The sequence below is a fragment of the Silene latifolia genome, chromosome 9 (genome assembly GCF_048544455.1).
Source record: "Silene latifolia isolate original U9 population chromosome 9, ASM4854445v1, whole genome shotgun sequence".
Lineage (NCBI taxonomy): Eukaryota > Viridiplantae > Streptophyta > Magnoliopsida > Caryophyllales > Caryophyllaceae > Silene > Silene latifolia.
Window position 1 is genome coordinate 22,399,323 of NC_133534.1, and position 72,089 is coordinate 22,471,411.

Consider the following 72,089-nt stretch of genomic DNA (forward strand, 5'->3'; position numbering starts at 1 on the left):
CTTATATGAAAACGATATGGGGGAGGTAATTATGATCCTTGGTACTAGGATAAAGGGTGAGAGTATGATTATAATTCTTCGGTTAATACTCCTATGGGTCGAGTATGACGGTTTTATCCAATAGTGAAAATTGAGACATGACTCGTGTTTTCACATACAAGGACTTGAGTATTGCGGTTTGACAAAGTGGAGTAAGTATATTAGTATAGCTAGTACTCATTTTTGGCAAGCTATTAGGCAAGTGTGAAGATGTATAATGTAAATCATGAATTATGATTTGTCTTATGTCAATTTTCTTCAATTTTTAGAAGAAAGGTTGTATGCAAATGGTATTACCTTAGTAGATGGTTAATATCTGCAAATGGTAGTGTATTATTGCTCGAGGGATATTCCATTAATATATGGGTTTTCCAAGAAGCTAACTTTGCATTACAAAGTCGACATCGGAGTAAGAAATCGTAGTGTTAGTTATAGCCGGTAAAGAGGCTAAAAGAAATTAATCTACGCGTATCATTTATGAAAGAGACCAAGTTCACCCATATTTTGATAGGGATGTTACTTTGGCTAAGTTTACAGCCAAGTGAATTATGGTGACGGCCGCACCAAGACGTTGTTAAAACGTGGTATATAAACTATCAAAAAGGGATGATAACGGTTATTTTGTGAGATCTCAATTTTAGTTGATCACTTTGCGTAAAGGATCAACTAAGGACTTGGTTGTTAAGTCGGTGGACGGGATGAGTCTAAACCTCGAATAAGATCTTTGGCGATAGGATACCCAATTCCCCTCTATAATACAATGTTAGAGGTTGAATTCAATGTGGAAGGCCTATTGTTAAGAGATTGAAGCACACAATAATTTATATCCCGAGGTGTGTGCTTAGACTTGCATGTTGTAAGGTTGATCTTTTGAAAAAGTGTGTTTGCAAGGACACGATGAAAAGAATCAACCTATATGAACATGAAGTACAGCCGCTTCAAGGGAGTATGGGTTTGACTCCTGATATGTTCATGAATAGATATGGGACACTAGGCTTGTAAATAAGTGTCGGTTTATGTAATTTTTAGAAGTAAATTAGTTTATGTGTGAGTTATATTCATGTATTCAAAATGGGTAGAAAGGGTTCAATGCTTAGTCACACCCCGATACTCGAATATTTGGAATGTGTAATTTCACTAAGTGGAAATTCAATCTTCGTGACATTTTCATTTATGCATAAATTGGTATGTTTGTTAGCTATTTAATCTTGTATTACACTTAAATGGGGGAGGAATGTTGGTGATTTAAGAGTAATTACCGGTTCATTTTGGCGTAATTAAGGTGTTTCATAGATGGGTAATTTCTAAATAATATAATGCAAGTTCGGGAAGTACGGAGTGTACACTTGCATAATTATTTACGGAATTACGGTATAATTTTCGTTCGAATAACTATGAGGGGGTGCGGAAATTAAATTCACGCAGCAATAATTAATTATTTTGGAAAATCCAACAGTTGCAATTGTTCGGACATTCATTCCCCTATTTCTCTATTTTGCTTATATATATAGCCAAGGGATAAAGATGGAAAAGTTACAAAAAAAAAAAAAACAATCCATCTTTTACATCTAAGAAATTATAACAATCTACACAAAATACTTCTATATTACTTCTCTGATTCGTGTGCCAGATGACAGAGGACACCGTCTTATCTCAATAGAAAATTCGGTACAACCCTGGCACTAATATAGGGTCGAATTATTCTATTAGGAAAGCGAAGTCGATTCGGTGTGATTTATTATTGTCAATTCCTTATTCGTGCATAATATATAACAATTGCCCCCAGTATTTGTTGGATGATCCATCGTAGCTATGAACTGTGAGGCCGGAGGTGGAACAGAAAGGAACATTTGTTTGTTGGTTGTTAGAGTTTTGATGATCTTCACCATGATGAACTGTTAAGTCAGGGAGGCCCGGAGAACCTCCCCGAGAGTTGCAAAAACTACTGAAAGGATTTTTCATGCTCTTATTGGTGAATTTGCGATAGTTTACTCTAATGTATACAAGGCCAGCAATATATTAATGTAAGAACGTCGATTAAAAAGAAGAATATAAGGACAACTTTGATTTTATACTCACTTTAACGATGACAAACGTGTAGGGTTTTGAACACCCTATGAAAACGGATCTAATCGCAAATATTATACAAATTAACATAGGAAATAAGATTAATCACATACCTCTTAACGCAGCGGAATAATAACGATAATAAGAAGTATATTTGATGTAGAAATACGAAACCCCAGACGAATAATAAACACCCCCACTTGTGATGCTGCTAGTACTGAAGGGAAGAAAACTAACTTGGAGAAAACTCCTTTTCCCTCTCTTACTGTATCTCTCTTTATATCAGACAAAAGAATAAAACTCTAATTAGGTTTGTCACACAAACCCTCTTTATATAGATGAGATACATAGGTTAGTTTCCTAAACCCTATCATATAAGCACAGCTGGGCCTAATCATTATTAGAGCCTGGTTAGTATTAATTATAAGTCCGACTTATAATTATACTAATCCCGTACCTTTTGTGTGTGACTCAATAGGCCCATTTAAGACTACCAGATACGTTAACCACCTTACGTATCAAACCGACATTGGCCTCTAACAAGGCATATCGATTACATAGACTTAAGTGAGTTAATTCGTATAGGATAGTGGACATAACTCCTTCAAAACGTCTATAACTTTATCAATTAAACTAGTATAGTACCAAGTAACTCGTAAATACGTGTAATAAAAAAGTAAGAATAAGCAAAAAGGAAACTTCCCTGGAATAAGCCAAGTACTTTCCCGCATATTGCCCTCTTGTTTTGTTTCCACAGCTTTATAGAAATAACCAAGTACGCGCCTGACAATTGGCATATTTTCAGTCCCAGTTATACTGAGGAAACGTTTTCACAGTTCAGTTACAATATGCCAATTGTCAAGGTCGTGTTTCAACTTGTGTCCCATCGCTTCTTGCATAATGCAGATCACCAATTCGACTAAAGTCATGCAACATAGTTTGGACAAATACGTCAACATAATAGATATTGAACAATTAACAGCAGGAATAGGATCCCAAACGAAATACTTTCTTCTATTTTCCCTGTACAATTGTCAATTTATGGTTTATACCGGCCAACTTTGCCTGAAAAATAATTGTCTTCACAACTTCCAACCCTAAAACATTGCTAAAACTAATATTCATCTTGAAACGAGTAACTACAAGTACTGCAATGTATCCTATAATCTGACCCAAATCGCTCCTAAGAAAGGTCACAAGTCACAATTACCATGGTAATGTAATTTCTCGGGGGCCAGAGACAGGCAGAAGCTAATATTCCATATTATTTTACAGATTTAAGATTTGAAATTCAGATGCAAGAACAGGCTTCCATCCGAAAGTCCAGAAGATATCACCATTGAATCAGCTGAACAAACAAGTACATTCTGCCTCTAGAGAGGGAAGCTGCAATCAGGAGCAAATTAATCATCAGATTATCCTCAAAAGCTACGTGAAGGACTTTCCCGTTAACTGGCAGATTAGATGCTCGCTGCCGGGCACAAGTCCAACTAGAACGAGTAAATAAAAAACGGTGTACTTAAACCCGGATCCTCTGACTTTAAGATCTCAAGATCACTCAGTGACAAACCAACCAGTAAATAAAGCATCGACTTGATATGCTATGCAAGTTAACGCACATTATCCTATTTGCCAATTTGAGGCAAGGAAAAAGTTTTTATTTTTTCTTTTTAACATTTTGAGACAAAAGTCAAGACTCAAGATGCCCCTGCTCTAACAAAGCCAAAAGACCCATTTCATGTCATTCCAACTACAAAAATTACCATGATTTCATGAAGCATACGGCTAAGAATAAAAAACATATGGAGTAGTATCTAGATATAATATGTGAGTAACAAATATAATACCGGATCATTTATCGGGCTGGCTCCGGAATCCAACAGGAACAACGCTTGCTGAATGATCATTGGTCCCAGTAGCAATATCCATTCCCTGGTGTGTGCACCAGTAAGTAATCAGACTTATATTTCGATCAGTATACACAAAATCAACACGATATAAATAAAAGTCCATGTAGGCTGTTTCTTTTTCAGTATGAAAATATTTTCGTAAATATTCTTCCTGTAAAATGTTTTATTGAATGGAGCCAAATTCTCATTATTCTTAGCTCTGGATCATGGCATAAGAGAAAATGCTTCGTTAAACTGTTTGTATATCTTTTTACTGTAAAGCAGCAGTCACTTGGTGCAATTCTCAACACAAGTTTGTTACACTGTTAACGTGAGGTCCCCTTATCCCGCCATTTACATGAAACCTTCGAGCACTATGGAAATTTGTTACTGTATTCTTCTTATAGGCATTCTGTAATCCAAACACACAACTTTCTTAAAAAAAGATTTAAGATTACGCACCTGGTTGGTTGGGGACTGTCCAACAGTTCTCTGGGGTCTGGCATTAAGATCTATCATTGTGGTATCCATTTGGGTATCAGTGCCATTATTACCATCTAGAGTTGGAACCACAGATACTAAGTTGTTTTGGTCTCTCTCCCTCGTCAATGGGCCGGATGATTGATTTGCTTCCCTCCTACCTTCGGTTCGATCTGCTTGCTGAGGGTTGGCATCCTCAGCACGTATAGAATTATCACCTGGAAACTACAGACAAACACCCATAAGTGACTGAATCTAGGAAAGCTTTAAGAAAAGATAATTGTGACTCGAGAAGAACAATTAGCAGAATTTAAGTCTCAGACCTCCGCTCTCTGCCTTAACAAAAGATACCGTCTGTGTTTCCTTTTGCCACCAACATGTACAACCATATCACATTGGAGGCAAAGTGAACTTCCATCAATTTCACAATAAAAGTAGGCTGCATTGAAGTTTCAATAAATCAGCTTTAAGGAAACCAAAAATTTACATGAAATGATCTTAAATTTGAGATGAATTATACAAGGAAATATGAGAAAATAGACAACATACAAACAGCCCACCTGGTGCGTTTTCACAAATGTCACATTTTGGTACAGCATTAGGCGCATCAAGTCCAACGCGCACATGTCTACTAGCAAGCTTATTACACAAATGCACCTGCCACAACAAATTTATCAAAATTATGGACAACCAAGTAATGGAAATTGAATTTTTTGGTATACGATTCATGTTCCAGACTTCCACACACTGGTCTGATCATTTGAACTAAGAAGTCCTGAGAAATCTGAAGTCATCAGAGCTTAAGAATTAAATGTTCTCCGTAAAAATGGAGTAAAATCAGTTTACATAATTTTAAATCTCGGTATCGGTCGTAGTCGCGGTATCGGTATAATCGGTCCTTAATCGGTCGTCACGGATGGATCGCGGAGAATCTCGGTGATTTCTCGGGCGATATCTCGTATCGGTAGAGTGAAAATCCGATACAACTCGGCCGAGATTTTGAACCCTAGACTTACTTCCTAGTACTATTTGCCTGTTTGGAATCAAATACTCTTCTTATCATAACTGGAAAGCCCAGCCCTTGGAGCAATCTTAGTTGGCCGGTTTGGTTATGAGGCTTTTTATGTGATAGTTCTATCGATATTTAATATCCCATTTTCTTTACCAAGAATTGGTTCCAATTGCATATAATTTCCCAAAGTATTTCATTTTGTCGTATTCCCACTCTTACAAAATATTATAACTTGAATTGAACAGCAAAATGACGTCAAAGCTACACACAACAACTGCACTAAAACACCCACTGCAGGAATTGGGATGAACAGATGAACTGGAAAGGCAAAGATATGTCATGGAAACAGTTCACGGATAAGGAGAGAGGAAGAGAAAAACTGAATACTGGAGAAAAGGAATGCAAATAAGCCGTAATCCAAAAACTGCTCATAAATTGTACTCCCTCCTAGTCTGATTGTTGGTTCCTCTTTCCTTTTCCATGCTAGTCGGGTATTGGTTCCCCTTTCCTTTTTTGGTAAGTTTTGTGTGGTCCAAATTCAATTTTATGTGGGGTAGGGTGTTTTGTGTAGTCCAAATTCATTTCCTTAATTTTGGTGCTCAAAAGAAAGGAAACCAACAATCAGACTAGGAGGGAGTACTATTAATTGATGTAATGCTAAGCTATTCATGTTAAACATTACTTGATGCACTAAATTCATTACAGATTATACACCCAGTAAATCCCATTATAATTTGATAAAACGAATCTGTATCTTCGGCGTGGTTTGGATTGAGGGTGTAATGAAAGGAGGGGTATGCAAGATATAGGAGGAAGGAAGGATGAGGGTAAGACTTAATATTTTCACTAGCACTTTTCTCCTCTATCACCTCCAACTGTCCACCACCTCCTTCTAGTGCTATCGTCCTCTAACCGGGCTCCCTCAAAAATCCAAATAAGCTCTTTAAGCAATAACAAGCAAAAAGGTCGAAGTAGTTGGTCAAGTGGTCAACAACCAAATGGTAAACTTACACTAAAAAGCTATGTTACTCCGACACTTCACTTAGCTGCCGTGTCGGGGGTCCCAACACCTACTTGTCCGACACCAATTCGACACTTCACTTTAGACCAAAGAAATTAAAAATTCGCACAAAATAATTGTGTCCGAAACTCGACATGTGTCGGACACAACACCCATGTCGGAGAGTCGGGGTAACACGGCTAAAAAGCAGTCACAAGGGCATAAAGAACAAACACAAAGTCTCTCATAAGCGATGTTGATCAGCCAGCCCAAGAAATAGTGAAGTTCGACACTTGGCCACATGCCCATGTCAAATACTTGTGATGGTCGAGTCTGAGAAACATTTCTCATAAGCTATAGCTTTTGCTGGACTACATGGGCAGAGTCAATACTGCCATACCCCCACAGGTTGTCAATGAGAAGATCCACACACAAGACACAACCCTCGCTAAACATCCCCGAGAAAAGGAGCAATTCATTAGCATAATAGCAAAATCATTAGCTTGCACCCAACAAAATTCAAGCTTTAATGCCAAACCAATGTAATGTTACTCAAACCCAACAACCTAGCCGCCTAACATATCACATTCATAACAAAGTCATTGTTTCAGCTACAAAACTACACTAATCTAGCCAACCTGAATTCATTACAAAACCATTCTTTTTAAAAGGGAGCCAGTAGCTCGTAGTTTTGATGCTAACGAGTTTTGAACCCAAGTCATAAAATACCACCATCCACTAACTAAAACTTTATCAGCTAAGCTAGCCGAGATCTACAACATTGTTTTATTTCTCTTAACAGCCCTTAAAGCAATTCCAAATGCTGTCAAACTCTAACCTTTCAACAAACCAATCCACAAACTAGCATCAAGTAGGCTAACAGCAACCCCATCAACTACAACATTCCATGAAGTTGGTTTTTTTACATGACATATTGCATAAGTCAACAGGAGGGCTTACTCAACCCTATTATCTCATCATAACCTGGCATAAAATCCAAACTCCGTCTTTTCAAGTCATTTCCATACGTTTGTTCAAATTACGAGGATGTACTAACTAATCTCACTACCAAACACAATCAAGATCAAATCTTTCATAAACTAACAATAACAAAAAATAAAAATACAATCAAAATGATGAAGAAAGATGGTACCTTTTCATCACAAGCACGGCAAAGAGCAGCCTCATCTGCAGCACAAAAGAAAATGGCAGCAGCACTCTCACAAACATCACAAAGGGTCCTCATTTTTTTTATTCACTTTTCTCACTTCCTCAACTCAAAAACTACGTCGTTTTAAAGGGCAAATCCATGGGAAACTCAGATTTCATAAAAGCATGGATTTTTCTTTTATCTTATTATTAATTATTAATACTCCACTAAAATAATTATTTAAATAATAAATGGGATTAAAGATGAAATAAAGGGATTGAAAAAGATAGATTAGATTTTGGGTTAGGATGAACAAGTATGATTAAATAAATTGTGCTATGATAACAGCTAGTTGGGTTGGTGCATCATCCAAATTTTAGAAGTTGTTCATTTTTGTTGATTTTGTTTGCTTTTATTATTTTTAGTTATTTACTGTACATAATAATGGTTTTGTGTCTTTGTCAGTTTGTCTCCTTCTCTTGTGTTCCTTTGGAAGTTAGGAATTGAGTCATTGACAAATAGTGACCTCTTCTCTTCAATTTCCACGCCTCGTCATGGATTTATATGTGTCACGCTCTTTTATCGTTTGCTCATCTATTTAGGGTGTTTGGTTCACCCAATTTAAGTATGAGGTATGAGTTTGGAATAAACCAAACTCATACCATGTGTTTTTTTACAAAATTGAAGATTTCAGACCCATACTTTAAACCCATGAGGTACGGGTTTCTCATACCCAGCGAGGGGAGTGAGTATGAAATTGATACACATGTTATCAAATTACAAATATTAAAAAGTAATAAAAACAATTGTAAAAAAATCATTTTATATATTTATTTGATTAAATTTTCTCTACATGATTTAATAATATAAAAATTATTATTAAAAATATTGTATTTTGAAGAGTTTTTAGCTTTGATTGATTTCTAACCCCATACCCCCAAAATTGAACCAAACACAAGGTATGAGGTATCAAGTTCCAACCCGATACCACTCAGGTATGATTCCCGATTCCAAACCCATACTCACGCGTGAACCAGACACCTGCTCAAATTATTTTATAATCACAAAGTTAGGGGTTCGTTTTTTGCCCATCGGAAATAAAGCAAACTTTTATGACAACAATTTACCTATTTGTGAGAGCAACCACAGCGAGTGGATTACTCACTGTTAGGATGTTGATGACAGACCTTATCATGGACATCCCAATTTACACAAAAAAAATGTTTTGAGTAATTATTTGACAAATTAGAGTAATGACAAGAGATTACTTATATCGGATAATTTTTGTTGCGCGGTAAGAAAACAAAGAACATGCTCCCTCCTATTCACTGTGTTGTTTCACTTTGGTTTTTGATGAGTTTTTAAGAGAAATGAGATATGTGGAAGAAAATGAAAGTAAAAGAGAAAATGCGAGGTCACAAGTCTTAAGAACTACAAATGATAGACTAAGAACGAAAGTAGAACATCTCAGTGAATTTGTCGTTTTAGGAAATGTGGAACATCTTAGTGAATTGGAGGGAGTAGTTATTACCCAAACCATTGCTTAAGACATATATATTCGTTTTAAACAAGAAATAGATCACATAGATACAAGGATACTTCAACTTACAAATTGTCGAAATTTTTTCTCTACTATTAGTTTATTACAATATACCAATATTTAGATTTGTTTTATAAATAAAATGGATATATATATATATCTTAAGCAAGATCTACTCTAATTATTATTATTATCATCTCTATTATTTTGTGTTGTTTGGGTAAGATTTGGTAGTTGATCTTGCAATGTTCATGACTAGTTCCATTTAGCCCACAACCATTATTACCCTTTGTGGATAATTTTGTTAAGTGTATTTGGTGGATAATGCCTTTAGGACTTAATGGGGTTTGTTTGCTTATACATATGTCCTCCCTAATATGAATATTCTCTTTAAAGTTGAACATAAAAGCTAAACCTCAAGCATTCATAAAACGTTCTTTTTAAAAAAAAAAATCAAATAAAAAAAGATAGTAGAAGAATTCAGCTCAAAACTATTCTGTATTTATCAAAATATAATTCGCATAGGAGCAAATTCAAGAAACTTGAATAACCGTCACAAGTCACAACCGAATAAACTAAACCTCAAATAGTAGATCTATCTAATAAATCACAAATTCTCACTTTAGGCGAATAGCGGACACTATCCGTCTAAAGCTGTAGACGGATAGTGTCCTTCTCACAAAATGAGAGTGGATAGTGTAAGTGGGTGGAAAATGAATACTCTCACTTAACCTCTCACTTGGATTTTACAAAAGAGTCATTATTTGTCTACAGCTTTAGAGAAAAAGTGTCCGTCTACATTAAGCCGGATGGCTAATAAATTGTCTCTTAACACTTTGAAGATTCTCATGATTATAACACTACAAAAATAAAGAAGTCAAGAAATAACCACAAGGATAATGGATTTGCGTACGATCATTAGACATAAAATAGACATAAAATAAATGGATGGTTGAGGCTTAAGAATAACTTGACTAAAAGGGGAAGAGTAGGTCGAGAAGGGACTAAATGATCTGTATATCACGTGGACATCTAGAAATAGTGGCCACAAATTAACCTAAACAAATGCAAGTTATAGTCATGGCCCATAGCCGATGGTTTGAAAGCTACTTTGAGCAATTTTGAGCCACCAATTTCAAAGTTGGAATGACCCTACTGACCTATTCTTGCACCACAAACTCATCTCCCTTCCTAATTTGTCTACTTTGTGGAAACTAAACTCCTTGCTTTAAATTCAACAATGATGGCGCAATATTTTTGGGGCCTATGTAGACCCGGATAACAGTGCAGGTTGGCCCGCTCCATCCCACCGGTTCAACAATCCTCAGACTGTTGGCCTGCTCACATGACCCGCCCAAATTGCTTCCTCTACCTAGGCCGGTCATGGGCTCCCTCCTCCCCAGCCCGTCTCCCTTTTTGCCCAACCGGGCCGGTCCACGGCCATCACTCTCCCAGCCCGTGGTGTGGGATTGGACTCTCACCCCACCAATTCGGACTGCTTCCAACCCCGCCCGGCATGCATCGACCCGGCCCGTTGTCCGCATGTAGGCCTATGGAACGTTTTTAGGCTATAATGACTCCTCCTCAAACTCTTATCGAGTACTTTAACTACACCATAACTCTTTTATGTGACGATCTCATAACATTAGAACTAAACTTAATAAAAAAAACTTGCCCAAATTTAAATTTTAAATTTATTTAATATTTATCGGAAAATTCACGTGGTACCCTCGAACTATTTCATTTTTCACGTGGTACCCAACCTTTTAAGTTTATGCACATGGTACCCCTGAAGTAATATTTTTTGGAGTTCCATAACCAAATATGTAACATTCGTTAAATTATGCTGACGTGGAAAGTTTATTTGGTGTTTAACTTTGGGAGGAAAATGGTTTGTACACGGTACCCCTAAAATTTTGTGTTTTGCACATGGTAGCATATTTTGTACTAAACAAATTTAATGTTTGATTATATAGCAACATATTTCTTCTTCATAAGCATTTTAATTTACATTATTCTTGTCCAAAATGTAATAGCCTTAAGCATTTTCTTTTGCGATTGAATTATTTTTCGAAAAGGTTTGGCATTATATATTCATGGGATAGTTGTGAATTAAATCTATCATTAGTTCCCGATAATTTTGTGAATATATAATAGAGAATGTTGACGTAATTTGTTAAAAATGAGCTTTTATTTCTAAAGCTTAATTTTCTAAAGTTATTTTCAAAAGCTAAAATTACCAAATTATTGCTTCCATTTTTAAAGGTAAAAAGATGGTTTTTGAGTTTTTAAGAAACTACTTCTAAGCTTTACATAGTGGCTTGTTTGGCCAATTTGTGTTTTTAGTCAAAAAAACAATTTGAAAAAATAGGCTAAACACACACATAATGCCAAACCTTTTTTTTTTTAAAAGAACAATTCAATCACAAAAGAAAATGCCTAAAACTATTACATTTTGGACAAAAATAGTGTAAATTAAAGTGATTATGAAGAAGTGATATGTTGCATTATAAGTCAACATTATAATTGTTGTCTTGTTATTGTGTTGTTGTTTTTGTACAAAATAGGGTACCATGTGAAAACCATAAATTTTTAGGGGTACCATCTGCACACCACTTTCCCTCCCAAACTTAATTACCAACAAAGCTTTACACATCAGCATCATTTAACGGATGTTACAGATTTGGTTACGGAACTCCAAAAAATATTACCTCGGGGGTACCATGTGCATAAACTTAATAAGTTGGGTACCACGTGAAAAATGAAAAAATTCGAGGGTACCACGTGAATTTTCCGTAATATTTATAGTCATTTTGAAAACTCTTTATCTTGTACGGAGTAGTAGTTATTATTTTTTTTTTTTTTTTTTGCAAGAATTAGTACCTCTTTATTCACCTCACTTAAGGGAAAAAGAGAGATCAATCCTACAAAAGCTTTAAGGGGATGTTTGTAGGCTCTCTGGGAATGGATTGTAATGGATTTGCTCTATTCCAATGTTTGGTTGGAGTCTTTTGGAATGGAGTTAGATACCTAATGGATTCTAACTTCATTCCAATCCCCCCTTTGATATCAAATATCATTCCCCCTTCTACAATTTTAAGATGAACCAAACAAATTTATGAGGGAATGGATTTATAACCCCATACCATTATGGATTCATATTCCAATCCATTTCATTCCATGTTATTGAACCAAACGTCCCCTAAATAACATGTTTAATGAAAACTCAAACATGTTTAAAAATGTCAATTGTCAATATAAAATATTAGAGTATCAATAATATAACACTTTATTATATATGTTTAATAAATCGAATCATAGTGTGCATATCAAAGGGGCTGATTGGAAGGATTATAAACCAACTTATAATGTTAATTGGGCTTAATTAGAGACGTATTTGTAGAGTTAAGGGTAACATGATTATTGGGAGTTATTGTGTGTTGGACCATATAGCTTATATGTTTATGTTTTGATGATGTCAAGGTGTTTTACATTTTATATACTTGTTGCGTGTAATCGTTTGTTAAGTGTTTTAGCATTAACTTATTACGAGCAACAAAGAGGATTGTGACAATTACATGAGACGTTCAAGCCTTTGTTCAAGATCAATCAATTCAAAGATTCATTCAAGTATTATGTGAAGACGAAGTTTGTCTAAAGAATAATCAAGCTTGGATGATGATGTAGCCTATACTCGAAGATCTCCTTGAAGATTAGAATAGTATAGGTGATTATCTCATAATGGTAATCAAAGAATGAGTTTCTTAATTAGTAAAGTTATAGCTTTGCAGCTATAACATTACTAGTAAAAGAGCTCAATGTTATAGCTCTTCTACTATAACATTGAAATGCTGAGTTTTCATACACGACTTATAAATGTTTCGAAAATTGTTTTGTAATTGTTTAAAGTTTATTTTAAATGTTTTAGTGAAAGTATTTATTTTGTAAAGCCCGGTTTAGTGAGGAGTCCGGTTTTATGGTTAGCGTTAATTGATGGTTATTGGATCAACTTATGAGTTGGACTTTACTATCAATTAGGGTTTCCATATTGCCTCTCCTAAAACCTAAATTCTAATTATATATTAAGATTAGGGTTTGCATGATTCACGAGCTTATGAGCCGTATGCGTGTTGCCTAAGAGATATTAGGTAAAGATTTTATTCTATAATAATATCTTTACATATCTTATATCTTACTTAATATATTTGTTTATGGTAAAAGATATTCTTGTTTTAGTAAATCTTATCATAATCTTAGAATTTATAGTAAAGATAATATTTGGGAAGATTATATTCTATCTTTTAGAATATTCTTTATTATATTTCATGGCTTTTAGGAAAGAGATAATGAGAAGATATAATTTGTAATTATATCTTATTATTTTGGCTATTAGGGTTCTTGTAGAAACCGTGTAGCCTACCTCTTCCTTGCCTATAAATACTTTGCTATTTACAACATCTAAAAAAGAGACCTTAAGCATAAAAATTGTTTTCATATTTTAAAGAGCAAACCGTGTGTTTTTAACGAAAACCGATTTGCAATTTTGAAAGGTCGTGTGTTACAAAACTCGCATACTTGTTCTTCAGTTATCGTTATAAGATAATAGTGCTTAGTTGATTTCTTAACTTGTTCATTAACGTGAACCTTTGTTAGAATCATTAGTGCTTTCTTATTAGCGTAAGTTAGTCACTCGAGTATTTAACGGTACTCATTGAGTTACAGCTAGAGTTAGTTGTACGAGTTGGGTTAGTAAATTTGTAATCCGTAGAAAGGTACTAAATTTATTAATCGAGAATAGTGGACGTAGGTTTCGACTTGTGAAACTGAACCACTTCAAAAATCCGTGTGTCTCTTCTTGTTTCGTTCTTTCGTTTATTTTGCTTACAATCGTTAGTTGATTAGTTAAAGTTTAACCAATAAACTTTAAGTAATCAATTACATACGCACAATCGAAAAAGATTTCAAAAGTTTTAAATCCTCAATTCATCCCCCCACCCCCTCTTGAGTATTTTGGATCTATAGACTCTTCATTGTGGACCATGGTGGCTTAGCAATAGTGGTGTTTACAGTTTTACACAATATCTAAAGGTTACGTTTGGCTAAGTGAGATTGGTAATGAGGTGAGTTGGGCTAAGTGTGCCTGGAATAAGGCAGAAGTTCCTACACACTCCTCTATAGATTGGTCTTTATCAATGACGGTGTTTACACAATATCCAAAGGCTATGATTGGCTAAGTGAGGTTGGTAATAAGGTGAGCTGGGCTAAGTGTGCCTGAAATAAGGTAGGAGATACAAAACACTCTTTTATAGTTTGATTAGGAGCCTTGCAGAGACTCCAGACCCAAGGATGGGATATAATGAACTGTAATGATGACCTATGTGAGCTGTGTGCCTAAGTGAGGATGCATGTGTGTGGACGTCTTGAAAGTGTGGTGCAAGGAGGATATTCTCAATGTAGGAGTTCTCCATCTCCTCTCCCTCCTACCAGCGCCCTCCACAACCAGCCACGACCGATGCTAATTCCGACACGCCGCCGTCAACATTATGGTATAGTACTACTTTACAAAATAGAAGGAAAAAAAAGAGGCAACAACACATAAGTTTATCTTAACCATGCCACCAGCAAAATTCCCAACATCCTGCAACCACACCACCTCTCCCAACCACCTACCGGCTACCGCATATCGTTGAAATCGCCGACTAACCGCAAACTGTCGTATCACCTACGCGTCAACCACCAAGTCCCGTTGTCACCGTCAACCTCACCTAATCGTTCTCCCCCCACACAATCAAACCCGCCCATAAACACCGCACCCACGCTCTCACGCTACCTTTGAGTCGTCCTCCCCTTACCGTCATCACCCATGCCGCCTGTCCACCACCATCCATGCCGCCAGAAAACTACTACTTAATAACCCTAAATTACTCCAAATCCTAATTTAACAAAATAAATGCTAAAAAATACATAAAAAATAAACATTAATTTAATCAAAAAACTACTGGCCTACTGCGTTAATAAAAAAAAGTATTGCAAAAATAAATTACAAAATACTCCCTCCCATCCACTCTTTTCTTCCCTATTTCCTAAAACGGAATATTTAGGTTTTCTTCCCCTTTCCTTTTTGAGAAAGTTTTTATTAATATTATACTCCTATCTCTCTCCATTCATCAAACCCCACAATATCCTTTATTAATATTTAATTCTAATTATTCATACCTCTTTTCAATAACCAAACCTCACCCATCTCCTTTATTAATATTTATTAATCCTAATTATTCATACCTCTCTCCAATTAACAAACCCCACTCATATCTTTTTCAATATTATACTCCCTACCCTTAATTCTCGTGCCCACTTCAAAGAAGAAGAAGAAAAGAGTGGATGAGAGAGTATAAGAGCATGTACATTGAAGAGTATCTCCTCTTCCTCTTATTTCCTCTTTTTCCCTCTATTTTTTTGACACCTCATTTTCCACTATCACCCTCCTCCTTCTAACTTTTCTTCCATTTTTTCCCCACATCAAAGAGGATCCTCTCTTCTTCCTCTTTTATATTTTAATTATTTTTATAATAGTTGATAAATTTATAAACATAAATTATAATCCGCATGGTTTAAGTTTATGGGAGAATGGGCACAAGGGCCTATGATTAACTTCCTCTAAAAATAGAGGAAGTATTCCTCTTCCTCTTCCAAAGAGGATGTCCAAATTGGTTCCACATTGAAGAGGACATCCTCTTAGAAGAGAGATAGTGCTAAGAGGATGCACCATCCTCTTCAATGTGGATGCTCTAATAAAGGGGCGTTTGGTTCAAACATTAGGTATGAAATGAAATGGATTCTAACTCCAAGGGGGTATGGAGTTAGAACCCCATATATGTTTAAAGTTGTTTGGTTCAATCCGGGTATGTGAATAATAATGTGTTGGGTGGAATGAAGTTGGAAACTTGGGGAGAGAGATGAGTATGAGATTCCAAGGGGTTGGAATGGAGTTAGAATCCATCAGGTATCTAACTCCATTCCAAAATACTCCAACCAAACATTGGAATGGCCTGAATCCATTCTAATTCATTCCAAAAGCTCCAACCAAATATGGAGTTAGAACCCCATATATGTTTAAAGTTGTTTGGTTCAATCCGGGTATGTGAATAATAATGTGTTGGGTGGAATGAAGTTGGAAACTTGGGGAGAGAGATGAGTATGAGATTCCAAGGGGTTGGAATGAAGTTAGAATCCATCAGGTATCTAACTCCATTCCAAAATACTCCAACCAAACATTGGAATGGCCTGAATCCATTCTAATTCATTCCAAAAGCTCCAACCAAACACCCTCTAAGTGATTCCCGCAAAAAAAAAAAAAAAAAAAAAAAGTGATTTACTGAACATTTAGAAAACCCATTTAGTGAAAAGTTTAATTTTGTTAAGGGTATTTTGGTGATTTGAACAAACAAATTGGCTTTGGCAATGAAATTTATCGCCTTGGTAAATGATCATTGGAAAAAAACGTCACACTCGCATCACCATTTTACTCCATTTTTGCAAAGCTTGCTCCGAATTCCGACAGTAAAAAGAGAGAGAAAGGGAAAGGATGAGTGTCTCAACGGCCTCGTACTTGGCAAGAAGAGCAGCTCAACGTCAAAGGGTTCGCCTACTTTACCGTCGTTCTCTTCGCGACACTCTCAATTGGGCTGTTCATCGCCATTTGTTTTATCAAGATGTAACCCTAATTTTCCCCCCTTTTCATTTTAATTGAATGTGTTCACTTTTAGGGTTTTCGATTTTATTGATTCGATTTGTGTTTGTTTTTTGTTTTTTTTTTGTTTTCTAGGCTGATGAGCTCCGTAAGAAGTTTGATGCCCACAAAAATGTGGTATGTTCATCTCAATTTTAATTTTTTAGATCAATTCTGATTGCTTAATCGAACACATGGGGGACAAATTTGATGGGTTGGTAGCCATTTTAGGTTTTATGCTACAAATTGTGACCTTTTTCATTTTTTTGAAAATGAATGAGGTGAATCATGAATGGGTATGATTGATGGTTGCTAATGTGGTATGTTATTCAATTTCGTTATCGGCAATATTGATTTTTTGGGTCTATACTAATTCCTCAATTCCTCAATTGATACCCCCTTACACCGCAATTCGCGGGAGCCATTGATGCAATGTTTTTTTTTTTTTTTTTTTTTTTGATAGTGTTGTTGTTGTACTGATTTCTCAATTGATACCCCCTTACACCGCAATTCGCGGGAGCCATGGTTGTTGTTGTGTTGAATTCATAATACGCATAATTCGAATTCGCAATAGTGAATTGAATACGCAATGTATTACAACAAAAAAAAAAAAAATAATTCGTTGAATTCATAATTACTAATACGCTTCATTTACTTGATAATAACAAACAAACAAAAGGTTCATTGCATAAAGATCAGCAATTCAGCATTACAAAGTGACGGAACCACCAAAATAAGTCTAATGATCATATTTTTCTGATTTCTTAATTAAACACAAAGTGACGAAACCAGATAAAACACCAAAATAAGATTAAGTTGCTAGTCGCCTAATCTACTGATACATCTTCTCCTTTCCCTCTGATGATCTTTGAAGTTGACCACCACCATCAAACGTTTCCCTTAACTCTTCAAGCCTTATGGATAGATCTTCCAAGGCAGGATTATCTGATTCAATATCCCACTTTTTATGCATCCCAGACTTGTATTCCATTGTGTAACGGGAAATAAGCTGGAGATTTGAATGAATGAACACGAGTTTTCTGCCCTTGTATTATTCAGTTTGTTCCTTACCACACTATGAACGAATTATAGATACTCCAGTTTCTTTCCGCGGATGAGCTGCTTATTGGCTGATATAATACCTTAATTGTTATCAGTGCTAGTTCAGGGGTTTCTGAACCATAAGTCGACCACCATGAAAGGGCATCCATTGTTAAAGCATCCACATGAGCGGCTTTGGTAGTAAAAATCCTTTTCTTCATATGAAACGTGGCAAATTGCCCACGTAAATTAGCCCCCTTCTCTGAATTCTCAGCCAACTTCTGAAAAGCTCTCATTAAACCCGTCATGATTTCTTTATCTAAGTTGGGAGCTTTTCTACACATTCCACCCGGAGCACGGGAGCCAAGATAATTTGCATCATAAAAACGAGGATTAAGAGCAAATCCTAAGCAGTGTATCGGAAAGTTCATTTTTTATGTTCATTTTTTCCCATCTTTCAGTGATAAGGTGCTCCATTACTGGAAAAACACTGGAATACCTGCATAAACAACGTAAAATTATAAAATATAAACTAATGTTAAAGCTCCTCAAAGTTATAACATACAAATTAACTAATAAAAACTTGAATTCATACCTATTTGTAGCCATAACATCCTTTACTTCCCCTAACATGTTGTCCATCTTCTCATATATTTCACCCATCAGTGGACCTTCCCCATCAGCAAATTTTAGCACATGATAAAGGGGGTCTAAAATTTGAAGAATATTTTCAACATCGTCCAAAAAAGTATCGTCTTTCACATTTTCAGCAACCTCAGTACCTATCTTTCTAGAATTTTCATCACCTTTCTTTATCCAGTCCTATTTTTTTTGACAAACTAATGTAACCAAAGCTTCTCTACACTTGACAAGTCTTTCCAACAAGATAAAATGACTACCAAATCTTGTTTCAGCAACTTTTAGTAGTTCTAAATGTGATTCACTCCTAAACAATGCTAAACAATTTTGATGATTGGTCACATATCTTACTATCGCTTTGCCTTTCATATAAGTATCATGCAACCAATCAAATCTTTTACCGAAATCTTTGAACGACAAATTGATTGTATGAACTACAGATGGAGACCAAAATATATGCTTATATACCTTCTGAATCTCTTTTTCTGCTAACACACAATTAGCTGCATTATCTGTCACAACACAACTTGGTGATACAACTTGAACGACTAGAAGGACCTACTTCATCAATGGCTTTTATGAGATAATCTGCAATCACAGTACCTGTTTTTATGTATGGTTCCAACTTCTCCGGAGTGGTAAATCACAGAAACTGGAGTATCTATAAGTTCGTTCATAGTGTGGTAAGGAACAAATTGAATAATACCACGGCAGAAAAACTCGTGTTCATTCATTTAAATCTTCGGCTTATTTCCGTTACACAATGGAATACGAGTCTGGGATGCATAAAAAGTGGGATATTGAACCTGATAATCCTGCCTTGAAAGATTCATCCATAAGGCTTGAAGAGTTAAGGGAAACGTTTGATGGTGGTGATCAACTTCAAAGATCATCAGAGGGAAAGGAGAAGATGTATCAGTAGATTAGGCGACTAGCAACTTAATCTTATTTTGGTGTTTTGTCTGGTTTCGTCACTTTGTGTTTAATTAAGAAACCAGAAAAATATGATCATTAGACTTATTTTGGTGGTTCCGTCACTTTGTAATGCTGAATTGCTGATCTTTATGCAATGAACCTTTTGTTTGTTTGTTATTATCATCAAGTAAATGAAGCGTATTAGTAATTATAAATTCGTATATTAGTAATTATAAATTCACGAATTGTTTTTTTTTTTTTTGTAATACTTTGCGTATTCAATTCCCTATTTTGAGCGAATTGCGAATTCGAATTATGCGTATTATGAGTTCGGCAACCCTAGTTTTCCTAGAGGTAGCCACTAATCCCCAATTCCCCATTCTACGGACCTAAGACATAGGAGCTGGCTCATTACAAATGTGTAATACTTGTAATGCATTCTAATAAATTTGATTTGGGTAAAGTCATTGTTGTGTGTTCACCGGTAGTAAAGCAGACTGAAGGATGAGATTTTAACTTAAAAAAGCTTACTGGCACGATACAGCGATTATTTTCTTATGATCATGGTGGCAAAGATGCAATTGTGTGATCTTCAAAATGTGTTCTCATTGATCTGATATTGAGGAAAGTCAGACTTTTCAGTTCAATGCTGTAGATCAGTTTGCATTTAAAATGTGTTCTCGTGTATTCATGCTTAGTTTCTAAAAAAATATATTTTGAAGAAATGATGATGCTTGGATAGTTTCTTCAGGTGTGCATTTCTTACTGTTATTGCTTGATATATCTTCTGCAATTTTGTAAAGGACTGTTTCTGATGGTCTTATAGGAGGACCTTGACACTATCGACAGAATGATTGCTAACGGTGAAGCTGAGTACAACAAGTGGCGGCACCCTGATCCTTATGTTGGTAAGGGATGAAACTTTCCCTTGTTATTATATAGTAGGGGGTTACTTTGGGAATTTTACTCGTCAAATTATCTCTATTATGATTCATTGTACTCCGTATTTTTTAGTGTAAATTTACTTTGTGATCTACCTGATGACTTTTTATGTCTCTAAAGTTGTGGGCATCCTGATAGTCTTCCTTTTGTCCATAATAATATCAAGAGTAGATGGTTTGCATGTGTGCAGTTTATATTTTGTCCTGAACAAAAGACCGAGAGAATGAAATTGGAACTACTCTCACCTCTGCGAGTGCACTCTAACAAAACTGTTTATATTACTTATGTACCAGAGAGATATATTTAGATAAGTAAACAAAGAGACCTTTAACTGTTCTGCTGAATAATGTTTTGACTGGAACTTTAATTATGTATATATGTGTCCTTCAAATGCCGTGTACTTCATAGTTTCATCATATTTATCAATCCAGTATCGTAGAGTCCAGCTATCTTATGCATATTCTATTCTCTATGTAGTCCCATGGGCTCCTGGCGGTTCAAAGTTCTGTCGAAACCCAGAGCCACCTAAAGGGGTATGTTTTCTTTTTTATGATGTTTTCCTGCGTGACTTATACTTACTTTTTCTTGTAAAAACACTTATATTCTCAAATTTGGCAAACTTTGGAGCAATATTTACCCACTTTGAGAAGAGATGTACTTTATTTTAACCGTCTGTACAGCCCTAGAGTACCACGATTCCCTGTGATTCATTTCAACAGCATCAACATTCATATTATGCGTACGTAGTAGATCTGTAGTAGATGAGTATGAATATCCCATCTTCGTCATTAAAAGTCGTAAAATTCGAGTTCTCAGCCCCAGCACAATGCCGAAATTTAAAATTCAAACCAACTTCGGTTATTGGGACAGGGTTGGATTGGATTTTCCTATCCAATATATACCCTTAAATTAATGTTATGTCGTTTTTTGAGTGACAAAAAAACCTTGTACTGGTATGTGTTTCCAGTCTCCATTTCCTTGCAATCTTGCATAGAGCTTGATTGTCCTTCTGTGCATTATGTTGAAGAGTTATTCAGCTAGTGTTGGTGGTCTAATTCTTATTTATCAGATTATATTCCATATCTGGGATTGTATTATGAATCAACCATCATGGGTTACTTTATGATTTACACCCGTTTATGGTCTTGTCCAATTCCTTCACTTTAATCACCGCATTTTTCGTAGTGCTCTTATGAATGAATGTTAAAACGTACTCCCTCTGTCCTGGTCATTTGTTGTCCTTTTCCATTTTGGGGTGTCTCAGTCATTTGTTGTCCATTCTATTTTAAGAATGAACTTGATTTGATCCACTTGTCATTTATTAATTGACCCCCTCCTCTTTCCTTAGTCTTTGTGCCAAAACTAAAGGACAACAATTGACAGGGACGGAGGGAGTAGTGATTACTCTATTTTGATGTTGATTTGTCAATGCCTTATTTTGTGTGTTTATGGCAGATTGAGATCATCTATGACTATGGACTAGAAGAGGCTGAGTTCAAGTAGCTGCAATCTGCTACATACCTTAGCACCTTTAATAAAGGTTGGGTATATACCGTTTTACCCCTGTAACGCTGCTTTGTAGTTTTGGCCTTTTATCGCCGCTTGTTAAAGCTTTAGTACACCTCTGAGTCAGTCACACTTCTGTTCGAGTCATTACCTCATCGTTTATTTTACTGGTTGATGCCAACAAAGTCTGTTCATAATCTGAAATTGACGATGATGGAAAGTCATCACCGTTGTGTTTCAAATGGCGTACCCAACATTTCGATAGCTGGTGGCCATTAATTTACCTTGGTGCACTTTGCAAATATGTGAACTACTATCCGGGTAGTACTTTGAATTAACAAATTACTTCTATAATTCGACCAAGTTTCTTCCATTTCATCTGAACTACTCTGTATACCACACAAGCCTAGTCGAATTACCAACGGTGTCTTAGCCCGCCCATAGGGAGTGATTGAGGACATTTGGTTTGCGAAACAATAATGAAAATGAATTAAGCAAGGAACACAATTTTCTCATTTTATTCTCCAAAATATACATCAATGATCAAACACAATCTATACAAAGTAATCCGTAATTAATTTCTCGAAATTTGTTTTTCTTAATAATAAATTTGTCTAATATTTACGAGTATTAAAAAATAAATTTGTTTACCTAATGAGCTTAAAGTTCATGAAAATTCAATGTTGAGTCAAAAAAACTCCCCTGTCAGAAAAAACAAGGTCAAACAAAAAATGATCCCAACAATCAGAATTACAACAACAATGCATTCAATTCAAAGATAATCTGTAAAATGCAGATCACATGTTTTATTGTCGTGGTAAAATTTGGCAAATTCAATTATTTTCTAATTATTTTTTCTAACGTACGTACGCAATTCTGAAAATCATTAATTATAAAATGGCTTAATTTGGGATGAGACAATATACACAGAAATTGCTCAGAATATTTTCAGACTTTGTTGGCCTGCAATGCAATGCTAATATATGGATGTTACGTAACATCATAAATTCATAACATGCCTATTATTTACCTTTTTCCTCACTTTTCTGTCTTTTTATCTTTGATCCCATTTCCGTCTGAAGTAATAAGACGGGATTTTGAAATCATTTTATCGTCAAATGTGACCATGATGGTCCAGTTAGTGTTATAGTTTATGGTGATTTTTTTTTTTCCAAAAGTAGTCACATTTGACTGTAAAATGGTCTCAAAATCCCGTATCATTGTCAGTCTAAAGCAATACCAAATCATATTTCTTTGATTTTTGATGATTCCCTTATGATTATTTATCATTTTTTATTTTATTTTTTATCCCATTGCAACGGCAGGCATATTGGTCATACTGATCATAGTACAGGTTATGATGTCATTGTTACAGCCTCTTTTTTTTCATGTTCATTGACTGAAAATTACTGTTCGTTCCATAGCATGAATTACCAAACTTTGAATTGTGTTTTAACGTTAAACCAGGAATGATTAAGATTTTCTAAGAACAATTGGTCTCCCTTGTGACGGGTTACCATTTGTGGCGGATATTTTGTGAGATAAAATGGTAACAAAATGGGTTAGTGGAGAAAGGGGACCACATGAATAGTGTTGCAGAGAGAGAAAAAGTGGGTACTTTGTAAGGTAAAATGGTATCCGTCACTCAAGAGTGACGGATATGTGCCGTCACAAACAAGAATTTGTGTTCTAAGAAATTACGTTTTAATCATCTAATTAACCAACTATCATAACAAGAGTAAAACTGCTTATATCCGACCCCTCCTTTTCCGTAATTTGCGGGAATCATTGAGGCACTGGGATAATGTTATTGTTGTAACAAAAGATTGTGAATATACATTAAGTACACACTCATGGCTTCATTGTAGTTGTTCAAAGTGATTTTAACGCACATTTTGGTTTACTAAAGAATAGTTACTTTAAAAAATCGTTAATATTTTGTGTTTTCAACATTCGATTTACACTTTCATACCCGATTGTTGACTTCTTGTTATCCTAAACAAAACCATTTTGAGATTTGACAAATATCGTAATTACTATTATTATAAATATATTTAAATTGGAAATTAGGATTGAGAATTGCTCAATACACTAGAACGGAAGGAGTAACTAAACATGAATGAAACTTGCTAAACAAATATTTGGAACGGAGGGAATAAATTAGAACGGAAGGAGTAACTAAACATGAATGAAACTTGTAGAGTAATTCATATAAACCATCAAATTAAACAACTACGGAGTAATTATATATAAAAATACGAAAATTAAATTCTAACCATGAACTCCTTTTGAAACATAACATTCTTCATAACAATAAGTCAATAACAATATAACATAATCTTTTCTATGTCACCTATGATTAACTTTAGTGACTAAAAACCCTAATTGAACCAACCCCATATGTATATATACTTAATTAGTCTCCCTAAACTAAAATTAAGAAGCTAATTAACAACCCGACACGACACGACACGAAACACGTAAACATAAACCCTAACTTAATACGACGTGCCCTAATTAATTAACCTAATCATAATAATTAATTAAGTTAAAGCCAGAGAGCACCAGCTTCCTTAAGAAGAGGAACAAGAGACCCATTAATATGACAAGCAATAAGTTCTTCAATCCCACCCAACAACTTCCCTCCAACAAATATCGCCGGCAACAACCCCGCCGTGTCATCACCAGTAAGACGACGAAACACAGCATCAATGTCAACAGAAGAATCCACTTCCATGACAGTCGGCGCCACACCGAGACTTACAAGAAGATGTTTCACCACAGGACACATGCAACATTCACTACCCACACTAAAAACCACCACTGCACTTGCTTGTATTATTTCTCGCATTTTGTCGTATGTCATCATCGTCATCACTTCTTCATTCTCTTTGCCCTTCTCCATTCCTCCTAACACTTCATTATTCATTACTTCCATTTTTTTTTTTGTGTTTTTTGTGAATTGTTTTAAAGTGTAGGAGACAGTAGTGTTGCCCCTTTTATAGACATTTATTAGTAGTTTTTAATTTGTTTTTTTTTTTTAAAAAAAAAAAATTTGGAAAAGGTGTGTTGGGTAGTTTGGAATAAGGGCATGCCTTTTGAACGTAGGAGAGTGCTTCAGATGATAAGGTCATGTTTTACAGGTAGTAGTACTAATTGTCTGTGAAAGCAGGGAGTAGTACACTGAAAAAATGCAGATTATTAAAAAAAAAATGCATCATCAAGATATCATGAGCTTTGTCCTTTTGTACTAGGGATCATGACACAGTGACACTTGTTGTTTAACTAACCCCGGCTTGCTTTAATGTCGGATAGTGGTGATTAAATGCGGGTTTTGTAATTATGGATACACGAATTTGTTTTTGGTGGAGGTGGACGAATTGCACCCATGTTATAGCTAACCAGTCTGCTGTCCGATTTGCCTCTCTAAAAACGTGATGGATACATGAATTTGTCATTAGAGGGTTTAGGAAGAGTTAATGCTCGGCAGTGCCTTTGCCCATGCCTACTTTTTAAGTTGTCGACAGGATGAATCCGTCCAATGGATGGATGAGACCGTCTATAAATATATTTTTGTGGGTGTTATTTTATAGTTTTACATTACTATTATTCAATAATATTTGACGATAAAAGGAAAAAAAGTTAAATTCAGCCGAAAATAATTGACAAAGTTATTGAATAACAAGTTGTTTATAGAGGGACGATTAGCTTTCTAATATTTGATAACATGGATATTGACATATGAGGCATTCGATGAGTCGGAACACTTTCAATCGTTGTATACTGCCTACCCGGTAGACTTAGACCAAACGGTAGAGAGGGTTGTCAAATGAATTTGCGAGGTCCAATTTTATATTTGAGGCCCTTATACAATAGTAAAACTTAGTTGTTGTAGAAAATAATACTCAGATTTAGAAGATAAGAGTATGAACTCCATTTCCGAGAAGGTTTTGAACATGCTATTAAACGGCCCTAGATAATAACTTTGAAAACTTAGATTCGAATGTTCTTTTAGCCTAGAGATCCTAAAGACGTACAAGTACTGTAGTAGTTTGCTTTTAGAGCAACTCCAATGCTAAACCAAAACCGTATTAGCTTGTTATGGTCCCACTACCTTCTTTTCCTCACACATTTTTCTTCCAAGCCAATTGGAAAAACCAAGGAAGGCAAGCTAATCCCCATTTTCTACTCCAATGGGCAAGCCATTAGCTTAGAAAACCAAGCTATCGTATGCCTCATTTACCACAGACATGTTGTACTCCACTACAAAACATTTTGACTATAAATTAAATTAAAAACTATAAATGATACATTTGATATAAAAATTCCTTTAATAAAACTAGTTTTTCAATAAAAGTAAGTATTATGTAAATGACCATCATGTAAAAGTAAATAATATATGGAGTAGGACATTATTTTGATTGTGGGTAAGAGTACTTGAATTTTTTTCGAAACACACAAATACACAATTTCAAAATCTTTTATTCTCTGTCTATGATCATCATATGGTGTTACACTAAAAAAATGACACCGCCTTTTAAAATTAGTCATATTTTATAATAAAATGTTCACTTTTTCCCCCGATAAAATTAGTCATATTTTATAATAAAATGTTCACTTTTCCCCCGATAAAATCAATCAATACTATATATTAATTCCAGAAACCAAGGGACTTCAATGTAATTAAATAAATCTATACAAATTAATTATACTATATAGTTTTTAATCGCTAGCGGCTAGCGCTGTGTGATGGACCTGAACAAGGGACTTCTGTAACACCCCGATTTATAAAGGAGCCTCTAGCAAGACATTCCCTAATAAACCGGACTGTTACCATCTCGGTTTCCCGAGGTAGTGAATAACAAATTAAACTCCAAGGCAAATTACATAATTTCTTTAACTTAACTTTTTACAAAACCTCATTCACATCAAATTACAAAGAACTAACATAAATAAAAGTGAAAGTCTTCTAAATGATGATCTAGCTACTAAGTCTTCTGATCCAGTGTCTCACGCCCGTCAAGCTCCCATCCTATCTCATAAAACTGTCAAGTCCGCTCCCAAATATTTGGATCGTCACGGTGTTCACGAATACATGGGGTCAACCACGAGGTTGAGTAGGGAATACAATGAAACAACAAAATATGATATGCATGGTCCTCCGTCACCTCCACCTCCATCTCAACTCATATCTCATAACCCGAACGCCTGACCATACCGATCCCGGTAGACTATATATCGACCGTAGCCGATCCGCACTCGCTTGTTGAGGACACCAGGGCAAGTCTGCAGAACCCGCCCGGGCCTTATCACAACATCATCATCACCACACCACGTCACCACAACATCCTCCATCTCCAATGCATATGAATGCTCAAGAAATTAATGCAACACAATATGTATATCATTGAACTGGTAAATCATAGAATCATGGGTTCATCGAATGTTGTGATAATATACTCAATACGATCAATTGATCAAGCACATTCCAGGATATGAATCATAACATGAATCAACAACCACGAATCACGTCAACGTTCACGGTTTGGTCATATGAAACACAAACAAGTCAACACAATTCAACAACAACGATAATAAGTCAAGTGTATTTCCCTACCTTTTCGCAATCCAAGCACATAAGCAATCAATTATGATCCTTCACATATCCATCACCTACATAACATAATTATGTATAATTACCACCTACTCAATCAAATAATCATGCACATAACCTAGACTCATCATAGCTTAATAGGAATATCAATTTAAAGAACAACACGATTTTTCCTGATTTTCCAGCACATGACAGACTCGGAATAAAATCCATAACTAATTCCAGAAAAATCAAATTGATACAAGGCCAAATGGATTGGAACCCCATGAGTCTTAGCTACAAATTATATCTAACGTGTTTTTCTCAAATTCCAAACTTATCAAGAGTTTTCAGACTGATTTCCACAAACTGACAGAAATCGTCGCATAAAAAGTATTGATTCATAAAACGAGTTTAAAACATTATTTTGCAGTAATTCCAAATCCTATTATCATCTAGACTATACAAAGATGATGTATGAAGAAGCCTCATAACTGAATCGACATAAAAATTAGGGTTTCAACTCATTTTCCACAACCAAATCAGATTCGCGGACTTTTCAGCGACATGTTCATAAATAAATCACCTAGGACAAACCATAAATAATTTGACTACGAGATTTTATATGCATAAACTAGACATCAAATAAACAGGACTCTTTTTTCAAACTTTTTGAAGACGAACACTTTAAAATAGTATAAACAATGGAATGAAATCGACTTACAAACAGGGAAATCGAATTAGGTTGGAATCGATGAGAAATCTTCAATCAATTGAAAGGCTCGACAATTCTTCTTCCTCCCACTTTCTCTAGGTTTAGAAATGGTTTTATGAATGATAAAATGAAAAGAGGGGAGAGGGAGAGCGGCTCTTAGATTAGGTTTAGGGTAAATGGTGGTTACATGTTCCGGGTAGGGCAAATGGGTTAAACGGGTATGGTCGTTGGGTAAATGTAGATGGGTAATTTTTGACCCAAAAGACAAAATGAGATGTAGCCCGACTCAACATATACGATATAAACCCGACTTAATAACATTCACGATATTACGATGCAACCAATATAAAATGTATAATACTAATATATAATAATATCCGTTTAATCGATTATATAAAATACGGGTATTACAGTCTACCCTCCTTAAAAGAAACTTTGTCCCGAAGTTTACCCTCTCTACCAACCAACGCAAACGAATTATGAAACGCATATACAAAAGTATGTAAGGCACCCACCAAATTGAATATTAAACGCAGTATTACATTCCACCCTCCTTAAAATAAACTTCGTCCCCGAAGTTTAACCATAACAGAAACACATCATGTAACACTCCAACGTAACCCACACAACGCATAACCAATATAGCCAAACTGAGAAATCACACATGGAAGTATAAAGATTTTACAATCCTATCCTCCTTAAACATGGTTACGTCCCCGTAACCTTCATTATTATAACAAAAGTTCTCAAACTACTGCTAACAACTGAAAGAGGATAAAAGATTCACAACTCACGCTCAAGTTACTAATCCCTACTAAAGACAATCAATATACAAGCTCTCTCAAGATGCCTAGGTGCTCACATATGGTTCATGTCAAATAACATCGTTTCATCAAGGTTAGTAAGTAAGATCACTAACGTAACATACCACGATAATCCTATCCGGCGTATTCTCGTGGCAGCATATTTTCCAAGAAATATTGGTAACATTTATTCATGTGAATAATCAAATTATGAATGGAACAATGCTTTACAAGGTTACCAGTAAAAATCATTAGTAATTATTCATTTCACTAATCATTGTAATCTCATACCTTAGAAACATAGGGAATCAATCAACATAAGAAAAGAATTAGGGTTAAACTTAATAAATCGATTTATGAAAATTTGTAACCTAATAGGTCCAGTCTGACTTTCCTTTACATAACTGTACAGATTTAGGTCAAGACACAGAATCACCAATAAAATGAAGACAACCAGTTCCGCAGTACTTATCATCCTAGAAATATTTTTAATCCTCATAACAAAGGGTTTGGGATTTATTCACGAATGACGAACGCACATTGATTGGCAAATTTTACAAACTTATTGGTCGAGTCAATCAAGCGAGTAAACAGCGATATTGGAAAGTTAACATATAAGACTATCATACATAAATTTCGTTCTTGGTGTTAAATATATTTAAACTGCACCCAACACAATGACATAAAAGATTAACTGTAGTTAACTACACCAATTTCAACATACCATGTTAACACATAACTCACTTAAATCACCACATTACATTTCCCGCTTTGACATTCGTAACTAACCACAACCCACCAATTCACTACATGAACGAACAACATGACCAAATTAACCCACTAATTTGTGACTCCGTTCTAGCTTCATTCCTCCAAACTAGCAAATATCATGAAACCATACAACCAGACATTGGCTGGAAATCTCATTCCGAATTTATACTCACACGACAAAATTTAACTTCATTTTCAAAACTTTTACTTTCATACTGGACGGTGAATAACTTTATTAACATAAATCTTATAACAGAGCCGTCCATAGAATCCATTTACAGCTTACTACGAAACTCAAAATCAGATAAACTTAATTCAATTCCTTCAAACAATACAAGCTTAGGTGTCGACTCATATTTCATAATTTACAGGTTCATCTTATTCATTTCAGTCCTATCTTTACTAATGAACGACTATTACCTCAACATCAGGATTTTAGTTGCACTTCTTTACTAAGTTATATTCACAGCTAACACAACTACAACATTTAATCGGAGGCCTTTTAGATAGTACACATTCCCTGGTGACGTCTCATCAAAGCATACGATTCGTACCATAAAGTAAAGCAAGTAACTACAAATTAACTGTGTTCAATCAAATTTTTACCTCTTTATTATAGATCTATTTATCACAGGTTGCATGGTCACACAAAGTATAAGTACCAACTCAATTACATGTTAAATTTTAAAACGATTTATCACGTCATAAGAACTAGACAAGAGTCTAACCATATAGTCAATATAAGAAGATTATTAGTTTAGATCGGAGGCACACTATAAAATTCCCAGTTAAACTCCTTACGGAACCATCGACTGTGCGTCATGAGTAATTAACTTAATAATGTAGAAGTCAAACAACTGAAATTACAATTGAGTATTAATAGTTATATGATTCACAATAACAACAAAATTACTTCCATATCACACATATGTTTAACACTTTAGCAACCATACCATTCAATTGTATCCATCAACTCAGTATAATTCATTTTCAGCAAAAATAAAAGATATCGCATAAACAACTTAAACAAGTACATATACCATCATATAACTTGTAAAACATTATCTATGACAAAAGATTAGTAAGGTGAACAAGTTCTCTGGTTTGCACGGTTTGAACAAATAGGCAACTCGCGGCTCAATTAAACGAATCGTAACGACTATCATTTAAACATACGCATGACATGTGAATCATCAAAGGGTTATCTCATTATAATTCGACGGTTCGAGAATATATTTCAAATATCGTAACTATATCGTAACTATATCAACTATATTTCAAATATCGTGACAATTGCAACAATCACCTTAGCATTTCATGACAATACAACTATGAACATATCCAATAAGGAACAACAACACTATTTTATTATCATATCATAAGTTTAGGTTCAACTGAAATAAATTAATGCAATGAAAGTAATAAGTATAACTATAGGCACACAGACTCACATAAAAGACATGAGAACTCAGATGACATCCTACCTGTGTGAACATTTAGACATACTCATTACTACCATCCATGTGTAAACATTTAAACATAATTATTATAAATATTCACGCGAGTATATTAGAACAATCAAGTTAACTTTTAACGCCACCAACTTTACCAAGATATGACAATATAGTTTTATATTTATATATATCCGACCACTATACAAATATGATGAACACACCAGAGATATTACAACATGCCAAACATATATAAAATATGCAACAACTGGACTCGTATAAAATATTTCACCCTCGATTAAGGATCAGATTAAGCTATTCAATTTCACACATACTATCATGCCAACAATGTTATAAACTAAACTTTAATTTTTTTTATCACTTGTTAAGATACATAACCAATGAATATGTGTGCTACTATCATCATATAAGGACACTATAATTTCACATTAATAAGGCTCATGAAATAATCGAACAACTGCATGAAAACTCAACATAGAATTCACATTTTAAAAGTTATGATTCACGTTGTAACTTCCAAAAATCACGAATAAATAACCGTTCAACGAAAATTTGAGTTATATTACTTTTTATAACATACATAGAGTTAATAATTCGTGAGAAAAATAATGAGGTCCAAAGCTCAAGAATTCAATTTTTAAAGGATTTTACAACTCAGTTGGTCCAAACAAGTATGTGACAGCAATTGGTCCGAAACTTGGGTCAGTTTGCAAAACTTACCATTTAATATAGAGACATCAAGAATTTTCGTGGCTTATCAATTTGAAAACATATGCGAATCTTCTGATCGATGGAGTTGGAATTATGCAAAAATTATTAATACAATTTAAATGAGGATTTTTACAAAATCGTTGGTCAAAGCATCACTGCACAGGAACTTCCTGACCACAACCCACTAAAATATTTATTACTCCTCATCCGTATATCCTATAAGCATGAAACCAACGCCAAATGAACACTAACTCCCGAGGCTATCTCCCATAAAATTTTCATTCATAGGCAATAAACAGAAAAGAAATGGCAGTAAGGTCAATTAAAGAGTACAATCAAACAAAACGAGTTTCAGCACTAGGTCATTCTTTACTATGTTACAAGCTCTTATGAGCATACTATGTATACTAACCCATCCCAACTTAAATCTCACACTTTGTACTTACGTAAACATCTATCCCATAGAATCCCTTCGCATCTCGATCTACTCCTTACATCTAAATCACGATTGCTATGACTAGAAACATGCAATTCAATAGTGTTTCTGATTACTATCACAATACTATACTAGCATGGCTTCGGGATCACATAACCGCATATCGCTAGACATAATAGCACTATCAACACGTCATTCAACATCCATCCAGATAAATATCATCAATTCGCAATTATTTTCACGCTCACGATTACCACAATCCAACACTTCATTGATTATCAACCTGAACACGAAAATTTATTTCTCATCTCCACAACATCATATGATTACGTCATCATTCATACAAAATACTTACCGTAACGTTGTCCTGCAGAATGGTTAGAATATATGGGTCTCAAGGTTTACATCAACTCGATTATATCCAAGGTTTTCCTTCTAACTACCCCATTCACTCAATTTATCTCGGGTTACCTGGTTCAAAACTAAGAGGGCAAAAGAGCACGCATTAAGGGCACCTTCTTAACCGCACTGTGAGCTCCTAACAGTTTATTCCCAGGGGTTCATTTTATTTAGACACATCCTACGTTCATTGGGTTCATTGGTTTAGGCCCGAGGATCGTTCGCTCTGATACCACTTTGTAACACCCCGATTTATAAAGGAGCCTCTAGCAAGACATTCCCTAATAAACCGGACTGTTACCATCTCGGTTTCCCGAGGTAGTGAATAACAAATTAAACTCCAAGGCAAATTACATAATTTCTTTAACTTAACTTTTTACAAAACCTCATTCACATCAAATTACAAAGAACTAACATAAATAAAAGTGAAAGTCTTCTAAATGATGATCTAGCTACTAAGTCTTCTGATCCAGTGTCTCACGCCCGTCAAGCTCCCATCCTATCTCATAAACCTGTCAAGTCCGCTCCCAAAGATTTGGATCGTCACGGTGTTCACGAGTACACGGTGGTCAACCACGAGGTTGAGTAGGGAATACAATGAAACAACAAAATATGATATGCATGGTCCTCCGTCACCTCCACCTCCATCTCAACTCATATCTCATAACCGAACGCCCACCATACCGATCCCCGATAGACTATATATCGACCGTAGCCGATCTGCCACCAACTGAGGACACCAGGGCAAGTCCTGCAGAACCCGCCTGGGCCTTATCACAACATCATCATCACCACACCACGTCACCACAACATCCTCCATCTCCAATGCATATGAATGCTCAAGAAATTAATGCAACACAATATGTATATCATTGAACTGGTAAATCATAGAATCATGCCGGTTACCGAATGTTGTGATAATATACTCAATACGATCAATTCAGTCAAGCACATTCCAGGATATGAATCATAACATGAATCAACAACCACGAATCACGTCAACGTTCACAGTTTGGTCATATGTAACACAAACAAGTCAACACAATTCAACAACAACGATAATAAGTCAAGTGTATTTCCCTACCTTTTCGCAATCCAAGCACATAAGCAATCAATTATGATCCTTCACATATCCATCACCTACATAACATAATTATGTATAATTACCACCTACTCAATCAAATAATCATGCACATAACCTAGACTCATCATAGCTTAATAGGAATATCAATTTAAAGAACAACACGATTTTTCCTGATTTTCCAGCACATGACAGACTCGGAATAAAATACATAACTAATTCCAGAAAAATCAAATTGATACAAGGCCAAATGGATTGGAACCCCATGAGTCTTAGCTACAAATTATATCTAACGTGTTTTTCTCAAATTCCAAACTTATAAAGAGTTTTCAGACTGATTTCCACAAACTGACAGAAACCGTCGCATAAAAAGTATTGATTCATAAAACGAGTTTAAAACATTATTTTGCAGTAATTCCAAATCCTATTATCATCTAGACTATACAAAGATGATGTATGAAGAATCCTCGTAACTGAATCGACATAAAAATTAGGGTTTCAACTCATTTTCCACAACCAAATCAGATTCGCGGACTTTTCAGCGACATGTTCATAAATAAATCACCTAGGACAAACCATAAATAATTTGACTACGAGATTTTATATGCATAAACTAGACATCAAATAAATAGGACTCTCTTTTCAAACTTTTTGAAGACGAACACTTTAAAACAGTAGAAACAATGGAATGAAATCGACTTACAAACAGGGAAATCGAATTAGGTTGGAATCGATGAGAAATCTTCAATCAATTGAAAGGCTCGACAATTCTTCTTCCTCCCCCTTTCTCTAGGTTTAGAAATGGTTTTATGAATGATAAAATGAAAAGAGGGGAGAGGGAGAGCGGCTCTTAGATTAGGTTTAGGGTAAATGGTGGTTACATGTTCCGGGTAGGGCAAATGGGTTAAACGGGTATGGTCGTTGGGTAAATGTAGATGGGTAATTTTTGACCCAAAAGACAAAATGAGATGTAGCCCGACTCAACATATACGATATAAACCCGACTTAATAACATTCACGATATTACGATGCAACCAATATAAAATGTGTAATACTAATATATAATAATATCCGTTTAATCGATTATATAAAATACGGGGTATTACAACTTCAACGTAAATATTATATAATTTTGGTTGAAGTATAAATTTAGAGAATAGCAGAATATGGTGAGTTTCCTTAAATAAACAAGCCCTACTTATGGTATTAATTAGTATAAAGATGTTAATCTATCTATCTATATATATAAAAGAGAGTTTTTTCGAGCGATCTGAGAGCGTCCACATCATCAAAAATCAATTTAGGAAAGTATAATTTTTGATGTAAAAAATAAAGTGGAAAATCTTTTAATTATTATAATATGTATATTTCCTAAATTATATTCAAGTGATATTTTCAATTTTTATATCGAACTTTTACATTTCATTTGGCAAAAAAATATCGTTAAAAAAATTATGAAAATAATATAATTAGCTTTGTGGTAAAAAATGCTATCATTAGAGTATAAATTTCATATTATTTGCACATATTAAAGATGATGTATTTCTTAATACGTAAAATTGTGTACTTTTTAGTATGTTTTGTCCCACATTGGAAAATAAGTAGGTGTGGTAAATATACTACATATAAATAGTAGAATTGTCCCACATTGAAAGATTAGTATAAGGTGATGTGATTCTATGATTATAAATAGGAGACATATTTGGAACTTATGTATCCACCCAAAATTTTTTGAGTCTCATAAATATTGTTTTAAAGAGCTCTTAAGATTTTCTATCATTATCTACGATATGATATAAAAAATAAAGTGGAAATCGTTGGGAACTACCCGGGAAAGAGTTAAGAACATGAACAAGAAAATTAAAACTAAGGTTTTACTAATGGTAGTCTCCTGACACAGTACAAAACTAAAAATTTTACTAATGGTTGTCTTCTGAATGCAGTAATAGAGCGTTAATGAGTCGTTATATGTACAATGTAGAGATCTCTATCTAATGATCGAGACTAGGTAGTTTTACCTTCAAAGAAAAATAATATGTATACAATAGTGGTTTTTTTTAAGAAGAGACATGTATTTCTTAGTATGTTATATCTTTCACATTGAAAAATAATGTAGGCATGATGAACATATTATGTCTAAATAATTAAATTATGTATCTCAAGTCTCACATTGAAATAATAGTATACGGTAGGGTGATTCTATAAATATAAATAAGAAGTATCCTTGAAACTTAGGTATTAACCCAAATTTTTTTGTTATAAAAGATATGTACTTTTTAGTATGTTATATGTCCCACATTGAAAAATAATGTAGTTGTGGTGAATATATTATGTATAAATAATAGAATTGTCCCATATATATATATATATATATATATATATATATATATATATATATATACATTTTCTATATTATATTAAAGTGATGTTTATAATTTTGATATAAAAACTTTATATTTCATTGGACAAAAAAGAATCGTATGAAAATTATATAATTAGATTGTGACAAAAAAATGCTATCATTAGAGTGTAGATTGTATTGTATTGTATTTTCTCATTATTAAATCGGGTTGATGTCAATTAAAGTAGGTGCAAAAAAAAAATGGTGTACTTAGTATGTTATTTGTCCTACATTGAAAAGTAATGTAAGTGTGGTGAATATACTATGTATAAATATTAGAATTGTCCCACATCAGAAGATTACCATAAGGCAGGGTGATCTTATGATTATAAATAGAAGTCATAACCCAAAATCTTTTGATTCTCTTAAGTATTGTCAGAGAGAGCTCTTAAAAGAGTTTGTATTACTGTCACTACAATAATGATTTCTAACCTAAGTTAATCTTTGGAAAATCTTTTAGTTATTATAATATATACTCTGTATTTCTTTTTTTATATTCAAGTGATGTTTCTAATTTTTATACAAAAGCTTTTACATTTCATTTGGCAAAATAATGTCGGTAAATAAATTATGAAAATAATATTATTAGATTCAAAGTAAGAAATACTATCATTAGAGTATATATAGATGCATGTCCCACATTGAAAAATAATATAGGTGTGATAAATATACTACATATAAAAAATAGAATTTTCCCACATCGAAATATAGCATAAGGTGGGTGATTCTATGATTATAAATAGGAGGCATCATTGGAACTTACATCAACCCAAAATCTTTTGAGTCTTTTAAGTATTGTCTTGAGAGCTCTTAAAAGTTTATATCCTTATATTTTCTACCTATAGATTTTATATGTCTCATATTGAAAAATAATATAGGTTTGGTAAATATACTACGTTTGAATAATATAATTAGAATTGTGTTAAAAAATATTCTATCATTAGAGTATAGATTCCTATCATTTGCACATATTTTAATTATGATAAAAAAAAAATAGAAAACAAACGTCCATGGTAGCATGTGTAATCTATCAAAGTTCAAGGTTACCATGAGAAATTTCCAATATTATAATGATATAGTTATTAAATTTTCATTTAAAAGATTGAGATATCCGTACCAATAAAACAATAAAGGGGGTATTATTTTTTAATTGTTATTTTATTGCCACACCATCAAACTTAACGTCTATTTAACAACCTTTACATTAGGGGGTACCATGGGCAAAAAAATGGAACCTCAAGGGTACCATAGGCAGATTCTTAAAAGTAGGGGTAACATGGAAAATCTGACAAAATTAAGGGATACTATGGGAAATTTCCGTATCTCAATTATGTTAAATTTTTTTTGAAGAAAAACAACGTACAAGCATTAATGGAGAGTACTTGATCATATTATTAAAGTTGAATATAACTATTAGATATAATGAGTAGTAAATGTCTGTATTCGGTATTCGGAATTTGGTTGGATGTCGAACTAAGTGCAAAAAAGATGGTGTAATTCTGAGTATGTTATTTGTCCCACATTGAAAAACAATGCAGGTTTGACCTGATGAATATATATTACATATAAATAGTAAAATTGTCCCACATCAGAAAAAAATCCAAGTTTGGTGAATATATTACTTATAAATAGTAGAATTGTCTCACATCGAAAGATTAGTATAAGGTATGGTGATTATATGATTATAAATAAGAGTTAACCCACGTATATATTAATCTTTTATTTTTTTTGAAATTTTCGTATCTCAATTATGTTAAATTTTTTTTGAAGAAAAGCAACGTACAAATATTAATGGAGAGTACTTGATCATATTATTAAATTTGAATATAACTATTAGATATAATGAGTAGCAAATGTCTGTATTCGGGATTTGGTTGGATGTCGAACTAAGTGCAAAAAAGATGGTGTAATTCTGAGTATGTTATTTGTCCCACATTGAAGAACAATGCAGATTTGATGAATATATATTACATATAAATAGTAAAATTGTCCCACATCAGAAAAAAATCCAAGTTTGGTGAATATATTACTTATAAATATTAGAATTGTCCCACATCGAAAGATTAAGTAGGGTGATTATATGATTATAAATCGTTAGACATAGAATGTAAACATTAAACTCTTATAACATTTTTTTTTTTGCATTATAAATAAGTTAATTACCCCGTTGCAACGCACGGACATTCAAACTAGTTATTTAACATACACAAATATAATATAAGTCGTTATATTTTGGAAACTATTAAAAGGTAAATAAATCATTTTAGATTTCCAAAAAATATAATATTCCCATGATTCATTTGATTTGTAATTTAATTAGTAAATAATAATGATTGCTCTTAAATAATATTCTAATATAATATTTCAGATTTATTTAAGTATATAACGTTAATACAACTATATAATCATCAAATAATATGATAGTAACCACCCATGTGAGTAGTAAAAGCAACAATAGTAGCAACAGTAGTGAAAGTCATACTAAATTAACATTAATAAATGCGGGAGTAGTGAAAGAAAAAATAATGACAGCAGAAGTAGTGAAAGTAATAGTAGTCACAATATAGGCAATGAAAGTAACGATACAAACAATGGAGAGAGTATGAAAAATTAATTAACAATTCGATTTTAGAAAAATATTAATTTATTTAAATATATGAGTTTAACAAAACTAACGAATTAACCGTAAAAATAGTAGGAGTAGTTAAAGAAATAACCGTAACCGAAAAAGTAGTGAACGTAATAGTATTAACATGGGATGTAGTGAAAGTAATAATATTAACAACGGGAGTGGTGAACGTTTCTCATAATTTGTTGATTAATTTTACATCTCATATAATTTCAAGATATAAATTGTAAATATATGTGTTAACCAAATTTAGCGAATCATAGTTCATAGAAAATAAATTTTAAATAGTAAATAAAGGTAGCCCGGACATAATCGAACATCAAACCTAGTTAGTCATATTTTATAATAAAATGTTCACTTTATTTCCCGCTACATTTGCACCGCAGGATGGTCGCCCACTCGCCCACAAGACCTACTGATAGAGTGATAGATAATGAAGGGAGAAATTGAGAAAAAACCGTTGTGGCTCCAATTCAAACACGACCATGAGTTAGTTAACCACCTGACATTACTCTTTTACAAGCATACCATTATCGTCTTACCTTCTTCTTCATCACACACTAAAATCAATTCAATTTATTCACCAAATTAATCTTGAAGAACCATCAATGGCGGTCTTCAACTCCATTAATCCATTATCTTGGACTACTTCCATCTCTTCTCCTCCTTCTTTCCGTTTCTCCCCTCACTCGTATCAGGTTCCAATTCTTCCTTTTTATTTCTGTATTTTTCGTGTTTTTTGATTGAATTATTCTGATAATTTGTGTGTTTTAGGGTTTTGAATCGAAAAGGCTTACTTTATGGTGTTTCAGTGGAGAAAATGCGGCTGACCAATCGTCCAAGGTAGTGTGTTTCGGCTTCGTTGATGATATTTCGTCATGATTTAAGCTAATTGTTGATGAATTCGTCGTTTAATTAGAGTTTTAAGTTAAGCTATTTTATTCAACTGCTGTTAATTTTGATTATAATTGTGAATATCTTGCTGTTTTGAGAAGATTGTAACTTCCGAGGTTATAAATTTGAGCAATTTTGATTTTTGAGGTTGTAATTTTGGTCTAAGGTATGAAATTGAGCAAATTTGTGTCGCATTCGCGATTTGAGGTGCTACATTTGAAAGGTTTATGAATGATATGATGAGGACTATATATATAGTGTAAAAGGTGAAGACATTTAGAAGGAAGTTTATTTTGTGTGATTATTTCGTCACAATTTCAGCTAATTGCTGATTATTTATTGTTTAGTTTGAGTTTAAGCAATGTTCTTTCGTCAACTATTATTAATTTTGATTTATGAGTGTGAATATCTTGCAACATATATTCTGGTTAACTTACGAGGTTATACATTCAAGCGATTTGGATGTTATAATTTTGGTCTAGGTTATGAAATTGAGCAAATTCGCAGCTTATTTGCTATTTGAGCTGCTACATTTGAAAGGTTTATGAATGATATGAGTAGTGAGGAGTGAGAACTGAGGACTATATATTGCAGAAGGTGAAGACATGTAGCAGATATTTATTGTGTGTGTTTTTCTTATGTTGTGCTGTTTTATATTATAGGAAAAACAGTTGGTTGTATCAGTAACTGGAGCTACTGGGTTCATTGGTAGGCGACTGGTTCAAAAATTACAACAAGGTAATTTAGAGCGGATGTGCAGCTGTGTTGAACTTTAGTTGTTTTCATGGATAACATGTTAATCCTTGTTGTTCTGTTTTTGAGTTTATGCCATAGTAGTTTAGCTGTTATCTTTCTGCAAAAGTTATTGGTCTTGTGTATGTGTATGTGTGTGTACGTGCGCGCTTTGGGGGTAGATTCATGAGACTTGATAGTTGATACAGACTTATTTATCATAGTTAGTTTCCATCAATGTTAGTATTTGTGCAACGTAACTAAGGCTTGCATTTTTCTTGTATTATTGGTAGAAAAGGCCTTGCAAGTTTCTCGTTTTAATAGTGGAAAAACCCTCATCTTGCAACTTAACTTTAGGCCCCTACTATGTTTCATGCAAGCGTTAACGAGGCTTTGCTCTTTGATTCCCATTCTGGAACAATTTAGCTCTGTTTTGAGCAACTGTCTGGTCTCACACTCACTTCTCCTTAGTTTCCCTGCAGAAAAACATCAAGTTCGTGTATTGACGCGTTCCAAATATAATGCTCAGCAAATATTTCCCGGTAAGAAGGTAATGAAAATACTCAATACGTCTGATAAATTGTCTGCCCAGCATAGGACTATAAGTTGGTGAATGACACTACAACTTCAATAAAGAACGATAGATTATGGACAAACTGATTTTCATTTTGCTATGGAGCTTGAGTTGTTTCAACTAAACTTTATTCCTTGGTTTTCCTTCTTACATCTGCAGCTAACAAGTTCCCGGGGATTGTTCTTGCTGAGGAGTCAGACTGGAAAGATGGCATTCAAGGTTCAAATGCTGTGGTAAATCTGGCAGGATTGCCTATCAGTACAAGGTGGTCACCGGAGGTTAGTTCTCCTTGCCAACTGGTAATTATGTCAAAAGGATAGCTTCCAATGCTCCATTAATACATTTGGAAATTCTTGATTGAGGAATCGCAAAAAGACAAATAAACTACGGACTACCCCTTGAATTGGTCTCTAGTGAGCTCCCAGCCTAGTTCACAACCTCTAACTTCGGAGGATTGATCAAACAAGGGCCTCTTCTATCTAAAGTACTGCTTGCATAAGTACAACAACAACAACATTAGAGCCTTAATCCCAAAATGATTTAGGGTTGGCTAACACTGATTGCATAACTACAAAAATAAAAGTCTCTTGTTCCAAAAACTATGCGAGTACGATTATAATGAACTGTTTTAGAATTAAAAGAAGCTCTAATATCTGTGAAAGAATGCTGCTACACAAATCCTGGATAAGGCGGAAGAAACAATGTCTGATTCTTGTAAGATTATGCTATTCGAACTTCCGCATGAAATGATGAATGTACAATGTATGTTTGTATGACAGCAATTGAAACTTGTCCTTTGTGCGTATCATACTTTTGATCAGAAAGATAACTGTTAGAGCTGATTTTGGCGCATAAAAGATTGGTGTTGATCCTGTAAATTGCATAATGCAAAACTGCAAAAGTGCTCCTTATATCTTCATATATTCAATAATTCTAGTTCTTTGAGGGTGTTGTTGTTTATCTAATTGGACTGTGATCTATTACCTTACGAATGTGTGAAAGCTCATTGGAATCTGTTTGCATTCTATTACAGATTAAGAAAGAGATTAAGGAGAGCCGAATCAAAGTCACTTCTAAGGTGACAATTCCTTTTTGATGTACTCATGTTTGTAGGCTTCTTCTGTTGAGTATGCTCGGAACTTGCCTATTGCCTTTTCTTGTATTCATATATTTCTTCAGAAATTGGGGGTAAACAGACTACATAACTTTCTTTTGCATTTCATTTTTTTTCTTTCCGGGGGGAAGAGAGTTGGGGAAGAAGGTGATTTTTGAGGGCTGGAGAAAGAGAGTATTTTAGTATTTTGAATCCACTTGCTGATGATGATTGAGTTTTCTTGCTGAAGGTTGTTGAGGTAATCAATAGCTTGCAAGCTGATGTTAGACCTGATGTTCTCGTCAGTGCAACAGCTGTTGGGTATTATGGTCAGTGTGTTGCCCTAATTTTTTCCCTTTGTAAACTTTAAGACTTTGGCATCTTAGTGCCACTTATACTTTGGTATACACTGACATAAATTCTCAGGCACAAGTGAGACTCGAGTATTTGACGAGCAGAGCCCATCAGGAAACGATTACTTGGCCGAGGTAAATTTCTAAACATGAAATTATCACTATGTCTTATTCCCTGAAGGTTGGCTTGTAATTAGAATGCCTTTTAAAATCCTCACTCACTGAATCACGTTCTGAAGAGAGATTTCTCCAGTACTGATGTACCTCATATCTGCGTGTTAGTCTAAGAAATAGCTCGTTGTTAACACTTAACAGTGTCTGATCTTTGTAACATTGGTCATACACGATTCTAGAGATCTAAAACTAATGTGATTTTCCATCATTGCCTTTAGGATTTTATCCTCAATAATGTACTTCATAGCCTCTTAATCTTGACAAATTCTTGTTTAGGTTTGTAGGGAATGGGAAGCTTCGGCTCTCAAAGTGAACAAGGATGTACGAGTAGCACGTATTCGCATTGGAGTTGTTCTTGGAAAAGAGGGAGGAGCTTTAGGTGATTAATTTATGATTGTAATATCACGTATCACTGATTACTTCCCTGATTCGATTATATAGCATAATGTCACTTCTTCTGATTGCAATCGGTTCTGTAATACTAAAGCATATTTTTTTACTGTTTGTAGCCAAGATGATCCCCCTGTTTATGATGTTTGCTGGTGGACCAATAGGGTCTGGAAGACAATGGTATTAAGCAGCGTTCTTATTTTTGAATTCCTTCTCTATTTCTGTACTGATTTACAGATGGTAACTCATCACCTTTATTTGTGTTTGAATATGCACTGTTGCAGGTTTTCTTGGATCCACGTCGATGATATTGTAAATCTGATATATGAAGCAATATCTAACCCAGCTTATGAAGGTTAGTCACAATTTTTTTTTATTCCAATTTCCAAGTACCACATAAATTTGTCCCATAGCTTTAATGCCTCCTACTCTTGATGTTTATGACACTACGTTCTGAAATGGGCATATTTTGAATCACAGTTTTTACTTTTCTAGTTTTTGGTCGTAGCCTCAATATAAAATCCGAAGTACTGCAGCCTTAGTTTCTTTTGCTCCTTGCTATCTCCAATTCTCCTCCTTTCCAAGTGAATCCTGGAACTCTATATAAGTATATATTTGATCTTTATCTTTTTCTGCAGCCAAATTAATGTAGTCTGTAATTTGATCTCAAACATTGGTTATACTGTTCCATAAACTATCTCAAGCATTACGGGTTCATGATCCCAAAAAAGTAGGTTGCATTTGTTTGGGGTTTGCAAGTCGGTTCAGATTTCAACAAGCATATGCTTTAGGAGTCTCTTTGTTTTCCATTAGTGTGATTTTCTTTCGGCAGTTCAAACTAATGTTGTCTGTCATTTGATCTGAAACATTGCTTCTTCTGTTTTATTAACTATCTCATTCTCAAGCAATTGTTATACGCTCCATAGTGTTTTAATGAAGGCATTTGTTATACACTCAATAGTGTTTGAATGGAGGCAGTTGTTATACGCTCCATAGTGTTTTAATGGAGGCTCTTGTTATATGCTCCATAAGTCCATAGTGTTTGGTTGCATGGAGGTAGTTCTTATCCGCTCCATGGCGATGGTCATCTTGCACTTTGAATGTACTTGTTTGTCTGGCTTACTTGACTACATTCTGGATTTTGTCCTAATGCCATTCGTGCCCTACGACATTACGAAGATGTTCATGATCGGGTGTCATGGGTCATGATCTATGTTACCGATTTAGAGGTCCATGACCCTAAAAAGCTGGAGGGATTGGTTTGAGTTAGCACCTTAGCAGGTTTGGCTGGATTTCAATAAGTGTAATTGTGTGATATATAATACCCCAATGGGCTTGAATGTTTTCCGTACTAATATTTGTCAAGTGAAATTTTCATTCGTCACGGTAACGAATCATGTTGTATTTCAGGTGTTATCAATGGAACTGCTCCGAACCCTGTTAGACTAGCAGAGATGTGTGAACATCTGGGAAACGCCATGGGCCGGCCTTCTTGGCTACCAGTGCCAGACTTTGCACTCAAAGCTGTTCTAGGAGAAGGTGCTACTGTTGTAAGTATATACTTCCTTCTATTGCAATCATCAATTCATAAGCATATATACAAAGGACCAAGTACCCGGTCAAGAGGTCTTATGTTCGAGACCTGGGCATGTAACAATGTTAAAACTTTGGACATAGAGCTTTACCTCCTTGTGATTGACTTGGATCAAATCCTGACTTAACCCGATGATTTATACCAAAAAAAAACAAGAGACTAAGCGTTAAGTAACTAACCGATGTACTCCGTACTCTTGATGCTTTTTTCAGGTTTTGGAAGGGCAAAAGGTAGTTCCAACAAGAGCCAAGGAATTGGGATTCTCATTCAAGTACCCCTACATAAAAGATGCGCTAAAAGCAGTTCTATCATCTTAGTCTGACAGAGATGTACACAAACTCCTTCAAGGTTCGAAAAATTCTTTGATTTTTTTGGCTGGTTGTGTATGAAACTTCTAAAAATTCTATATACTTTACTTGTATGGTCGCTTGATAAACCACTGATAGTGGCCAAGTTTTGTATTATGAGCAAGAATAATCGTCGTGCTCTTTTCGAAGTAAAATTCTTCTTGCAGTTGATTTCTTGAAAAAGACTTCTTATTAATTTTACACTGTTTACACCATCTTTGCAATGCTCATTTCCGGCCTGATATCCTTCAGGTTGCAGAAGGGTATGCATTCGGTTACAGACTACAGTCCTATGACTCCTATCCCATACTAGTATACTACTGGTCTGTATAGCGGCCGGCTACTTAATTATGTATGTACAAGCTATCTTCCCTTATACTAGGTTACAAGCATCCGATATAAAGACATAGCAAACCAAGAAGGCCGAGATATCATTAGATGGAAGTGGCTTTACAACTATAAAGTCGGTCACTCAGGCCATTTTGTACAATTATGTGAACACGAGACGAGATAATACTTTATCTTACTCATCGATCATAGGACTCCAGGACTACTTTTGAGCTGCATGGGTGTCGTGTTTAGCCACTAATCATGTTTCGTATAATTGTGTCGCTACCACGATGGATCTCAAAGATGGTGTAGTAAACTACAATATTGTTTGGCATTGGACAAATTGTGAACACAACAGCAAAATCACGCCACTACGTTGCTGCCTGACTAACTTTAACCCGTTTTTGACATTGTGCATATGAAAATCGTACCTCGCTCGTATATTATAGCTTGAGGTAGCCATATTATATATTTCGCTATGGCCCTGTTTTGTGTGGCGTAGTTCAGTCCATTTGCAACAATTTTCATTGGAAAAGAAGCTCTGAATTGATTCGTTTATTCCCCAAATTAACGAAAGGGGGGCATGCTAGCTACAATCAAAAGCGCGAACAATATTGTTAATGTTCATATCGGATTCTAGCTCAGTCTTGCAGTTTTTTTTTTTATTGGCTCTCTAAGAGGCCTACTGATGAACATGATTTTAAGTGTTATGTTGCCATGTTGAATAGGCTTGTGTCTGATTCTCTTTTCAACGATGCTTGTTCGACGATGAGGATTATGTCAAGATTTTGATAGTTAAAGCTTGTAGAGATAGAGATGACCACTATCAGTAATAAGTAGGGATGGCAATGGGTAGGGTTTGGGTAGGGTTCGCCTAGACCCGGACCCGGACCCGAGATTTTCCCTTTGGACCCGTACCCGACCCAGACCCGCAAGGGTCTAAAATTTGAGGACCCATACTCGGACCCTATGGGTAAGGGTAGGGTCTGGGTCCGCCATGGTTCGAGTTTTGCCACCACTTTAGTAACAAGATTAACAGCTATGAGGTCTATAATATTAAAAAAAAAAATCATACTACTTTTAACATTATGAGTTTATTAATCTGCCGTTAATGGTGGTTGTCGGTCGCCGCCTATTAGAGAGGTGGTTGCTAGTCGCGTATCAGTGTTGTGGTGCTGGTTTTCTTGTGTCAGTGATGGAGTGGTGGTATTGTCAGAAGAGTTTGGTTGAGTTTTATCACTTCATGGGATGAGAGAAGAGAAAGAGACTTTAGTTGAGTTTCTACATTCTGCCAGTATGAATTCAGAAAAATTGTGATTTTGATTTTTTTTCTTTAATAAAGGGTCTAAGGGTCGGGTATGGGTCTCATAACTTAGACCCGGACCCGGACCCGAAATATTTTCTTAAGACCCATACCCGATCCATACCCATTGGGTCTGAAAAAATGAGACCAATACCCAACCCATTAGGGTCCGACCCTCAGGGTCTGGGTCGGGTCCCCGACCCACTGCCATCCCTAGTAATAAGGTATCTTTTGAGGTCTTACGACAACGTTGTAACTTGATGCGACGTCCGTGGGAATCGAAGATAAGATGTTAGATGTAACTGTAGAACAAATTCTAAAATTAATGTGAAAGTGTAGAATATTTGAAACTTATCATAATATTTATTTTTTTTTTAAAAAAAAAAATAAAGAAAAAAAGAAAAAAAACTCGTACTGAAATGAACCATTATAAAAAGGGAGCAGAATTATGGATGACAATGGATAGGATCTGGATAGGATCCTATAAGATCCAGATCCGATCCATATTTACAGGATCTGAAATTCCCATATCCATATCCGGATCCGCAGGATCTGGATTGGATCAGGATATATCCATATCCTTTTGATAATAAAAGAAAAGTCCCTCTTAAAATATGAAAATATTATTTTTTGTATTTTACAACGACGTAACATACTATTTTCCTTTATTAGATACTAATAATAAAGCTAAAGTTCTAAAAACATAAAAATAAAGTCTTATGAAATTACAATAACACTAAAAAGTATCTTTTTTTAACCAAAAAATGTTAATTAGAAAAAAAATCATGGTTTGATTTACGAAAAAAATTAAAAGAACAAAGCATATAATTTTACTATTTGTTTAACTGAACTTATTTTTTAAGAAAATGAAATAAAAATGGATCTAAGGGTAGGATCTGGATCTCGACCATACGATCCATATCCATATCCACTGGATCTTAAATATCGCAATCCATATCCGCTCCATAGGATCTGAATCTCAGGATCTGGGCAGGATCTGGATTCTGTTGCCATCCCTAAGCAGGACTAGGTTCTTGTGGAAGCAAGTTAAATTGTAATTAAACAACCAAAAAGAAGCCAAAAAAGACCTAAGCTCTCCAAAATGTCTCGGTATCGTGCTAAGGCTTTAAAGTACAAGTATTATCTAGAGTCTGATGAAGATGTGTCCGAGGAGGAAGATCACTACCCACCTCCTCGGAGATGTACAAATTACGTCAAAATCGGTGGTAACCGGAATGGCTCTGGTGCTCCGGCCGTTGGTGGTGCTGTTGTCGGAAATTCTGTTCGTAATGGGGACGATAAGCGAAAAACATTCACAGGGCATGGTGGCCACAATTTCCATCACATGACCTTTAACGAGTAAACTATGCATGTGATCGTGCGTATCGACTTATAGTGTCGCATGGTACGTTAAAGAAGTTATGTATACTATATCGTGTGTGTGATCGTTTATGTGAGACGGTCTAATTGTACGCTTTAAATAAACTTGTTCGAGTCCTATTGTAACAGATCAACACACTCTCCTAACAAACTTTTCAAGGTTTTTTTTGGATGAGAATTGTTTTTTTCTTCTTCTTTTGACAACAGTAGGAGAATAACTTACAATGTTCTACAAAAGACAACGTAAGCTAATCGATTAGGTAGCACCAGATAACCTACATCTAAATCTGGCACAACAAAGCCATACCTAAGATAAGCATAATTAAAATTAAAAGCTAAAGATACAACATGGAGATAATCAAGCTCCTCGATGATAGGATGGATAACGTTGGAGGATAGGCCACGAACATCCAAAAAAACTTCATCCGCACACTTGACAGCCAAAAGACATCGATGCCGACGAGCCGCAGAGAGGCAATGACAAGGTGTACTTCCGCTCTTGCGAAAAGAGCGAAGAAAGAAAAGGAGATGAGCAAGACGACGAAGTCTGCCATCAATGGAGATAAAACTCCTACACCTTAGAAATCGACCCCTTTGACCAAAGGACCAACGCTTCATAGAGTCCACCATGAGAAGAAGAACAGACCAAAAACGACAGCTTATCATAACCCCCATAAGAACAGAAATAACGACCCTACGATTCACCTCAAGGATTACGGGATAGGACACCCATAACCAAAGAGAATTTATTAATAGAATAAAAACAGAAAACAACCTACTGTAAGAAGAAAGAATCAATAACACGGAACGGAAACCACCGCATCCGGCCCAACCAACACCACTACCTAAAACCCCGACTCCACCCTACCCATCACGCCTCAGCCCAACCAAGGAAAACTCAATCAACCGCGATCTCACTCCGACATCAAGAAAGACGACAACACAAATCAAGCCACAAAGGCACAACCAGCCCAACAGAAACCAGAACCGAAAGAGAAGCCAAGACAACCAAAATCGACCGAACCCCCCAGGACCGTTGGCATGCATGCGCCAACCTGCCGAGAGGACAACACTCACCATACAAAAAAACCGACAGACCAACAACAAAGCCCGATTCACCAGACGACTCCTCCCAGGACCACCGCCACACAAGCAACAAGACCAAAACAGAACTAAACTGACAGAAAAAAGGTGGTAATAAACTTAGAATCGAAAGGTGGGGGGATCACCAAAACAGACCCAAAGCTCTACCACAAGGATGAGGTAAACTCATCGACACAGACGGACAAACAAACATAAGCAAACCATCCCAGAAATGGGGGAAATAGAGGGATCACCTCTGGAATGGAAGCGGGAACGGCGGTGACAGAACAAGGAGACAGAGGGACGGGACAGACAGAGGGAGACCTAACCCCAACCAGCCGAAAACCAACTGATTCAAAGCAAAACCGACACAAACGGATCAAACCAGGGAAAACATGCACAACTTCAACGACAGGAAAGGGGAACGGATGAAAGGCCATCATCAGGTCATCGGGAAGGAGGGCTACCGTCGGCCTTCGCAGCCAGCAAGCCACCGAGACAAGAAATCAAAATTCGTCGGAGAAGGAGAGATCACCGTGAACGGCATGAAAGCGAGGAAGGGCAAGAGCATCGCCGGAGTTAGACCATGGAAAGAGCCTAACTCCGACGAAGGGTAGGGGGAGAAGAGGGGTAGAGTGTGATTAGGGAAGGCGGCGACTCAAGAGAAAATTAGGGTTATGTGTTTTTTTGGAAAGAGGGGAGAACTAGAGAGAGAAACTTTTTGAATTGTTGTTGTTTTGTGACTATCTTTGTACCTCTAATATAAGTGTGATTATAAAGTTATAGTTGGATCCATTTTTTTTCGTGTTGTGATTGCACATTTCTAATTTCTTCATGCATAAGTTTTAATCAGGTTAGTGGGTAAGGATTAGCAAATCAAAGGTGTGAATAGAAATTGAAAATAAAAGCTGTGAATCGAAATAAAAACGAGTTATTATAATAACTAGGTAGTATTCCGCGTTTTGCGCAGTCTGTTTGATATTATTATAATTGAAGAAAAATAATGCTACCTTCTATTTCATATATTGTTCCACTTTTTCTAATATATGTGAGTAGTATTTTATTGAAAAGGGAACAACATAGGAAATGGGAGGGAGTATAATTCATATATGCCATTTAATATTTTTACTTATAAATAAAAATAAATTAACTTTCCCAACTCTTATTTTCTTAGGTTTAACTTCAATGTTTTAAAATAAAATACATACAGTTTTAATTATAACTAATACTTCCTCCATTATTCTTTATATGTCATTTTAAGTGATTTAAAATTTTACTCTTTATATGTCATTTTACATTTTCTATGGACGTTCTCTCTTATTGGAATTGTAAATTAACTATGGGTTCTTAATTACATCCCATTCAAACCTTTTTTTTCATTGGTTTACAATAAATAAATTCACTATAAGTTATAAAATTCCAACCATTTTGCTCATTCTAAAGCTCTATTTAAATGCTTAATTAATGTCATTATCACACTTAATTCATTTTCTTAATAGTTGTGTTTTTTTCCCTAAAACGACATATAATGAATAATGCAGGGAGTAAGTGATAGTTATATTCATGATAAACGTTATTATATAAATAATTTTGCGACTTATCAAATATCATATTAATTAAAATAAATGTATTCGAATAATGCAACTATCAACATTAAGCTCTTAACTTAGATCACTTCACGATACCTTATGCTCTAAATCAATTAATATTGGTTCAAAACGATGTGAATATAATTTGATGCATTTTTCAACTTTTAATGTATAACGTGTGATATTTATGTATCAAAAAAATAGGTTCAAAGCTCAACTTATTCGAATGTTTTGTGATGCGTGTATTTTATATAGAGTTTTTATCCTATATTTACACACATTTCTACGTATTTTATGTAGCATCTGGCTACAATTACCCCCGAATAGTCTACTTTATTTTGTTTGGCGTTATTTGCAGGGTTGGACTTGAAGTGAGCTGAATCAAGCCTGAACCTGTCCCGTTTTCATGCATTTTGAAGAAAGAAGAATTTGAGCTTGGAATTTGTCAACTAGGGATGCGTGAAGTGGTTTCGGAAGGTGGTTTGAGTTAATCCGTGCTGACACAGTGGTAGCTAACTCGATCGACTAAGTTGACTGACTAAAGTTGGTCGATCGAGCACCTTTTTGTGCTGAAACCTCTCGATCGGGAGGATGTTGATGCTCGATCGAGAGGGGTGTATGACGAGTCCCTCGATCGTGTACCTGCTTTGTTCGATCAAAGGGTTTTACCTTTATTATGCTCGATCGAGTAGTTCTCTTTTGCTCGATCGAGAGGTGGCGACGCTAGAGCATCTCGACGCAATCTTTAAGATTTACCTATTTTTTGTATCTTAATTTTATCTTGGAAAAAAGGAGAGAAGGAAGGACGCGTTAAGGAGGGAGAACATAATTTTGGAACGACGACAGAACTCTTGTCTTTTGCTCTTTACTTATTAGACCTAAAACTCTAGTTTTTCCAATTCATTGTATTGGGTATTTTCCATCCTTAATTTTAATTATTAGTTATTGCAATTGTTCTTGTTTGCTATCTCTTTCCTCTATTACTTTAGTTCTTGTCTTCTTTAGTAATTAATTTCTAGTATTAGGGTTCATCATTTATCACTTTATTAACATGTTCAATTTAATTGTTTCATTTGTTATTGTTAATTTTTCAATCTTCATTATGCATAGCTAATCTCCTAATGCTAGGACCTAGGGGACCATGGTAATTAAGAAGGTTAAAAATTAGGTGATTAGGCTTGGTTAGAATTAGGTTTGTGTTGTTAATCGCCGCAATTAATAGCAATTAGCTGCTTGAGTCGACTTTTTAGCTAGTTGATTTGGTTCACCATGACCTAGATCAGAAGATTGGGACGGGTAAGACCTGCAGTGAACATTAGGACATTCTAATGAGGGCGAAAGCTAAGTTAATAATATTTTAGGGCGAATAGCGGACCAGAAGGAACTTTTCATTACCCTGCAGACCGAAGTTTATGTCGACCTTTGACCCTAGATTAGATCTCTAGAAAAACCATGGCGAACCGACTGTCCTAGCTGTATCTCTTTATCTGGTAATTTCATTAGAATTTATTTCTCATTTGTTTACTATCCCTTTTCTCTAGATCTCTCTAGTTTAGAATCAAACAATCAACTCCCAAGAAACGGTTACCCAGGCAGACTTAAATTAGCATACAAAATTTCCATCTCCCTGTGGATACGATACCCGACTGCCTCTACTACATTTTATAGAGTCCGGTTGGTTTTATTTTTGATAGGGTTGCGATAGTCGTGTCAAATTTTGGCGCCGTTGCCGGGGCGCGGAAGGACATGACCCTATTACTTGTATGGCGAAAATAGAGCGAGTCCATGCTTACCAACAATATAAGCGAGGAATTCCGTTCTTCAAATTTTATGAAGATGTAACTATATCAAGTAGTTCTAGTCCTATTAATTCAATGCTGTAGCAAGATAATTCTTCTTCTACAAATACAGAGATAGCGGAGTTGAAATCCTTGGTGCTATCTTTGGCACATCAATTCCAGAAAAATGTGCAAGACAATGAGAATTCTATGAAGAAGTTGAAAGATCAATTCACACAATTTGCATCTGAGCATATGAATCAAGCAAATTGATCACCTTCTTGCGACCCGATTAATGCAATTAATCTCTGAAGCGGTTGATGCGTGTCTTTTATATGATGTTTTACATCCCATTTTACACGCATTTCAGAGCTCATTCATGTAGTTTATGCTGCCATTTCCCCTATTTCCGTCTACTTTCGTGTTTTTGTACATTATTGCAGAAATGTGAAGAATCCAGCGGAAATCGAGCTAAATCCGTCCCCGAGTATCCTGCATTACAATTGACGTGAAGTATTCGCTTAAGGAACGAGCTTGGTGCGCAATCCAAGACCCAAAAGACAAATCCACGAGATTATAGAAGTCAAGTAGCAGCTCAAGCAGTCGATCGACCACTACCAGCAGTCGATCGACCAACCTGCGGGTTTGAAGCTATCAGACATCGAAGAGCAAGCGATCGATCGACCGCCATGCTTAGTCGATCGACCAAGCCGCTATCCAGGCACGAGAATTAAAAGACCGAGGAAGCGCAAGCCCATTGAGTTTAGGTTTTGATAATAAGTGTTACGTATGTTTGCTATATAACGTAACTTAGAACACCAGTTGGGGGGATCCGATTTTTATCTAAGTTTTACACAGTAACATTCAGTTTGTATTAGGCTTCGGAATATTGTTTTAGCATTGGAATTTCGTTCTTATTCTTAATCATTCCTCTGAAATCTCGGTATTTTTCTGCCTTATTTGAATTCACTCTTATTTCGTTATTAGTATAGAATTGCTAGTTAGGTTCCCGAAACCGTTTTATCGCTTTATGTTAATTGTTGTTCTACTATTTTTAGCATGAATTCAGTAATCTTTATCGTCAATATTATTGTTATTTTTGCCATAGCCATGAGTAGCTAAATCAATTGTGCTAGGATGTAGGGGAATTATAGCGTAGGCGGCGTAGTATTAATTTGGATGAAATCACGTGTCGATCGATCGATCGCCATACCCGGTCGATCGACCGACCACGTGAGGTTACCTTTCGTTTTAATTGATTTTAATGTTGTATTTAACGAATCGAATGCATGCGACCAGTTAGATGCTTAATTTATGACTGACCCATTAGATCGAAAGATAGGGAAAGTTGTTAGATCACCAATTAAAATGACTAAACTGTGCTGAGATCGAAAGGTAGGTAAAGTTTAGACCGTTAGTCACTTTTCAGGACGAAAGTTAGTATTAGTGATATTAGGGACCTATAGCGAGATTGAAAGATGCTATCTGTTAAGAGTGGACCGAGAGGACCTCTTGTTTTCCCGTCTCACATGTGTTCGATTTGGACCTGTTTAGTATGCTGCCGCCGAAGCTATAACGAACCGACCATCCTAGTACCTCTTTTTATACTTGATTTCATCCGTTTGCTTAGTTTACTTTATTTTATTGTTCATTAGCTATAGACCAATCCAATCAACCCCCACCTTATTGTTACCTTAGACCGAATTTAAACAACTAGAAATTACGTCTGCCTCTCTGTGGCTCGACCCGACTGCCACTAGCTATAGTTGTAGTTGGAGATTATAAATTTATTTTTGACACCTGACGACGGGTATCAAATTTTGGCGCCGTTGCCGGGGAGGCAATTGTTCTAATTTTTAGTTGTTTTAATTTAGTCTTTCTTTAGTTTAAGGGGCTTCCGTTCCTTAAACTTTTCTTATATTCTTTTTGTAGTTTCTTCTTATGCGCAGGTCACAGGGTGGTGAACTAGTACCATTAAATCCTGAGATCGAGAAATCCTTGCGCGAGTTGAGACGATCACAAAGGGTATTACCGACAGAGGAAGAGCTGAGTACTCTGTCAAGCTACTACGAGAACGCTCTGTTCGAAGGAGATCCACCTACATCTCCTGCCTCTACTTCTTCAGCTGAGACAGTCACTTCTCCAAAAATTCCAGTCATGGCTGAAGAAGCAACCATTGCTAGTCACTCAGAGCCGACAGCTGCGAATCTTTACAAAGGATTCGAACTACCTGGGGAGGCGAGAAAATTCGAGCCAAAGCCTACCTATATTAATCTGGTTGAGAGAAACCAGTTCGGGGGAGCTGCAAATGAAGATGCAGCCAAGCACATGGAGATTTTTATTGATTATTGTTGCTCTATACCCCCGCCGGCCGGTGTGACCCAAGACCAGATCAAGGAGACCATGTTCATTTTCTCCCTTCGTGATGCTGCAAGGGAGTGGTATAGAGATCTGGACCGAGCCGCCCATGGGATCACCGACTGGAATTCCTTAGCCCTGGCATTCTACAAAAAGTACTTCTCTGCCTCGAAGACGAATGCCATTAGAGCTCAGATCACGAGCTTTAAACAGGGGCCTGATGAGAATTTTTATGAAGCATGGGTCCGTTTCAAGAAACTGGTGCGAACCATACCGCACCATGGGTTCGAAAAATGGAGTCTTTGCAACCAGTTCTATAATGGGCTGTATGACGATCGGAGGGCTATTTTGGATCTGCTGACCAATGGCCGATTTTCGAGAACATGGGAGAGACTAAGGGGTGGAAGATCATCGATGATTTGGCCACTCATAAGGCCGAATATGGGAATTCGAGAGGAAACCGGAGGAGAGCTGCTAAATCTTCCTCTGTTCTTTCGCACTAGAAGCTCTCACCGCAAGGTTTGACAAATATGAATTGGGAGGAGCTTCTAAAGGTGGGATGTACCATGTTAATGCTGTTTCAGACGGTCCTTTCGTCTGTAGAAGATGTGGAGCTGAGGGGCATGTCTTAGAGAATTGTTCTGTCCCCTTTGAGTCTTGTGCTGCCTTTTAACATTATAGGCAGATAAACACGTACTATGAGCCGAATGTCCACCCCAACTTGAGGTGGAGTAGCCAGAATGTCCTGAATCCGACTCAACCTCCACAACAGCAGCAGCAGCAAGCCTATGTGCCCTCTCACAAACAACCATATCAAAAACCTCCGTATATTCCTCAGCAGCAGCAACAATCCCAAAATTCTGAGTTCACCGAGTTGAAGAACTTATTGCTGAAGGAGTCCCAAGCTAGAGAGGCCGGGATGAAGATGCTAGAGAGGCAAATTGCTCAATTGGCTAGCAAGAGTACCACTCGAGCTCCAGGACACTTACCGACTCAAACTGACCAGAAAGAGACCCTAAACGCCATAACTTTGAGGAGTGGGTCTACCCTGGAGGGGCCTGCTATGGTCGAGGATGCCACTGCGAAAGATGAGGCAAAACCGAGTCAAAACAAAGCTGGAACGAGCAAAGGAAAGAAAAAGGCGTCTACCAGGTATATCAGTCGATCAACTGACATACCCGGTCGATTGACTGAAGTGCGGGTTACAGAAGCTTCTGGTCCTGTTCATCTCAGTCGATCGACTGACAACACTGGTCGATCGACTGAGATCGCTGCTGATAGTGAGATTTTTCGTCCTCCGATGCCCGACAACTTGAGGGATCATTTATTTCGGGGCACGACAGTCCCGGAAATATTGGGGAAAGACCCGAGTGCTGATGGGTCCGTCCCGATTCCGAAGTTCGACCCAATGTCAGTCAATGGCTCACATTTGAGACGGTCTGAGGGTTCAAGCTTCAATAAGGAGAAAGTAGTGGACTTCCAGCCTAGGTCCACGGATACCGGCATGCGCTATTTAGAGGAGAGGGCTAAGCTACTTCTTACAGCCCCATATCCGGAAAGACTAGTGCCGACGAAGGAACAGGTATCTTTCAATAAATTTGAAAAAGTTATTCGTAGCTTGAATGTACAAGTACCGTTCCTTGAGTTAGTTAATCAAGTGCCTGCCTATACTAAATTCATAAAACAACTCTTGTCTAAGAAAAAAGTCACTTGAAAATGTGCATACTCTCGCATTAACCAAAGAGTCATGCTCTTATTTGTCTCACACTGCACCCCATAAGCTAGAGGACCCGGGTAGCTTTTCTATTCCTTGCAATATAGGTACCTTCTCTATTGAGAAGCCATTATGTGACTTAGGAGCTAGTATAAGCGTCATGCCTTTGAGTATAGCTAGGAAGTTCAAATTGACTAGGTTCGCAGTGACAGATATGACAGTACAGATGGCTGACCGATCTGCAGTCCAACCAATAGGAGTCTTAGAAGACATCCCCGTCCAAATAGGGAAGTTTTTCTTCCCCGTTGACTTCGTTGTACTTGACATGCCTGAGGATGCTCATATTCCCATTATTTTGGGCAGGCCATTTCTGCACACTGCTGGTGCAGTCATAGATGTTGGTCTAGGAACCTTGACTTTTAAAGTAGGCAAACATTCTATTGTCTTTGCCCAACATGCTAAGAAGAAGGACCTCATGTGGCCTGTGACTTGTAATACGGTTTCTGACAAGAAATCGTACTTTGTGCTTTCTGATATGCCTATCTCTATTCCTGTTGTAACACCTCCGCCCCATATTGGGAGCAAATTGGAGGAAGATTTGTCTATTTCTGATATTGCAGGAGCTGGTTTGGGGAAGGAAGAGCTGCAAGTCACTCTAGCTGCGAAGAAGCCAATCATTTCACGAGGAGGTCTTGGTTGCCTTAGCTATGCCACCGATGAGGAAGTTGATGACGAGACGGTCAAGGCAAGGGAGTCCGACTTGGACTTTGATGAGCAAGAAGAGGTCATTGACTGGGGAGATGATGAAAGTGTTGATCCGTTGAGCCATACGGACGTGGAAGCTAAGAAGGGTGCAGCTGAGAAGATAAGCACCGTTGAGGCTACCTCTAGTAGCCAGAAGCCGACGAAGTGGGCCATCCCGTGGCCGTTCTTGATCAACTACTAGTTGATCGCATGTTTTCCAAACATTTTATTTGCTTTTGTTATACACTTTTTATTGCTTTTGTGTGCGCGGAACTTCGCATTTTATTTTGCTTGCTTAGGATTTTTTACGCTTTAGACTTTATTTTGGGTTTTGCGCAATTTTGGGCGTGTATTATTGTGCATTTGCAGCTTTTTAGACCTCTTTAGCTCAAGTAATTGAGCAAATACGAAGAAATAAGAAGTTACAGCAGTATCTTCAGTCGATCGACTGGGCTATATAGTCGATCGATCGTCCGAGTTCCGAAGCTCTGTTCCTTCACCTCGGTCGATCGACTGAGCTATGTGGTCTATCGACCGACCTGCACTGCTGTACCTGTTTACGACCTCTCTCCTGCTATGTTTGGTCGATTTGCGGAATTGAGGGAGTTTTCTACTCCACTTTATCTTCCGTCATTTTATTTCTTTCTTCTTTTCTCAATTATGCACATAATACCGCTTCATTATTGTCTTTCTCGATTTTATGCGTGGTACTTTGTTTGTCTTTTCAGGTACTTATTAGTAGCACTGCTGGCTACTGAAACCTCCTAGCTCACGCTGGTTTGGGGAGGTTTCCTTTTTCTGCGCTTAAAGTCTTGTGAGTTCCGAGTTCCACTTCACGTCATTTTTATTTGTTTACTTTCTCGCAAATTCCCATTTCTCTTTTCTTCATTACATGATTTTGCACAATGGGGACATTGTGCGATTTGGTTTGGGGAAGGGTTTTGCGTCGCATATCATTTGCTTGCATTCACGTTTACATTCTGTTTTGCATTGTTTATTTCATTCTTATATTCAAAAATCCAAAAAATTGAAAAATTTCAAAAAATTCAAATAAAATGCATGTTTATTTTAGCATATAGGTCGAGTCGGAACGGTAGTATTTCAATGACGACATTGCATTTGCACCTGTTTTGCCTAAGCCTTGCTAATTGACATGTTATTAGTAGAATCATATAAGTGCATATCTACGAGTTTTCGTTAATTATTTGCTGAACTTGAGACTTGACTTTGAAAATTGGCAAACTACATCATATTTCTGAGATTTAGAGCCTATAACTGGTGACATCTATGACCAGTTTATCTAGGATGTGAGTAGTACTCCTTATGAGACATGTCAAATCAATTTGCATAAATATGAACTTAATCTGCTTAATACCTGTATGCATTCGGTTTGTGGTTCGTTGACACATGTGGTAGAGGTTTCCCTTTATTCGTTCTGCCCATGAACTCCACACTGCCAAAAATATCCTTTTTGTCCCATTTACTACATCCTACATTTAGCCTGCCCTTGTCAAGCTAGTAATTTAGTTGTTGGGATTGTCACTTCGTTTTTGGCAGCCTTTTGCTCTTATTGAGATTTAGTTGGTAGAATGAAAAGAAAGAAAGGAAGGAAAGAAAAAAAAATAGAAAAGAAAAAAAAAGAGAAGAAAAAATGATTCGAAAAAGAGAAAAAGAGGTTCTGTACTGTTGAAGCGGTCGATCGACTGGCATCATAGGTCGATCGACTGAGGTTCGAGAGAAAGAAAAGAAATCAAATTCGCATAATTCAAATCCTTATCTTTTGGCGATTTTTGCTCCCATGTATTATCCATATCTTATGGGGAGTTAGTTGATTACTTTTATACCTGGAGATTGTGAGATTTGTGCTTGCTATAGCACCGTTTCATTTGATTTTTGAGCAAGAAGTTGGATGTTGCCATATGGTTCCGTTTTGGGTACTAGCTTGATCACCTGTACCTCCACTTTTCCATACATGTTTTGCCTCTTCTTACCCATACCTCACATATCCACATATATACCTCGGCATGTGTCATGGTCTTTTGTTGGTTGGAATGCATATGTACGGTCATAGAGATTACTTTCCTATTATATTGCAGGCATGTTCTTATAGGTCGTAGTTAGGTGAGAGTCTTTACAAAATGAATTCTTTCTATCCTTTTACATTTATTCACCTGTGCTTATCTGAGTGATATGAGCGACCCGTGAGAGTCCAATTTGATAAGTCTCTACAGTTGACAGTTCAGCAGTTTTTAACGACTCCATAACTCGTTTGCATGATTCATTTGCTAATTGATTGTTAGTTATTGCATTAAAATGGTTTAGGCTTTAAATGTTGCAATTCGCTCTGAGATTGAACTCGTTCCATTAGGTCATTAGATCGAGTCTAGTTCTTGCTTGGGGACAAGCAAGGGTTTGGTTTGGGGAAGTTTGATGCGTGTCTTTTATATGATGTTTTACATCCTATTTTACACGCATTTCAGAGCTCATTCATGTAGTTTATGCTGCCATTTCCCCTATTTCCGTCTACTTTCGTGTTTTTGTACATTATTGCAGAAATGTGAAGAATCCAGCGGAAATCGAGCTAAATCTGTCCCCGATTATCCTGCATTGCAATTGACGTGAAGTATTCGCTTAAGGAACGAGCTTGGTGCGCAATCCAAGTCCCAAAAGACAAATCCACGAGATTATAGAAGTCAAGTAGCAGCTCAAGCAGTCGATCGACCACTACCATCAGTCGATCGACCAACCTGCGGGTTCCAGAAGCTACTGTACACTGAAGAGCAGTCGATCGACCGCCATGCTTAGTCGATCGACCAAGCTGCTATCCCAGACGAGAATTAAAAGACCGAGGAAGCGCAAGCCCATTGAGTTTAGGTTTTGATAATAAGTGTTACGTGTGTTTGCTATATAACGTAACTTAGAACACCAGTTGGGGGGATCCGATTTTTATCTAAGTTTTACACAGTAACATTCAGTTTTTATTAGGGTTCAGAATATTGTTTTAGCATTGGAATTTCGTTCTTATTCTTAATCATTCCTCTGAAATCTCGGTATTCTTCTGCCTTATTTGAATTCACTCTTATTTCGTTATTAGTATAGAATTGCTAGTTAGGTTCCCGAAACCGTTTTATCGCTTTATGTTAATTGTTGTTCTACTATTTTTAGCATGAATTCAGTAATCTTTATCGTCAATATTATTGTTATTTTTGCCATAGCCATGAGTAGCTAAATCAATTGTGCTAGGATGTAGGGGAATTATAGCGTAGGCGGCGTAGTATTAATTTGGACTGAAATCACGTGTCAGTCGATCGACTGCCATACCTGGTCGATCGACTGACCACGTGAGGTTACCTTTCATTTTAATTGATTGTAATGTTGTATTTAACGAATCGAATGCATGCGACCAGTTAGATGCTTAATTTATGACTGACCCATTAGATCGAAAGATAGGGAAAGTTGTTAGATCACCAATTAAAATGACTAAACTGTGCTGAGATCGAAAGGTAGGTAAAGTTTAGACCGTTAGTCACTTTTCAGGACGAAAGTTAGTATTAGTGATATTAGGGACCTATAGCGAGATCGAAAGATGCTATCTGTTAAGAGTGGACCGAGAGGACCTCTTGTTTTCCCGTCTCACATGTGTTCGATTTGGACCTGTTTAGTTGTGGACAGCGGGCCGCCCACGGGGGCGCTTGGGACGAGGGGAGCTCGGAAACAACAAGCGTTTGCATTTTGTATGGAGTCGCCACCAATTTTTATGGGAAATTGGAACCGTTCGAATACCTCGTGTCATGTCAAGACACAAAGTAGTGACATGAACACTAAGCAATCGTTACCCTTAGCATTCTATGTCTAGAATGACTCTCGTGGATGCCAATGAACACGGGTGCTCACGGAGATCTGGAGTAAGGGGTGAGGGTACGTATTAGGAAGCTCTTTTGATCGAACACCTAATCCCGTCCGCCTCGGTAGCGGCCTCTACTAATGATTAGGGAAGTTATTCGTACTTGATATATTGTCGGTTATATGCATGCAATGCAACATCCATTAGATTAATCCTAACATGTGAAGATTTAACTAAGTCGGTGGACAATTAGTTAGCCAACAATTAATGTCGAAGTTGGGATTAATGTTGATTTACATGTGAAAACATACAAGCAATAGGATAAATACAATAAAAGAAAATTACAATAATGAAAATTACAATAATTACATTGGAATAGGCGATTTATGTCGAAAATACCTTTAAAACGGATAATTTGGGAAAAAGGAATAAAAGAATAGAATACGACAGATCAGAAGGTGATAATACGAATATTAGTTGATTAATACGTAAACTAAATAACTATGTCAAGGCAGAAAAGGAGTTCAGAGACAGAACTCATCTCGAACAGCGCAAGAGATCGCGCCCTCGGAGAGGCGCGGCGATTCTTTGCGTCTGTTCCAAGGGTGAGTTCTGGCTGTGAAGCCGGAACTGCAAATCGTTAATGTCGATTGGTAAATTTAATGATTGATTAGATTATTTGACTCGGATAAAAGTGATTAATGGATTATTTACATATGATTAAAGTCATAAAAAACAGTAAAACATGGATAAGACGGATTTAAGACGGATTAAACGAATTAATTATATGGAATTACGATGAAAATATTAATGAGTCCTCTATTGAAATAGTTAATTAGTCTAAACATGATGAATATACAACGAATATATGACGAACATGATCAAAGACAGATGAAAGTATATCAAGGAACGAATTCCAGAAACTCAATATGAACAAATTGAATCTCTAAAATCCGGGTTTGAATTTAATGACGAAAACCCGTAAACATTGATTATTTAGGATTTAAGTCGGAACAATTAAACATGTGAATGAATTATATACGATATACATATGAATTATATGCTAATATGATGGATTAATAACAAACAAACGAAACAAACAAAAAAATTGACGAATAACAGAAGACGAAGGAAGAAGAAAGGAAGCAGGAACTGCGGCAGCCTCACGAAGAGGCGCAGCAGGTACTGCGCTCCTTCGAAGAGGCGCAGCAGTTGCTGCGTCCTTTCTCTTCGCCTGTCTACTGGAAATCCGTAAAAAAGGGGTTTTAAAGACGGTTTTAGAAATCGGTTTTAATTAGATGTTTTCGACATAAATCTTACAATGGTGATACGATAAAGTAAAATACAATAAATAAATAAGGATTATACACCCTCAGACTTACATGTTGACGAAACGAGAAGGACTAAGAAAATCGATTAGTGATGCTCGACGCGAATGCAAGGAAAGAGTGCCCTCGAAAGAGGAAAACGATTTAACAAGTTGATTAATTAGATTGATTGAGTGTAGTGGTCAAATTGGTCGGTCATGCAACGGAGAGGCTGGTACCCGGAAAGATCCGAGCTTACGTGGTCGAAGGTTCAAGCACGTAGGCGCCAATTAGTAAGAACGAAGTCTAGAATGCAAAGGGAGAAGAGAAGGGCGGACACTCGCGTGAGAAATATGAGGAACGAAGGCTCCTATTTATACTAATCACGCGGAGGAATTATGGTAAGACTAGGATACGGAAGGAAAGATCCGGAAACAACCGACTTAGGTTAAACGCGGAAACTTGGACAAAAAGAAAGCCCTGGGGAAGAGGCGCAGCAGGCACTGCGTCCCTTTGAAGAGGCGCAGCACCTGCTGCGTCCTTTCCCGGGTAGGTTCCTCTGCGCGTAGAAAACGCGTTTGACAGCCTGTCGTATTTTAGGCATAACTTTCTCTACAAGACTCGGATTAAGGTGATTTCGGTGGCGTTGGAAAGCTAAAAGAAAGATCTAGAACTTTATGTGAAATAGGCCTGACCCACAAAAGTCGTTATGACCTCGTAAAACGGGCCTAAAGATCGGGTTGTCATTTTAACTAAATGAAATGCACATTTTGTAATGTAAACTTTTAGTTTAGCCCAAGGAAGTGACATGTGACTCAAAATGAGATATAATCTCAACATTTTATGACATCCTAACCTTAGGTAGACAAGCACATTGCTTTGACTCGGGATTTGACGGTTTTAGGAAATGAAGACGGTTTTTGACCCGGACTCCAAATGTACTCTAATTACTGCCAAAACGACCGTATCGGCACGTAGATGACAACTAAGAGGTAGACATTAATATTTGAGCAATCACTTGACGATAATCTTACGAACTGTCACAAATCGTTCCGCGTACCAAACATGCGGCCCAATCATCAGCGGGTGGTTTGCGAGGGTGCGAAACGAGGTGTCTCTGAGCCCCCACTTTGACCGAGGCTTGGACAAGGCGAAAGTCAAAGTATAGCCATCAGGTCAATCGAAGATTACAACCTGGCGACTATGGCGACGCGAGGCGACTCAAGGGGTCTGAGCCAAGGACTTGTCGTCGGGAACATTTTAGAGTCCGTCGACTATCGGGAGGGTCGTTTAAAGTCCATTAGACTACGTAAGGAAGCTCGCTTGACCATAAGAAGAAACCATACCGAGATACCCCTGGGTGAAACGGGATCAAGACGCTTCGGCAAAAAAAACTCTTTGGTCTGAAGATAACTTGGTGTCTGAAGGCATTAGGGGGTCACAGGGATTCTGAAGAAGCTTCTTAACACTTCCGAAGGCTAACTCTGAAGGCTACTTCTCACTGAAGGAAGGATGAAGGATAATTCTCCCTAAAGGGAAGGACTGAAGGGAACTTAACTGAAAAGGAGTTATCTGAAGGTTACTGAAAGGATTATTCTGAAGTGTCTGAAGAAATAAAGGATTATCTGAAGGGAGGAAGGCTGAAGGAAGGATTATCCTGAAGGGGATATCTAAGGGTTATCTGAAAAATTAAGGTAAGTTTCTGAAAGGTATGAAGGGATAATGGATTATGTGAAGGTTATCTGAAGGGATTATTCTGAAAGATATCTAAAGGATTATCTAAAGAATCATGTGAAGGGTTGTCCTGAAAGGGTTAGCTAAAGGTATATGCAAGTTTATGAAAGATCTGAAGGGTTTATCCTGAAAAGGGTTATCTAAAGGTATGAAGGTCTATCCTGAAAAGGGTTACCTAAAGGGATGAAGGATCGCCTGGGGGTATCTGCCTGCTTCTGTCCTCAAGCAAACTCTCACTGGGGAATGAAACGATGACTTTGGGGAATCTGCCTGTCTCTGTCCTCAAGCAAACTCTCACTGGGTGAGTAAAACGATGACTTTGGGGAATCTGCCTGTCTCTGTCCTCAAGCAAACTCTCACTAGGGAATGGAACGATGATTTTGGGGAATCTGCCTGTCTCTGTCCTCAAGCAAACTCTCGTTGGGTGAGAAATACTGCAAAATACCGCTGCGCTGGAGAGAAATGACGATTAGGAACATCTTGATCGTCGAAGAAGCCTTGGTGAGCAATCGCAAAATCTATTTGCTTATTTGGAGAGAACAATTTGAGCAATATGCAAAAATCTGCTGCTTTGGACATAACAATTTGAGCAATATCGCAAAATCTTGCTACTGGGAGAATGGAGACTTGAGCGAAGCCCCCAGTTAGAGCGAGCACTGCTTCTGATACTTTCCTGTATGGTTAGTAGCCACACAAGAACGCAATCTAATATATACACGTAAGCAATTATCACATGGACTTCAAATGAGGAAACACATAGGTTTTGCAAAAGTTGTTTCTTTATAAAAGTCGTTTAAAACTTATTCAAAGAAATTTGTCGTTTGTAATGCGTTATGCATATTCAAATGGGCTTTAGACACGTGACTGACGCAACGTAGACCCTATACGGACGTGACGCGAAATGTAGACTTAGGTTTGACTGACGCGACGCCAACTCAGGTTTGACGCGACACAGGGATAACTTAGACAGACTTTGCTTAAGTATGCGCAACCCCTAGCCAAGTGTGAGTGACAACGCGTATCAATTCCAAAGGTAGAAGAATCGCAAGAATGATGAAGGCATATAAAGGCAGGACATGAGCCATGGATCATTTGTCTACTTAGACATCTTCGGCTACCGTTTGCTGTAAAAGAGATCCCTCTTGAGGCACGATAACTTGGAGAATCGATCTAAGACCTTTATCATTGTCCGGATCGAGTACTAGCTAGACTTAGAGGAATAAAGGAAGGGTGGCATCTCGGAAGAGAAGCCCCCAGGATGAGAAGATGGCTCTGGAATTCGGTAAAAAAAGAGACTGGGCGACAATAAGGAGCCCCCAGTATAGAGGTGTTGGTTGTGGAAGGGATGTTAATTGAGGCTGGAAGGTTGAAATAGAGGTTGAAAGTTGATGGTTGAGGTTGAGATTGAAAGTTGGGATGGTTGTGTCCATGAGTGAAGTGAAATCAAACCAGATCGTAGTTCTGAGGTTTGGTTAATTTTATTTGGGTGTTGTGGTTGTATCCTTCTTGTGTAAGAAAGGACTGCCTACGTATCCACCTGAGAAGGTGAAATCAAACCAGATCGTAGTTCAAGTGTGTGCCTAAGCTATGTTGTCAGGACCTTAAAGTGCATGGGTCACAAGGGTAATATTCCTTTGGTGACTCAAAGAATCGATTTGAGATAACTCCCTCTGATCATAGACCAAAGAGGTATAATTAATTTGTAAAAATTTCCTTGTCGCGTGAGCACACATAGTGGACCCTAAGGATGAATATGGGTATGTCCCGTTCTGGGTAGCAAAGTATTTGAAGACTCCGTGTATGGGTCAAGGTGAAACTGGATTGGATATTTGGAATGTGGAGCTTGGACATAAGAGGCTTTGATGAACAAATCTCTGGAGCTTGATTTTGTGGAGTTAAGGTTTTATGGGGTTATGGCTTGTAATATGGCTTGGAAATGGAGTCTCTTGGCTTGATGTAGCCTGAGCACATAAAGGTAGGTTGAAATGACGTGGGATCAAGTTTCCATGTCTTGGCCCTAAAGGATGGGTATACTTGACGAGCTTGAGAGGATTCTCAAAATTCCTAACTATCTCCCTATAACGGTCTCGGGAAGGACTTAGGGTGTGTGATGTGTGAAAGGCTAAGTAAGGGTGCTAGCTGACCATCTTGATTGGTATCTTGATTCTACCTAGACTTCAGCAGTATTCTGTATAGCATTTGGATTTTGCTTAGATACTTGATTTGGACTCAGATTCTTGGTCTGGAATATATCTCGGCCTTTTTGCTCAGATTCTTGATTCGGGTTTTTGAGGATAATTTTGACTTTGGATATTGACATTGACTTGCTTGATCGAGCCTTTTCTTATGACTCCTTTGTGTTGATTTACGGGCATAATTGCGGCCTTGGATATTGACCTCAGTCTCTCTTGATTGGGCCTTTGTCTTTCATCATGGCTCGTATCATCTTGGATTTGCTTGCTACCATGGATTTGGATCACACTAACACCTTTGGGTGTGAAATGGGTTGGTCTTTAGTAACACGGGTTGTTTATTGTGGGGAACGGGCTTGCCTTCCGTCATGGATCGTTAACAAGGGAGATGGTCTGGATTTGTCCTAGAATCTCTTGAGATAGACTCGTGCTAAACTAGGGTTATATTGTGGTTTCTATTGCCAGACATGGAATAGGTAAGAAAAGAACACGGAGTTTCAGGCCCTCTACAACTTGGAATGGAACATCAACTAAGTGCACTCACATTGACTTGGCATGCGTTGTTGTTCATTTTAAAATGTCTCAAACCAATTCTTGTTGTCACAGGAAAAGGGTAGAGGAAGAGATAGGATAGAATATGTGGATTGAAAATTGTATTTTTATTGAAATGAATAATGAATGTATTTAACATAGATATGAGAAGACAGGTGACTCGTGGGACGGCCCCTGGTTGTCACTAGGAATGAAAATGGACACGAAGAAAGTTACTAGAACAAATATGAGATAGAAAGCCTAAGACTCGGACTCGGACTCGGACTTTGACTCGATCCTAGAACTAGACTCGTAATCATCGGCCCATGCTTGAACATTTTCTCTTCCAGCAACTGGCTTCGGCATTTGGCTTTGAGCATTCACCCATTTGAGCACCCCGTCCTCATTATTGGGAACACTGGAAGGGTAATAGTCAAGAAAAGTTTCTTGATAAGTGGTATACCCATGAGGATTGCCTAAGCTACCTTGTGGGTTAAAGGTTGAGAGGGACAACCTCCCGCTTTCGATCATATCCTGAATGACATGTTTTAATTTGTAACATTTCTCTGTATCATGCCCTTTGCCTCCATGGTATTTGCAGTAGGAATTCCCATCCCAGAACTTGGATTTCTTTTCGGGGTCAGGTGTAGGACCGATTGGCTTCAACATTCGTCGTTCCATGAGTCTTTGAAAGGCATCGGCGTATGTAATACCAAGGTTGGTAAATTTCCTAGGAGGTGTGCCCTTATTTTCGGAAGCCTTTGTAAATGACCTTGGAGGGTTGTTAGGCTTCTTTGATGAAGGCTCCATGAGGTTGCCTTTGTAGATTCCGATTCTTGCATGAGAAGAACCAGGAACAGGTCGCTCACTTATTGCTTTCTCCTCGAGACCATGAGGTTGAGGGTTTGTCTGGACATTCTTTATCTTGAAAGGTTGGGCATCAAGCTTCTTACCCATTTCAGCAAACTGGTTCTCTATGTTGGAAAGCCGAGAGTTTAGGCTATCAATAGCTCCCTCTATTTTGGAAAATTTGTTGTTGAAGGCAATGGAAAGCATGAGCATTCCGCTTTGGATATCTTCGTCTTCGAGGACATTGATTTCTTCATCGTCACGAGGATTGAGGAGATGAGAACAGTCTAGAGATGACTCTTCGTCATGTTTAATGATATTGGACCCAAGAGGGTCGATCTTCTTGGATTTCTTGGCGGAAGGTGGCACAGGAAGCTTGCGATCCTCGATCATATCCTGAATAATATGCTTTAGACAAAAGCATTCCTCCGTATCGTGTCCCCTACCTTGATGGTACTGACAGTATGAATCGCCCTTCCATCTAGGGAATATCTTTTCAGGGTCTGGGGTTGGACCGATTGGATGAAGTTTTCCCTGGGAAACCAGTCTTCGTAGAGCTACTTCATATGTGGTTCCGAGGTCAACGAATTCCCTATGGGCTCGTCCCGGCCTTCTGGGTGGAGTTTCCAAGAGGTTGACTCCCTTGCCTTCATTGGCCTTCTTAGATGGGTGAGTCGTGTTGAAGCTAAAACTTGGCCTTGGGGTATGAGAAGATGGTAAAGGTTTCATCATGTCTATCTTGTCTTCCATATTGGTGACACGAGTTCTCAAGTCTTCAACGGTGGCCTGAAGCTTAATAACTGCAGCGCTTAGTCCCTTGACGTCGACAGATAAACGTTCTTGAATACTTTCATCGAAAATTGCAGAATTCCTACCGAGAAGAAAATGATACGCATTACGACTTGACTTGACATGGGATCACGCATACTAAGGCAACAAACAAAGGATACATGACGAGACGAGATGACTAGACTCTTGACTTGTGAATCTAGGAAATGTCGTGAGCGACCTCTCGTGTTTGGATTCACGATGTTTGACCTTGACCTTTAGACTCGAGTGTTGATTTTGACAGAGTGACATTTATGTGGTTGACTTGATTGACGGGATTGATGACACGTGTTGATTCTAGATTCGAGGTTTGCTTATGGGTGTTAAGAAGACTGTTGTAGTTTAGACTCAAATACGAGGCCCATTGAGACTCGTGTGTTGAGCCTCAAAACGTGTGACTCGAGTGTTTAGATCCTAACTGAATTGGGGTAGGGGGTCCAAAATGACGGCGTGACGCCTTAGGACTTGACTTGAATTTGAAAAGACCCAAAAATGTAAAGGGAGACGCGTTTATGACTCGACAGAGTTCCGACTAGGACATAGTCGGTTTGAACTCCGACTCTAAATTAGCCCAATTGAATTTACATATTTACATTTACATTGTTTGAAAAATTTTTTGAATAAAACGTTTTTGGTTTTTTTTTTGTTTTTTTTTGTTTTTTTTTTTTTTGGTTTTTTGAAATGGGTTTGAGGCCCGAAATTTGACTCGACATACGGACAGAGTTTGGACCGGATTTTGTGCTAATTGAAAGCCTATTTCGAAATTTTGATTAAGAAAAGGGGTTTTGATTTTTGAAAAATCGTCATGGTTTTGTTTAGAAAATGGTGATCATGTAAGGTACAAACATTTATACAAGCATTATAACGGGATGCTGAGTGCATTTAGAAGGGTTTTGGTTTAAAGGGTGGGTTGCCATACCGAACCATCAAACCCGAAGTCTGTGGAGAGGCTCGTGCCAAACAAGAGTAAGGCCGATTCCTAGTCCATTTCCTCAAGTAGTGAAAGCCCTTGATACAAACAGGAGTAAGTACCATGGTATGGATGACGTCAATCGCTATCCATCCTTAGGCCCAAATAAGAATTAGGACCGTTTAGACGGGACGATTGGTCGAATGGGTTGGGTTGGGCCTAGGAAGGCCGAGTTAAACGGTCTAGGAAGACCGAGTTATGAAAACCGACAATTGTCTTGTACAAACTTATTCCCTAACCTTGTTCAAGTTTCACCCTAGCTACACGTAAGTGTATGTTCCCAATGAGTCGCCAAAGCGTGGACAGCGGGCCGCCCACGGGGGCGCTTGGTTGAGAAACGAGGGACAAGCGTTTGCATTTTGTATGGAGTCGCCACCAATTTTTATGGGAAATTGGAACCGTTCGAATACCTCGTGTCATGTCAAGACACAAAGTAGTGACATGAACACTAAGCAATCGTTACCCTTAGCATTCTATGTCTAGAATGACTCTCGTGGATGCCAATGAACACGGGTGCTCACGGAGATCTGGAGTAAGGGGTGAGGGTACGTATTAGGAAGCTCTTTTGATCGAACACCTAATCCCGCCCGCCTCGGTAGCGGCCTCTACTAATGATTAGGGAAGTTATTCGTACTTGATATATTGTCGGTTATATGCATGCAATGCAACATCCATTAGATTAATCCTAACATGTGAAGATTTAACTAAGTCGGTGGACAATTAGTTAGCCAACAATTAATGTCGAAGTTGGGATTAATGTTGATTTACATGTGAAAACATACAAGCAATAGGATAAATACAATAAAAGAAAATTACAATAATGAAAATTACAATAATTACATTGGAATAGGCGATTTATGTCGAAAATACCTTTAAAACGGATAATTTGGGAAAAAGGAATAAAAGAATAGAATACTGACGGATCGAAGGTGATAATACGAATATTAGTTGATTAATACGTAAACTAAATAACTATGTCAAGGCGAAAAGGAGTTCGGAGACAGAACTCATCTCGAACAGCGCAGCAGATCGCGCCCTCGGAAGAGGCGCGGCGATTCTTTCGCGTCTGTTTCAAGGGTGTTCGGGCCGTGAAGCCGAATCGCAAATCGTTAATGTCGATTGGTAAATTTAATGATTGATTAGATTATTTGACTCGGATAAAAGTGATTAATGGATTATTTACATATGATTAAAGTCATAAAAAACAAAATAAAACATGGATAAGACGGATTTAAGACGGATTAAACGAATTAATTATATGGAATTACGATGAAAATATTAATGAGTCCTCTATTGAAATAGTTAATTAGTCTAAACATGATGAATATACAACGAATATATGACGAACATGATCAAAGACAGATGAAAGTATATCAAGGAACGAATTCTTAAACTCAATATGAACAAATTGAATCTCTAAAATCCGGGTTTGAATTTAATGACGAAAACCCGTAAACATTGATTATTTAGGATTTAAGTCGGAACAATTAAACATGTGAATGAATTATATACGATATACATATGAATTATATGCTAATATGATGGATTAATAACAAACAAACGAAACAAACAAAAAAATTGACGAATAACAGAAGACGAAGGAAGAAGAAAGGAAGCAGGAACTGCGGCAGCCTCACGAAGAGGCGCAGCAGGTACTGCGCTCCTTCGAAGAGGCGCAGCAGTTGCTGCGTCCTTTCTCTTCGTCTGTCTACTGGAAATCCGTAAAAAAGGGGTTTTAAAGACGGTTTTAGAAATCGGTTTTAATTAGATGTTTTCGACATAAATCTTACAATGGTGATACGATAAAGTAAAATACAATAAATAAATAAGGATTATACACCCTCAGACTTACATGTTGACGAAACGAGAAGGACTAAGAAAATCGATTAGTGATGCTCGACGCGAATGCAAGGAAAGAGTGCCCTCGAAAGAGGAAAACGATTTAACAAGTTGATTAATTAGATTGATTGAGTGTAGTGGTCAAATTGGTCGGTCATGCAACGGAGAGGCTGGTACCCGGAAAGATCCGAGCTTACGTGGTCGAAGGTTCAAGCACGTAGGCGCCAATTAGTAAGAACGAAGTCTAGAATGCAAAGGGAGAAGAGAAGGGCGGACACTCGCGTGAGAAATATGAGGAACGAAGGCTCCTATTTATACTAATCACGCGGAGGAATTATGGTAAGACTAGGATACGGAAGGAAAGATCCGGAAACAACCGACTTAGGTTAAACGCGGAAACTTGGACAAAAAGAAAGCCACGGGGAAGAGGCGCGAAGCAGGCATCGCGTCCCTTTGAAGAGGCGCAGACTGCCGCGTCCTTTCCCGGTAGGTTCCTCAACGCGTAGAAAACGCGTTTGACACTGTCGTATTTTAGGCATAACTTTCTCTACAAGACTCGGATTAAGGTGATTTCGGTGGCGTTGGAAAGCTAAAAGAAAGATCTA

The 72,089-nt window shown here is 36.8% G+C and overlaps 4 protein-coding genes and 1 non-coding gene across 5 annotated transcripts; 2 read left to right on the forward strand and 3 right to left on the reverse strand.

Annotated features, from left to right (window-relative positions):
* Window positions 1-3,094: 3,094 nt before the first annotated feature.
* On the reverse strand, window positions 3,095-8,171 carry LOC141599376 (B-box zinc finger protein 19-like). Its single transcript, XM_074419365.1, has 6 exons — window positions 7,641-8,171; window positions 5,036-5,132; window positions 4,799-4,914; window positions 4,458-4,700; window positions 3,954-4,038; window positions 3,095-3,492 (listed from the first exon to the last, which is right to left on the reverse strand). The coding sequence occupies exons 1-5, from the start codon at window positions 7,731-7,733 to the stop codon at window positions 3,958-3,960; spliced, it is 630 nt and encodes a 209-aa protein (XP_074275466.1). The 5' UTR covers window positions 7,734-8,171; the 3' UTR covers window positions 3,095-3,492; window positions 3,954-3,957.
* An 8,421-nt stretch (window positions 8,172-16,592) lies between these two features.
* On the forward strand, window positions 16,593-22,325 carry LOC141599377 (NADH dehydrogenase [ubiquinone] 1 beta subcomplex subunit 9-like). Its single transcript, XM_074419366.1, has 5 exons — window positions 16,593-16,891; window positions 17,003-17,044; window positions 20,328-20,409; window positions 20,921-20,976; window positions 21,899-22,325. The coding sequence occupies exons 1-5, from the start codon at window positions 16,763-16,765 to the stop codon at window positions 21,944-21,946; spliced, it is 357 nt and encodes a 118-aa protein (XP_074275467.1). The 5' UTR covers window positions 16,593-16,762; the 3' UTR covers window positions 21,947-22,325.
* Window positions 22,326-24,497: 2,172 nt separating this feature from the next.
* Window positions 24,498-24,887, reverse strand: LOC141600707 (glutaredoxin-C9-like). The gene has a single exon (XM_074420952.1). The coding sequence runs from the start codon at window positions 24,885-24,887 to the stop codon at window positions 24,498-24,500; it is 390 nt and encodes a 129-aa protein (XP_074277053.1).
* Window positions 24,888-39,424: 14,537 nt separating this feature from the next.
* Window positions 39,425-45,294, forward strand: LOC141599378 (epimerase family protein SDR39U1 homolog, chloroplastic). Its single transcript, XM_074419367.1, has 13 exons — window positions 39,425-39,658; window positions 39,735-39,803; window positions 40,517-40,592; window positions 41,069-41,128; window positions 41,320-41,438; window positions 42,194-42,238; window positions 42,504-42,582; window positions 42,680-42,741; window positions 43,057-43,159; window positions 43,290-43,350; window positions 43,455-43,525; window positions 44,581-44,720; window positions 44,977-45,294. The coding sequence occupies exons 1-13, from the start codon at window positions 39,569-39,571 to the stop codon at window positions 45,079-45,081; spliced, it is 1,080 nt and encodes a 359-aa protein (XP_074275468.1). The 5' UTR covers window positions 39,425-39,568; the 3' UTR covers window positions 45,082-45,294.
* A 9,818-nt stretch (window positions 45,295-55,112) lies between these two features.
* On the reverse strand, window positions 55,113-55,219 carry LOC141603682 (small nucleolar RNA R71). The gene has a single exon (XR_012525541.1). It is a non-coding gene; the product is annotated as a small nucleolar RNA R71 (small nucleolar RNA).
* Window positions 55,220-72,089: the final 16,870 nt, after the last annotated feature.

Bases quoted from the DNA above. Each gene is read 5' to 3' on its own strand.
- LOC141599376 (XM_074419365.1), bottom strand. From the start codon at position 7,733: ATGAGGACCCTTTGTGATGTTTGTGAGAGTGCTGCTGCCATTTTCTTT. The intron at 5,133-7,640 runs GTACCATCTTTC...TTGTTGTGGCAG, and splicing joins GCCGTGCTTGTGATGAAAAG to GTGCATTTGTGTAATAAGCT. The intron at 4,039-4,457 runs GTGCGTAATCTT...TGCACACACCAG, and splicing joins GACAGTCCCCAACCAACCAG to GGAATGGATATTGCTACTGG.
- LOC141599377 (XM_074419366.1), top strand. From the start codon at position 16,763: ATGAGTGTCTCAACGGCCTCGTACTTGGCAAGAAGAGCAGCTCAACGT. The intron at 16,892-17,002 runs GTAACCCTAATT...TTTGTTTTCTAG, and splicing joins GCCATTTGTTTTATCAAGAT to GCTGATGAGCTCCGTAAGAA. The intron at 17,045-20,327 runs GTATGTTCATCT...ATGGTCTTATAG, and splicing joins TTGATGCCCACAAAAATGTG to GAGGACCTTGACACTATCGA.
- LOC141600707 (XM_074420952.1), bottom strand. From the start codon at position 24,887: ATGGAAGTAATGAATAATGAAGTGTTAGGAGGAATGGAGAAGGGCAAA.
- LOC141599378 (XM_074419367.1), top strand. From the start codon at position 39,569: ATGGCGGTCTTCAACTCCATTAATCCATTATCTTGGACTACTTCCATC. The intron at 39,659-39,734 runs GTTCCAATTCTT...TGTGTGTTTTAG, and splicing joins TCTCCCCTCACTCGTATCAG to GGTTTTGAATCGAAAAGGCT. The intron at 43,160-43,289 runs GTGATTAATTTA...TACTGTTTGTAG, and splicing joins AAAAGAGGGAGGAGCTTTAG to CCAAGATGATCCCCCTGTTT.